The following is a 72089-nucleotide window of genomic DNA, read 5'->3' as shown; positions in this document are numbered from 1 at the left end:
CAACCAGCTTCATTGTAAAGTTATAGCAATATCCCCGTAAAATAATTCCCAAAAGCAAATGCCAGCCAGCGTCATATTGAAATACCCTGTGATTAAATTATATACAGCTTCATGATACAGTATGAACTACTGCTGTAATTGTTGTAGGCGGTGTAGTTGTAGTAGTCGGACCTGCTGTAGTTGTTGTAGGTGCTTCAGTTGTAGTAGTTGGACCTGCTGTAGTTGTTGTAGGCGCTTCAGTGGTAGTGGTCGGACCTTCTGTAGTTGTTGTAGGCGCTTCAGTGGTAGTAGTTGGTGCTTCTGTAGTTGTTGTAGGAGCTTCAGTTGTAGTAGTTGGTGCTTCTGTAGTTGTTGTAGGCGCTTCAGTTGTAGTAGTTGGACCTGCTGTAGTTGTTGTAGGCGCTTCAGTTGTAGTAGTTGGTGCTTCTGTAGTTGTTGTAGGAGCTTCAGTTGTAGTAGTTGGTGCTTCTGTAGTTGCTGTGGGCGCTGCAGTTGTAGTAGTTGGTGCTTCTGTAGTTGTTGTAGGCACTGTAATTGTAGTAGTTGGTGCTTCTGTAGTTGTTGTAGGCGCTGCAGTTGTAGTAGGCACAGCTTCTGTAGTTGTAGCAACTGTGGTAGTAGTTGGACCATTGTAGTTAAAGCAGCACAATATAGCAATCAGTAAACAATAACCTGTCAGTTATCACTAAAATTCCAACAAATTAAACAACAAAGAAAAGCAACCCTCCCAGGAAAGATCAATTTAACAAGTCAGGCATGATTATCTATGAGATGGCAAAGGTTACAGGAGTAAAAGATATTAATTTATCAGTTGGAAAAAAGCGTGTATAAAGCATATGCCAGCCAGTGTCATGATGAAATATGCAACCAGCCAACCACACGACGTGTGGTCATGACAGTGGATAAGAATGCCTTGCCGTGCTGGATAATTAACAATATTTTGCTTCTGAAATCAGAGAAGGGCTCTGACATTACTGCACAATACTTGTTTAATAGCAGTGAAACTGCTGTCAGCGTTGAAATACTCATGTCAAACCTAAGGAAGCATCTGGTTAATGTAACTGCAATCAGTTACGTCAGAAAAGTAAAATCAATCAAAAAGTAATGTAATACTACTTTGATAGAGTTATTTAAATAGTTACTTTACTTATTACACATTTAACAGGGTAAAGACTAATCTATCACCCATTACATTTCAAAAGTAACATTCCCAAGACTAATTGGTTTCATTGTTATTAAAGTAAATGTCATAATCACTAGATCATTTGTTTAATGGAATCAATAGGTACTGGTGACACCATCCAGCGTTGCATATACTGAAGCTGAGACAGTGAATTGGTGGCATTGACATATCGGTCTAAAAAAATATCATACTGTGGTATGAACAGGGATTTAGAAGAAATTAAGGCTCTCAGATAGGACAGTCTCAGTTCAGTAACGGCAGTTTTATTAGTACAAAAAAAGTCTACTCTAAATTACACCCAAACAAAGGATGAAGTATTTTTGAGCAATATAACATATTTATACTGAGAATGTAAGGAAATGCCTTAATGAAAATATATCAAAGACATAAGTTGAAATACAACTCGGTAAATATTTCCTTCATGTATGCAAATTGAATACAAAACAAGGGCCAAATAAAGTCTTTCACACTAAATAGGTCGATTAAAAATAACAGGTCCTTCATCTGCACCATAAAGCTCATTTAAAGCTAATTTACGTTTCAAATGTAAAGCATTAACCAGACTGGAGAGTCTAAGTGGTACAAAGATACTTCCTTGACTGGAATAGACTTCTAAAGGAAGGTTAACAACAGGATCATAAGATAAAGTCAAACTGTCTGCATCGACAGAGTAGTTAAATATTTACATTTTATTGTGTCTGCACCAAACCAACCCTGAGGTAAAAAAAAAAAAAAAAGGTTGTTACTCCAAGCTAGAAGCACCTGTGTAAAACTGAGGCAAACACATAAAGTGTGACAACAGGCTGTTGAGAGAATGGATGCACTGGTAAATACATGCACAAAGCAAATCATCATCAATTGTAGCTTTCCATTTCACACAGGTATCACTGGATTGAGATATAATAAGCCATGCAATGTGATAAATAAAGCATCTTTATATCTACTATTTAATTAAAAAATATTTATAGTCAGCTGTGTGGTGAAAATATCTTTGCTTTGGGTATGAAGTGGCTTATTCAAATCTAAAATCCAGTGACACTGTAAGAATAATCAATATAAATTGACCGAAAGACAGAAAATTTCCTTTTAACTCTAGAGTTTACCTGATAATTTAACCTGTGATCATCTGTGCTATTTCATTTACAGACAAACTTTAAACTTTAAAAAATGTTTTAGGATTAAAGTTAATGACAAAAAAAAACTTACCAACACAGGTTGCAACTAGCCCAAGGACACAGAGGAGTTTGAATTCTCGAGCCATTGTAAAATAAATTAGAGGCAAAACTTCACCACGAGAAAGAAAGCTAGAGAGGGCTACGAGTGGACGAGACTTTAGGGGCTCAGGTGTACTCCGCTGGCAGTTTTAATCATTAGCCACTCCTCCGGGGGCGGCACTAAGTGCTAAAGTACATTTCACGCCCAGAAGAGACTCGGAGGGCCCACTTTCCCTGTCTATCTAATCATTTATCTCCCATGACATAGATCTATCTCTGTCAGTTTCTTTGTTTTTATGTCCAGAAAGAGTTTCAGATTTAAGAGCTGCATAAAGGCTGAGACAGGGGTGATTACAGTCATCGTAAACACTACCTCAGACAAATTTCATCAAAGCAAAATCCAAAGAAAAGAAGAGCTAACCATGCTGTTTGTTTGACAAGTGATCTGTATAGTGTAAGATTATCTCAGCAACTGCTTACTAAATCATAGAAACCCTCTTAAAATTACACTAGAGAAGATGTTAAAATAACATCCTCATTGCTTTTAGAAAACCCGACAGGGTGCCCCACTAATTTTATCCGTGGGCCAACCTTAAAGTCACAATGGATGTAGTTCATTGACTGGGGTGGCCACTCAAGGGAGGTTATGAATTGATGCTACCGTACATGACATAATCAAATCGATAATATTACCTTAAAGGTAACGTTTGAAATGTATTAACAGTAATGCTATGTAACTAGTGAAAAAAATGAACTAAAGCAGAGGTCAGGTCACATTCCTCCAACATCACCACCACTCAAACCTTCGCATGAGGTACATTAGATAATATGAAGCCATCAAAAACCTGAAATTGATAATTAGTTAATCATTACATTTGTGTACCACATAGATTAACACATGCTGTACATTTCTATTTTTTTCTTGCATCTATTTGCTCATAGGTGTATAAATACTGTACCAACAAAATGTCTAGTTTGAAATTCCACATTCAAACATATTGGACCTTGTAGGGCCCCGACACACTACGCCAACGGTCAGTTGACAGTGAGTGTCTGTTGCCCTAGTTTTTGGGATGCCTCCTGCATCAGTGGCACTAGCCTGCCCTTGTCGGCTGTGATTTGGCAGACAATCATGTTGTTGTCAGTGTCGAGCCAGCGGAGCCTGTCGGTGAGTGAAATCACTATGATTGGCAATTCAGCTGAGTGCACGAGAAGAGAAACGGAAGTGAGGAAACCAACAGTTAAGGGGGCATAAGATCGGGGCGACCTTGAGCTAACCTGGTGGAGTGTGTGCCCTAAATAGACTGAGTCCTTTGCAGCAGCCGGGGTTCAATTCCGACTCGGGGCTCTTTGATGAATGTCATCTCCCCCTTTTCTCCTACCTTTATTGTCAATATACAGCTGTCTCGTCAATAAAAGACAAAAATGCTAAAAAAAAAAAAAAAAGTAGCTAACTGGCTAACTAGCATCTTGAATCCATCCTGTTGGTCTTCCAGGTTCTATAATTATGGATGCAGACTGTCTCCACCTACTACTATGGAGAGTTATTTCCTCTCACACAGGTGCAGAACCTACATGCTTGTTGGCCGTTGGCTGTATTCTTTGCAGTGTGCTCAAGAGTAACTTTTTAGCTGAGAAACAGGCGATGTAAGGTGATGTAACAGTTGGCCTTTGTCACCACTAGCTCTTTGATGCCAGTTTGGTGTGTCAGGGCATTTAGGACAGCTCACATTATATTATTTTTTTGCACTAAAATTGTTTTTAATGTTCAGGGTTCTGGTTTATTCTACATCATATGACTCCTATCATAGCTAAGGTTGGACTAAATGTATTGACACAATATTCATAGAAATATACTGATCCTGTTCAGATCCCTCCCACCTTGTTATTTACCAAATATTTTACTCTAAATTTTGCAACACCAAACTGCTACGGACATGGAATCCTAAAGTGCTTTATTGTTGATTTCTTAATATATACAGTTACTGCTCTTTACACCACCTCATTGCTTCCTTTCGTTTCTCCTCAACTGCGAAACGAACTGTGGTTTCAGACCACAGTTGAGGAGAAACAAAAGGAAGCAATGACCTCTGCCAGTAAGGAGTCAGTGATAAGAATAAATGAATAGGTTACTCATGTTAAATGAATTTGCAATGTGTCTTAAGAGTCTGGGTCAACCCACATAAAGAGAAAACATCCATCAAGCTAACACAAACTTGGAAATATATCACTTCCTTAAAAAAGGAGGAAGCTTTAAAGCAGAGGAGAGTTTACTGACAGAGGTTATGATCATTGAGCAATATCAAGTGTGCCACAGTGGCACCAAATGATGTCACAAACATGTTTCCAGGCTGAGCTCATCTCCATGGCTGAAAGTGCGCTGATCTTTTTTCTTTAATAACTTAATGCCTGCTGCCCTTTGTTTTTGATCCTGACAGTCACACTTTTCTGATGCTCTTGTCATGACGGGGCTGCAAACTATGGTGGCCAACGTGAAACGCGTATGTCCCTGTCTAGAGCCATTGTTTGGTTTGTCCGTTCTGGGCTACTGTAGAAACATGACAGTGCAACATGGCGATCTCAATAAACGAGGACCCGCTCCCAATAGACAGCTCATTCTTAGGAAACAAAGACACAACAAATATTTTTTTTATATACACTGAAGAAAACATACTTATTACAATATATTCCATTCTGACAATATATCCCTCTAAATCCTACACTGGACTTTTAATATTCATGCAACACTGTTGGTTGTCATTAATCACAATGTTCAGCTCCTTTATACTAGAGTAAATAGGACTTTTTTTGTACATGTCAGGCTCTGACTTCATAAGTTACTTATAGGAGCCGTAATAAACAGGAGAGGCAAAGATTAAATTCCTTTCCAGTCATTTTATGAATTTATGGCAGTTCCACATGTCAACATTCAACCCTGTGACAACTTCTACAAACATAATTTCTTCACAGGCCCAATTACAACACGACACTGTTCACACAGTACCACAGGAAAAAGCTGCATCCAAGAAGCCAAATGCAGTCACTGACAAAAGTCTAAAAATATTGCTTCAGAAAGTGATTCAACCCACTTAGAGCTCTTATCGGAAACTGGGTGGCCAATAAAACGGGGTGGGACAAAGGACAACGTGACCTTTGATTCAAGGACGTCATAAGATGGGAGATAATATGATATTGATGTTAAAACAGCTAAATAAGGTTGACAAGAACCTTGACATAAAAGTTGAAACATATGGAAAATCAAAGTGCGTTTTAAAACATCACGTCTCAAGCAGTGTCTAAAAATTCTTTTCAAAGTTCAATAGAAACTGAGCTATCATCCGATCAGCACCAATAAAATGATATTACCTCCTAGTTGACTTTGATCCCAGTTGTATATCTAAATTAACACATGACCGAACTCTTACGCCACTTCAGCGTCATCATGGGCGTTAGTGGAAAATGGCTAAAATAGCCTAAAGATAAGGTGAGTTTTAACAAAAGGTGAAGTAGTTCAATAACTGGCTTCTATAAGTGTTGGTTAATGAGGCCAAAACAAGAAATCGGTTTAAACACCTGTTAAATATATTTGGGGCTTTTGGACAACTTAAGGTTTTTGGTGCTGTTAAAGGTTAGTGTAACACCAGTTAAATCACTAATAAAGGGCCTTAAGCTTTCAGTTACAATACATTGAGAAACAAACACTCTTAGATTACATATGTGAACTGACATCATTTATGTCTGCATCTTCAACAGAGGGTCCACAACCCCTAGCGGGTCCGCAGTTACTGCAGGGGGGCTGCAAAATTGATTTTTTGAATCCAACATATTTTGCCCCATTTTTGTACAAATGGAGCTGCAATCTGAATAAATGATAGCCAATCTGCATAACTGAAGAGAATCATATTTGCTTGTCTGAAATCAGTGTTTTTCTTTTATAAAAGGACTTAACATGTCATAGGAGCTAGACACTGTGCTGAACTTTTTGGATGCATATTCCATGCTTAACTGTTATAATTTCTTTATTTGGTGAACTACAGTTATAACACAGATGGAGGGAGAGGACTTTTGCTCCTTTTACTTTGCCTTTGTCATAGGGACCTTTTGTTTGTTTGTTTCCAGGCTTGATTTGTAGAATAGGTCACCTGATGACTCCTACAAGGACTGGTGCTGTGCTGATGGACTTTTGAATCATTCATGTTATGAACACCGCAGAGATGATCCTGTGTTTTTGTTTATCTGTGCTGTTTGTGTTTATGTATTTGTTTGTTGATGTTCTTAAAATAGAAAAACTTGAATAACAAAAGAAAATGGAGTTGCAGCCTTAGGCCCTGATCACCCAAGGTTGCTCTGGTTGAGGGTGAGAGGTGGTCAGTAACTAGTTTGTTTGGCACAGGGAAGCAGAGATCTGTGTGGGTACATGAGACCCTAAAAAAAGAGGGTGGATCATGGGGAGTACCACCAGTTGGTCCAGGAGCTTCGCCTCCATGGTGGCTGTTTTCAGGCACAGACATTTAATGATGACTCAGGCGCAGTTTGACAACCTGCTGTCTATCTTCTGACCGTTTAACTCTGAGTATCCAGCAACCGCTACCACCAGTTTCTCCTCCATTGTTTACCAACTGTAAACTTCAAATCATCCGATTGGACAATGGGAAAAATGAGATAACGTGGGGCGTTTTTCCACTCTGAGTTTTTTCAACTTGAGGAGCTCAGAGTGCTCCAGCAAAAACGCCAGGCATCTAGGGCGCAGAAATGCAAGGTGCATCGGAATGCAAAAACTGTAAGCAAAAAGCTTCATTCTCATTAAAACCTGTTACAAAAAGCCAACTTGAGCTGGTAAATACTTTCTGTGTGATCAGGGCCTAAAAGGCTGATATATTGGCAGCCCGTCTGCGGCCCGTCTGCCAACCGCCATCCGCCAAGTATAATTTGCAACTAAATTTTATACAATATACGTACGTGTAGTAGTGTAGTTCCTGCTCAGTCTCTTTTTCAGCTAAGGGTACCTTAGCATGAAAACCGTTGAAACCCCTGACTTATGTTACTCAAATGGAAAATTAGAGTCTATCATTCTCAATGATAGTCCTTAATTTTGATCCAGACATTAACATAATCCCACCAATGGTCCAACACTATGTTAGGACCACATTGCTTTGCTGAACAAAAAGGACCTCACTGTTCATTTTTCCCTCACAATCCTTTAAAAAATTTAATTCTCTTAAAATAAATTTAAAAGTTTTTGAACTGGGTTTCAGCTTACTATCACATGTTTTACATGGTGTGATCACCTCAGCAGTTTGTTTCTAAGCAGGTAAACGCCTCATTCCTGCAAAGTCATCCACAGTGTAATTCTCCTGCTGCATTTTTCACCAGCAAGGTTTTATGAACATGTTGCCGTGACGAGTGTCAACAGACGTACGATCACAGAGCAATAACTGCCTCTGGGGCCTCCTTCCAGCTGTAAGTCCAAAGTCACTTACAGTTATGGCCATCCTTAACCCCACCCAACCCGCTGTTCCTGGCAATGATGACCATGATTAGAAATAGAACATGATGTTCATGAGGGTGAGGTAGGGAGACTGATACCAGCTTAGCAAAAAGTGGCAATGCCAGTCATTTCCCCTGAAGACTCTTGACTATGAAATTAGTTTTTCAAACCAATTACGCTGCAAGATGATGATCAAGCATCCAAAACACATAAAATGAAACCAACATAAAGTGCAGATAAAATATTACTGAAGTAAACATACAAAAGTATTTGCATCAAAATACCAAAAGTAACATTACACAGAATGGCCCACTTCAGAATAATGTGTATTAAAATTAGGATTAAAATTATTGAAGCATTAATGGGTACATAATTATAAAGCTAGTAAAGGTGGGGCTTATTTTATAAGTATTATAAATACTCTTTATCTGCTGGGTAGCTTGTCAATTTCCCCCAAAGTAACTTTGTAAGTTATCAAATAAATGAAGTGACGTTAAAAATACAATCCTTGCTTCTAAGGTATAGTGAAGTAGACATAAAAATACTCAAAGTAAAAGCATCTCAAAATTGTATTTAGTATAGTGCTTGAGTAAATGTAGTTAGCTGCTTTCCACCACTGATGATGCGTCTTTTTTTACAATTCAATATTTACAATAACTAATAATTACTAGCAATTCTAAGAGCTATTTACACCAAGGCAGGAAGCCACTGCTGTGCAAAAATGGTTTTTACTGACTGAACCATTGTTGGATATGTGAATTATTGGTGCTCTTTAACTAACACTATCACCAGACAAGAACATTAATGCAAATATAATTTAAATACAAGATCAGGAAACTAAAACACTTGGTTACATAAGGGCTGTGATGTTTGGGCTGAGCGAGTGCTGCATTCACATGTTACTTACACTGAGACAAACAACAAAACTAATTTGCCTAAAGAGAGCACTGTTTGCTTGTTCTAATTAGAGGCTGCTGAAAAGTGATTCAAACAGTACAAAAGGGTTGAAGCTGCTGATCTGTTCCAAACAAAAGATAAAGAACCAGTGGCCGTGAGAACAGCACAACGCTCTTCCTTCAGTGTCTAGGAAACAGGTTTTTCTCAGCCATCAAGGTCAACAATGTGAAGTCAGTGTGAAAACAAAAGAATCTTGTTGACATTACATCCAGCATGTAATAAGGTGGTCACGTATGACATGCTTAACATTTCAAGCAACTAGTGTTATAAAATCAATGTAACTGTCAATATTTGACTTTGTCTGTCTATAGCTCCATCTTCTGGCAGCAGGGCCTCATGTCTATACGATAACATGATGCCTTCACATTAACAACATCCCTGGACGGATCACATGACATACTGTAAACTTGATTCACTCACAAAAAGAGCAACGTGCATCCACTATAAGATTGCAAGTTAGATACTGTTAATGTCACTTATTATGCTTCTGTGCATTGATAGCTCTTTTTTATTGTTTCTGCATCATGTTGAGGAAGGCCATGCCTGTATAAATATATATATGTATGCAAAAAAAAAAAAAAGTGGATTGGTTGCTCACTGCTAAAAATGTGGCCCATCGACATGATCTGGTTTTGAAATGCGGCCCAGTTGAAATAGTAATTGAATAGCCCTGCTGTAGTTTGTTTCTTTGTTAGCTATCTAACAACACATCAAAAATAATTGTAAGCCAGTCTTGTTCAGTGAGTCAGTTTATCATGTACACTCAAAAAATATTTAGGCCTAATATTTAAGACTGTTTGCTTATAAATACATGAACCTGGTTGTTCTATATTTAAAACACATTGGGTTTATTAGTACTGTTAAATAAATCACATTATTACTTATTATACTCATTACTTGAGCTTGTTTTATTTGTTCATTTCACAGATGGTTACATCCTTAGTCCTTAAATTAAATTCATTATGGACGTGGACTTAAAATCATTCTTTTATTTTATGGCCTTGCTGCCCTGGCTTTTGGCCTTTGTGCCCTCAAAAAATTGACAACACGAAAGGCCAAGAGGCATTGCCCCTAAAATGACGAATTTGCAGGCCTGGTGCAGATAAATACAAAGCTTCCCCACTACGTGTACTTTTAATACTGACGTACATGTTACTGCTCATGCTTATTCATTTCTTACATACATTTTTGAGAACAGGATCTTTATCTTTAAGCGAGTGTTTTTAAATTGTATTAGTATTCCTTACTTAAGCTGAACACACAAACACAGCACTTACCTGTGGGCTTTGTAAAGATGCTAATAGGATGGGAACCCACAGCTACCCTCACAGCAGCACAGACCTATAGCAGTTTAGGCTCAGTGGTGACAGGTCTGGCTACAATGCCGCTGGTGAAATTACCAGTGTCCTCTCAGGAAATAGGAGAAGAGACACCAGTTTGAACCAATCACTTTAAAACACAAACCAGTCTGGTTAATAACGGTCTAAAAAGTTAAGCTAACGTTAGCTTCGACAATAACAGTCAGGCAAATTAAGCTAACATTAGCTTGGGTAACATGTCAGACAAATTAAGCTAATGTTAGCTTGTATAATAATGGTCAGAGAAATTACGCTAAAGTTAGCTTGGATAATAAAGGTCAGACAAATTAACATTAAGCTAACATTAGCTTGGATAATAACAGTCAGACAAATTATGCTAATGTTAGCTTGGATATTAACGGTCAGACAAATTAGCTAACGTTAGCTTGGATAATAACGCTCAGACAAATTAAGCTAACATTAGCTTGGATAGTAACAGTCAGAAAAATTAAGCTAACATTAGCTTGGATAACGACGGTCAAACAAATTAAGCTAACCTTAGCTTGGATAATAACAGTCAGACACATTAAGCTAACGTTAGCTTGGATAATAACGGTCAGACAAATCAAGCTAACATTAGCTTAACCTTGAGTAACAGTTAGCTAGTTAGTAGCCGAAGTTTGTACGTTAGCCTGGAAAGTATGTGAGCGCGAGACGACGGACAGGCTAAAGTGGGAACTGCCCATTGGTCCGACAGCCCATTGTTCCAACCATATTAAACCCATTGTTCCAAAGTCCGTTCCGAAATCATCATGATGCCCTGTGGTTAAGGTCTGGTTAGGTTTAGGCACATAAACCACTTGGTTAGGGTTAGGAAAAGATCATGGTGTGGGTTAAAATGAAAAAGAAAGCCACAAGCACATAAGCCGTGAGCCTGCTCTGCCTCAAGCCTTTCCCAGCTGACCCAGAGCCGATCGCGGCGCACCATACACCCGCCACGAGCCGTTCAGCACCGTGGACAGTCGGACTAATGGGATGTCTAACCAATGGGCTGTCGGACCAATGACATGGACCCGGCTAAAGTAACGAAACAAATACATTTTTAGTTAAATGTTTTTATACAGTTGTTATTTAACACACAAATATTACAGAAGTAAGGAAACACACCTGTATTACCTTGGAGACCGAGGTCTGGATGCATTTCTGGCAAGTTAGCTTTTCATGGCGGTTTGCACGTGACCTTGAGACCTAAGTTGTCTCGTGCAGCTAAAATCGTTAATTTTTATTTTTATTTTTGGACAACATTGTGGCTAAAAAACTAATTAAAGGCAAGTTTTTATTTTTACAAATTTTAATCTACTTTTTTTTTTTAATTTATTTTTTATTACCATGTTGGTATTATTGCCACTTGCTTTTAAGTTTGTATATTGCTATTCCCTTTTCTCCTCATATATTTATAGTCTGCTGCCTTGTTCGTGTGCTGCCATTTTGCCAGAGCAATCATGAAAAAGAGATTTTAATTATGGTATCCGTTTACAGTTAACTGAAGTTATGTTAAAGTAGTTCACCCAGCAATGCAAACTTATTTTTCTGGGTAATATAGCAGACCTAATGTGATCAGAGATGGAAGAAGTACTCTGATATTTTACAGATGCTTTCAAAAACTTATGTAAATGACAGTACTTAAGTGTTAGCAAAAGAATATTGTTACTAATTCATTAATATTGCAGAAGGTAATTTTTTTTTTTTTTTAAATATATATATATATACTGCTGGGGAGATTACCTTATAATAACACGTCATAATTTCTAAATTTAATTTTGATTAATAATCTTAATTCTTGTATTAAAATAAATGTAGTGGAGTAAAAAGTACAATATCTGCCTCTGAAATGTAGTGGAGTAAAAGGATAAAGTAGCAGAAAATGGAAATACTGAGAAAGTACAAAACTCTGGTAAAGTACTCAAGTAAATGCACATATCTGGTGCTATCTTATTTTAGTGTTGGAGAATCAGTTCTTCTAAGAGAAGTTCCCACACCGTGTACTTTTTTGTAACAAAAAGTTTTTATTGGCTTCTCTAATCCGTTCATCATCTCAATAACAGGTACAGCCTGGGAAATCATATCACAAGGGGTCTAGAACAAATAAGACAAAGGAATGGGGAGGCTTCTGCTACAAAATTTGGTATTGAGGTGACAGTCAGAAAAAAAAAGCCATACAAAAATGTCTTTATCATGCATACTGGAGAAAAAACTCAAAAAAAAAAAAAAAAAAAAGAACAAAAAAAAAAGTTGAGAACACACATTTTTAGTGTTTTTGTACATTTTTGTAAACAATATCCTTCTAGAGATCATATCAAAACACATTATGGCAATTAACAAAAATAAGGGATATAACATGAAAAAAATGAATGTTCTATGAGGCATCTAGAATGCAACACTGCTTGGCGTGGATGTTTTTACAGAAAAAAAAAGAAGAAAGAAATACATTTGCATTTTGACGAGTCATTTGCTCTGTAATCGTAAACACAGGCAGTGTTAAATGATTATACAATATGTCGAACCTATACTACAAATATTTCCACTACATACATGAAACGCGTGTCCCTGCTTTCTTGCGCTTTAGTGATATGAGGTATATTTAGGTCAATCTTATTGTCTTTTTTTTTTCCTTTCTCCATCTCTCACCCAACTCATTTTCTCTCCGTTAAAAGCATAGTGTGTGTTTGGAGTGAGGTGGCTGGTCAGTCAGTCTTTGTTCCCTGTGATCTGAGCAGCTTCAAAGTCTCTTGGCTGTGGAGCTCACAGACATAGGAAAAGGAAAAGGGGGGTCGGCTCACAGGAAATCAACTAAATTAAATATCAACCCTGGCTGCCGGGATAGAATGGCTTTAACCACGGAAGACAAAGAAGGCCATTGTTTATTCTTGTGAGTGCAGGGCTGCATTTTGGGGAGGGGAGGTGGGTATAAGTTAACTTTTCTGTTTCTTAACTGTATTATTGGAGCAGTTTCTTGCAATAACTACAACAGTGGAGTTTTAAAAACATCATAAAAAGTAGAGGGAATGGGGGTGGGGGGGTAGAGGCTGCAGGTCCGGTGATTACTTGCCAAAAATATCTGCTACTGAGTTCTTGTGTGGCTAGTGGAGAATAAATAAAAGGGTTTGGGTATGCATCCATCATACCCATGGGTTCAAAGATATAAGGATTCCAGCATGTCAGCCCATCTCTCAAAACACTTAAATACAAAGAGGTACTCTCAAAATATCGTATAACAAAATTATGGCAAATCATATTTTACAACATCACCTGACAAACCGTAAGAAAAACACCCCCCCTTCCCCTCTCTTCTAACCCAGAGAAAAAGCAACAAAATACATTTAGATGCCCATGGTCATGCCTAGTCAACCCCTATCAAACCCCACTGAACAATAACCCAGCCCTCCCTTTCATCCCTCCCACCCTTCCCACCCACAATCCCTCCCTCCCAACCCCCGTTCACAGTTTTCTCCTCTTAAAATAATATTAATAATCATTAGCATAATAATCACGTATCACATATGCAAATTGAATGGGTTGTTGTTGCTTCCAATGATGATTTGTTTAAAAAGTGCTTGTTTGATTCCATTGACACAAAAAATGAACAGCAAGGAGTGGAGTAGAAAAGTGGTGACTTGTTTTTTTTTTTAAAAAAAGAAATCACTTCAGCAACAGCATGATGAAAAGATCATGGATCGTTTTCTGAGAAAACCGGAACAGCAGTGGATTGAATTCTGTCTGAGCTGTGTCTTGTCTACTGGCCACTTGTGGGCACAACCAGAGGAGTGCATGTTTAGACAGGCTTCATCGACTGACGCTTAATGTTGACAGAACGACGGTCAGTTACGTTTCAACGTCCTCTTTACTTAAAAACATGCTGTGCGCTTAACTCCACTACGATTTATCCTACCTCGTGCACACATGTGGCTCTTAAAAGAAATGTGGATGTCTTCACATTGACACAACAGTACCATAATCTCAACAAAGCTACACGCAGAAACCAAACGTGATCATGTATTGTAATTTGTTGTTCTGACGAGTTAAAAAAAAACACAAAAACAAAATCAAAGCTTTGTAGTCTCAAAGTACACCTGTAAAAACTGTGCTAATTGCATCTCATAATACAAAGTCTTATTACACAATTTTGCCTATTTTCCTGAGTTAATACGTTTCTTGTAACAGACAATATATACTTTTTTGCCATTTGAATTCTGGGCCTTTCCCTGCCACAACTGTTATTATTGAAATTATCAACATTATTCATTATTACTTTACAATGGTATGATGATTGGTAAAACACATGGGTTCAGAAAAAGAAAAAAAAAGAAAAACAAGCAAGTTTATAGCTACCCTCTAAATGTTTTAAATTACATTTAAATCTACGGTACGTTCATATCAAAATCACTACTCTTAAACAAAAAGCGACTAAATACATAATAAAAATGAGAATATTTAAAAAAAATTGCATTTGAGGCCATGAAAGACCCTCCCTGGTCATTTTTGTATTAACATTTAATGGCAGTGTTTAAAAAACAAAACTTTGCTACAAGAACAAAATTAGGATGGGTATAGGGACTGTATGGACAGTAACAGAACAGCCCCCTACTGGATTCACCTCGTTTGACCCTTATCTGAAACTTTGGCTTGTCTGGGTTTTTGATCCTGTACTCACTGGCTCACTGACGTCAGCTAACAAACTGGTATACCCTGAGAATTCTGACACTGGAGTCCGTATTCGGTGATCGACCTCTGCCCCAGGATCACTGCCATAGCTCAGAGGGGTCCGCCGCCCTGACTTGAACTGGGAGCCAAAGGCCTGGGCGAAGTTCTCGATCTGGTATGTGGTTTCTTTAGGGGGGTTCAGTGGGGACAGGTCTGGGTAGCTGGAGCCGTTGGTGGGTGCAGCGCCCCCTCCAGCCTTGGGCTGCTGCCCCTTGGAGCCCTCTGCCGAGGCAGTCAGGTCCTGGGGAGGTAGGTTGAAGGCGCCAGGGGAGTGCTGCTTCTCCAACTGCTCAGTCAGCTCCTGAGATGGAGTCAGCTGCTGGTGGCTAGTAGGTTCCAAGCTGAGGTGGTAGCCTGCCTGGGAGGGGGAGCCGACGAGCATGCCATAGTGGGACTTGGAGGACGAGGAGGAGGAGTTTGATGAGGGGGCGACGATGGGCAGCGGGGAGGAGACAGCAGGCGGATATCCACAATCCAGGGGGGATGTGGTGTACACGTGTTTGTCTGAGAACAGGGGCCCCGTGGGACTGGAGCTGCTGGACAGGAGCGGGAAAGGCCCCGTTGGACCAAGGCTGGGGAAGGGTCCACTATGGCTGGTGCGCTCCAGGGCCTGCAGGAGGAACTTTGAGTACTCGCTCATCACTGCTGTCTTGTCACCACCGTTGGGAGAGTCATCCTCCAGCTCTGGGGTAACAGGGGCTGCCGGCTGGAGGTCTACGTGGTGTGGGTGGTCTGACAGGTCGAATGTCACGTCATGGTGGTGTGTCCCCTCTGGCTTATGGCTATAATGGTCTAGCAGGCTTTGCAGTACCTCATCTGGAATGCCCGACTTGTCATGTTTGAGTTCCAAAGGCGAAGAGTCCAGCATGGCCAGCGTGGGCTCTGGCCCCAGGGAGCCCTGGATGACACTGCTGCCCTGGGGTGCCATGTGAAGTGAGCCAGCTCCATAGTCATTGTTAACCGCATGGAGGTAGCGCCGCTTTTTCACAAACTGCATTGCATCATCGTAGTTGCTGCTGGTGGTAGGCCCCTGCTTGTTGCCCCCGGCTCCATGGAGCAGACCCATGTTATCGAGGCCGGCGCCCTCCACATGATCCATGTGGCCGGGCTTCTGGCCCAAACGTTTTTGTCCATCAGCACTGTCATCCAGAGAGAGGAGGCCCTTGTCCATGCCCTTGCGGCCAGATTTTTTAAAGACCAATTTGGGAGTACGTCCCTGCATGGAGGGGCCAGCGCCTGAGGGGTGCTCCATGCTGAAGTCCTGCAGGCCCAGGTCACGGGCCATCCCCCCAGAGGACGAGGCTGATGCTGAGGCATTCTTCTTCCTCTTGCGCTCACCGCCCTCGCCGTTTTTGGACTTGGCCCTCTTGCGTCCGGAGGTGGTAGAGTTTCCCTGAGTGAGTGAATAGCTGCCCTGGCCTAGCTCCGCTTCGCTGAGCTCCAGCATGTTTGGGTCCAGGCCCTTCTTTATGGCTTCTCCACAAGTCCGTTTGTGCTTCAGTAACCGGTCTGTTCTTGAGAAAAACTAAAAGTGGAGAAAAGGCGAGAAGAGAGAAATATAAGCCTAGTTTCTACTGGATGGTCTAAAGCAGTTCTGAAATCCTATATATTCTTATTTTTAACTGCAGAAATACCACTGAATTTCACGAGAGCATTACATTCCCTGACCTCTTCTGACACAACTAATCCCATTAAGATAGGGATTTAAGTGTGGGAAGTACAGAAAGAAAAAGATTTAGAATGGCCCACATGCTATTGAAAATGATGCACGTTACTCATCACAGCACAGAAAATTAAAAACCAAACAGCAGTAAGCTACTTAGCAAACACACTACATATAACCTACTTGTTGGCAGGTATCGCAGCGATATGGCTTCTCGCCACTGTGTGTCCTTTTGTGTCGCTCCATATGGTACTTCTGGATAAAGCGCATGTTACACTGGTCACAGCTAAAAGGCTTCTCTCCTGCAAAAGACAGATGACAGTGTCAGGCCAACAGCGAAGTGTATATAAACTAACTTTACCTCCAAGTGCAGAAACTCACCACTGTGGATCTTCTCGTGCCGCTGGAGCAGATACTTCTGGATGAAGCTCATGTTACACTGACTGCACCGGAAAGGCCTCTCACCTGTGCGATCAAGAGTACAACCATCCGCTCACCACATTAATTAACTCGCAGTCTGTCACATAACACTAGAGTCACAGTAACAAATGAGGCTTTGGCCTTTTTTTTTTTTTTTAAAAAAAGGGGCATAAATACACAATCAAAATGAGATGTATGAGACTTGTGTGCGAAACCGTGTAAATTATTTCAAGTAGACTAAAGTTGCATAAAAGGTTGTGTTTTCCTTTGAGTCATTTATGAGTTCAGATTCAAAGAGCCAAGTGAGGAATTCCCAGCAAAGAGAATGACTAAGACGTCCAGAAATACATGACTAACCACTGAGTCATCCCTGCTTTCAAGTGAGGCCCCAAACTCTCATGGTGAAGGGGAGATTAGTAACAGTGGAGGGTAGTGAAGAGTATAATTTGAAATCTGAAATTGATTTTGTTCGGAGAGCGCTGTGTTTATTAGCACTGGGAAATGGTGTTTTTGTGTAACCTTGGCAATGCAACATTATACCTGACTCCACGCAAATTGATCCGAGGCTGTGTGTAGCAGCATAGTTTCATTAGTTTTGATTTGTCAGCTACATTACAGCCTGACACAAACTTCTCCTATGCTCTTCTGTAGCAGAGGGAACAAACACAGCTTCCTTTAAACCTAACGTCCTGACCTAACATCCTGTGTGCATCATCTTGTCAGCAACGGTGCATTTCATGAAGGGAGAAGTAGACGTTGCTGTAGAAAAACTAAAAGTCTCAGGAAAAACTGACGCACTGACAAGCAGCGAAAATCTCTCACCTGTGTGTATAAGCACATGTCTGCGCAAGTGGTAGGAGCTGCGGAAGGCAGCATTACAGTGCTCACAGATATGTGGTTTTGAGTTGGGGGACAGGCAGGCTCCGTCTGCATCCAACATCATGGCCTACAAGGAGAAAACCATGACCAGCCAGGTAAGATATTGACTTCTCCACATCATGTCAGTGCAGCACAAACCTCTAACAGGCTAAAGCATTCCTTCACGTACAGATACTTTCAGCCAAAGAACACATATTTTTCTGTTCTATGAAGAAGATGAGGAAAACAGATGAGTGACTAACCTTTGCAGCATCGTTGCGTTTCCTTCGTGCCTTGCCTCCCTGCCCGTCCCCATTGCTCCTCCGCCCTCTTCTACCTGAGGACTCTTTTGGCTCTTTACCTGGTCTTCCAGGCATCTAAGGACAAGCAACAAGGTAAGTTCTATAAATAGCAAACAGGCACACAAAGCATTACTGTAAGAGGAAAGAAAGGACTATGAATTAAAGTTCAACTAAACATTAACAATGTACCACTTGAAACAATATTTAGAACAACAACTCCTTCTCACCGGTTCTCCAAGGGAACGAACGTTGCTGAGGCTGAGGTCATGCAGGAGCATGTTCTGGTGATTCTGGTGGTGGTTGCCGAAAGACATGTCCGGCATGTCAGTACCACTCTTCCCCGCGCCCCCTCCAACACAGTTCACCCCTACTCCTCCACCCCCGCCATAGAGGGGCATACGGTAATCCAGCTCGCTTAGCCGCTCCTGCTTAATGCCCATGCTCTGGAGGAAGCCCCCTGTGTTCACAGCATTGGCGCCCTGGTGTTCTGGGGGCGAGTCACGCTCTTTCTTGAGGATCATCTCCTGAGGAAGCTCGCCCATGACGGACTGGGAGGCCAGCCGTGTAAAGCTGGTGACGGGCGGCAGGTGGCTGAACATAAGCATACCTGGTGCAAAATTGGGATCCATGCCACCGTTGCGCAAAAACTCATTGCCTAATTTGTCTTGGATAATACTCATGGTGGTGGTTTTGCTTTGTGCAGGGAAGAAGGAGGGCAGTAAATCTAAAGAGGAATGCAGGAGGAGAATATCCTAAAAGAGAATATACAAAAAAAAGTCATGTTAAATGTTGATGATTTCAGACATGAGTGAGTATACAACACAATATAATTTCTACATTTTGTTTTAGGTTTTTATCATAACACCTCATCTCTTATAAGTCTTGACAGTTAGAAATTAAGTCACTGCTAGAGAACTTTCACAGTGTGTACTGTGTGCACGACAATGTTCTCTGAATTTCCTCTGCTGCCCTCGCCCATTAATTACTTAATTGGATTTATTAGGTGTTACGTAATGGAAGCCCTGCGAACAGTAACTGGAAACCTTAATGCACACTCAGAAGATTGAATTCACATTGAGAAAAAATTCAATTAAAATAAACATCTCACTTTGAGCAACTATATAAAACACAACAGAGCATATTTATAGATGTATCGGTGAAATTAAAAATCATGTTAACAATATTTTGAAATGTAAGCAATATGTATTATAATAATACAGAATCACACAATTTACCATGATGTGTACATTACTTAAAAATATCGAGGCCATTTTTTTAAAATCTCAATCTGATCATTAGACTTTTGGCACAGCTTACTTAACATGCCAAAGTATAACTGCTGCTACAATCAGTATGTCATACATACTTGAAGAAGACCTAACTATTACAATGTACCAAATTCCATATCAAACCCCAAATGGAAAAAAATTAGGTCAGCCATCATGAAAGAACCCAGATTTGTCTACAGCAGCTCCACAGAGACACACACTGTGGATAAATTATATCATTGATCTAGGCTGTGTGAGGGTTTGATGAAGTGACTTCAAGGTAAAAACTGTGAAGCTCTACACTCCATCAAAATACAAATTCTGCTTAGTATAAGGGGGAAATAATCAAAAGTTGCCTCTGATATATTCAGTCCACATCCCGTATTGTTCTGCTTGCGGCATTTAACACCACATGTGTCTTGGACTGTCGCCAAAATAAAATCTGTGCAGTAGCTTGATAGCTTTTAGACAGACATCCCTATTGTTTTCACACTTTGATGCATGCTGGACTACGCCGCTTGCCATCTTTGGCTAATAAGCAAACATGAATGAAAAGGCTGGGGGTATTGGTTGCAATATTGGCGAATTAATCGGCTCACTACACTTGCCTAAAACAAACGATATTTAGGTCAAATACAGCCAGACATTTCAGTCAAATTAGGCAGGCGCAGCCGGGTGACTAAGCGGTACGTGTATCGAAACTAGCACATGAGACTGGAGTGGGAATTTATTGTTTAGTCTGGACCAGCCGACCATTTGGCTGCGCGACACTGAATTCAGCAGAAAGCGGATGAGCTTTTGTGATGCATAACAGTTAGCTAGCTAGTTAGCACGGCGAGCTAGCCGGTTAGCCACAATGAGACACAATCAACGCACCTTTACGTCCTCAATCAAAACAATAGGCTAAGACGCCCTAAAAGCAAAGATGGCTCATTCAAATAAAGTCACACCAACACCACCATTGATGTAGTCCCAAATAAGTCGCTTAGGCAGCCAATAAATGTCTAATTTGATCCATTATGATCATGTAACGTAACGTTTAGCCTCTTACATAGTGTTGCTATCAAGCTAGCTAACGCTAAAACACGATTCGTGATTTGAGGCTGTAACGCACATCTTGGTTATTTACACGGATGTTATATTAAGGGGACCATCGTTAAACCTAGCAGCGTGAATTATTTATAAAAATAAAATAACAGTGGATAAGGTGAAATTAAACAGCAGGTTTTCGTTAAAGTCAGGTCAGCGGCATAAATTGCTCATTATCCAATTCCCAAGCTTTGATGACGCTCGTGAAATCAAATCTGTCTGGCTGCGAGCAACGCTGGCGCTCTATTTATTGTTAGCTAACTTTAGCCTGAATTACACCCGCATAACGCTTACCAGCACATTTAGCTAGCAAAACATCCCCTCGGCGGCTGCGGTACATGCGGTCTTCAGTTCCCGTGAGCGACCTAAATAAAACTGTGCGCTTTCAGGCAGCTGTGTTTATAACAATCAGGCTGCCATGAGCTAGCTAGTTAGCTGCTAGCTGCCCCGACTGAAAACCCGCATTACGGCCCATGCAACAGAAACAATGATGCTGGCTCCCACTGCATCTCCCCGTTTGCGCCGAGCCAGACAATTCCGTCGCGTATATCTCGACAAAGCCAACGCATTCACCACCGATAAAAGTAAATTTAGTTGCCCACTTACCTACACATGACCGCAGTTGGTTTCAAACGTGCCTATATTCTCTCCGTATTCGCCGCTTTGGGGTTTTATTGCCAAAACATTGTTCTCCGGCGGTCGCTGCTTTCGTCCATCTTGTCCTGGCGCGGGGAATTATGGGTGTAGCGGACGGGTCGTGAGAGGAGAGGCGAAGGTTTGAGAGAGGCTCACCGGACAGCACAAGTACTCCTGAGCTCTGAAGTCATGTAAACACACAACACACATTTACATGAACAGGCACTGAAATGCAGAGAGACATGGCGTCGCGAAACTCTTTGTCTTTGTGTGTGATTCAAGACACATTAACATTTCTTATTGGTAAACAGCATCTAAAACTCCTTCATTTTACATTTTTATATAGATTTCATAATGCTTAATTGTTATTAACACTTGTATTACATTATTCCTAGTTAAGTGTTGAGCTTTTTAAATAATTGTTACATTAGGTGTAGGCCTATGTATCAAGGCAGCAATTATATTATATAGTGGGGGGACACAAGCCCTCAGTATTCAAATATGCTCAAAGTGTCCCACCGAACCTATCTATCTATCTATCTATCTATCTACTCATAATCATACATATACCATATACCATTACTATACCTTTATATCTATACTGAGATGCATGCTGTGCAGTAATTTTACAGGCTATATTTCTATATCTTTACAGTTAATACCCGTAAAATGTCATTTAATAGCCAAGGCTATTATTTGCTTAAATCACTAAAATCAGCAGGCTGATATCAGGGACATGTTTCTATTTGGCACAGGCTTTTAATTCCTTTCACACAAAAAACTTTTGCTCAGCAAAGACTGGAAATATGAACGAATAAATTATTTAATATAATTTTAATTTCCTGGGCAATTATTTGCTTAAATCACTGAAATCAACAGGCCTATATTTAGGACAGGCCTTTAATTCCTTTGACATAGCACGCAATTATGAATTATTCATTTGATCTAGCTCTGACAGACAGCACATCAGAGAGAGAAAGAGTTATGGCACCCAGCATACCGACACAACACCACTTTATACCGTTAAAACAAGATTCACAACTTGGATGAATGTTTATGAAAAAACCTTCTGATTCTTTTGATCTGAGGACCCTTATGGACTAAAGGAATCTGAATAACTTACAGGGTAATAGAGGAATGGACACATAATTTTCAGGTAGCCAACAACCTTTTATACATCAGAAGATTTTGTGCATAAAAAATTAATTGCTTGGCAAACAGACCAGGCATCTAATCGAGACAGGCGTGACTTCCCCCGTTGTGGGATTAATAAAGCCTTATCTTATCTCTTACCTTAAATAAACTTAACAAATTGGCATTGTGCTAGTATTACAGTGTACTGCAGTTCTATGTGTGGCTTTTCCTGATTTGCCGGTTCGTGGGTGCAAATCAGTCAACCATCACTAATGTCAGCTATCATATCCTGCAGCTTACCTGCAGTTAGTCACACATTCACCCAGTGACCAACAATGCACACAAGAATTCAAATGGCCTTGTACACTTGTACCTGGGCAAATGGCGAATAGATATATTGAATCTTGAACAATGGTGCTCACAGGCGTATATAACTAATGTTAATGTATTTATTGTGTTTAATTTGTGAGACAGACCTCGGGAAGTCTGAGTAAAGTATCTATCTAAAGTATTTATGTTTATGTTGGTGGGTGGCACCCCCAGACACAAATGAACAATGAAATGCAGTGTTGCACAATACCATTGCCCTGCTACAAGTTTTTATCCTTGCTCTATAATTTTAAAACTGTTTTACAGAGACTAAGTAAATTGTAGTGGTAATTTAGGCTGTATTTTATAATAACTTGCTATTTTTCCTGATTTTTTTTGTCCTTGTATTTCGTCCAAGCGGCAGCACAGTATGCTCAGCACAGATCCTACTGACACTCGCACAGATGGGTTTCATATGCACAAAATTAAGGATACGCAGATCCAACTTTTCACTCCAGATATCTCAGATTACTGATCTGATACCAGTGCTCTCACTCATTAAGACCATTTTTATCAGCTCAGGTAACGTGAAGCCAGGGATTGGTGCTGAGGAAAACTGAAACTGAGGAAACTGAATGAAATGTGGATGGGTCAAATTGGCAGCTGCCTGATTAACTTAATAAAGGAATTAAATTAGTGCAGCCTTATACAAATATACAGCACTGTAAACTAACCAGGCAAATCAGACAACTACCCCTGAGCCCCCAAACTGCTGGGGGCCCCAAAACCCCAGGCTTCAATTTTAATTGATTTCATGTAATTTGATTAATTACAAATTTCACTATGAAGTTCACTGTTATCCATCATTTCTGTTTATACTGTCCTCACATTGTGCACATTTCTACATAAAAGGTGAGTCAATAGGGGCCAGATTTTCCCCTCTAATTGTTTTATCCCTCACATTGAACAGAATATTTTCTCTTGGTGAGAGGTGGATTCACAATAATGAGAGTGTCCTTTCCTTTTAAATCTTGAAGCACTACTTTAGTTTTTTGGAAGACCTGGTTATTTTGATTGCTTATATAATAATTCTTGAGAGCTTTCCTTTTTCCACTGATGCATTTTCATTTCATATCTAATATCAGCAAATATTAGACAATATAGGACACCAGTTTTTTCTGCAGTTCACATGGCACTCCTCACATGTTTTTCTGCCAAGAGTCGAGCAAAAACAGTCTTAAAGCAAATCATCTTTAATCATTAACTGAATAAACTTATGTGGCTTTCTTTATCTTCTTGTAATGGCCAGTTATCAGATTAATGACATCGAGTCAGTACGTGGTACGTGCTTCAGAGGAGCCTAAAGCAGTAAATGAAATAATAAAATAACAGTTCAATGTGACTGCGGTGCATTACGTATGAGTTAAGTCATCAGATCCCGCCCCTGTTCGAATTAGGCGACAGATACAAGTATACAGACCTGTTATGTGAGGTACATTCGTTCAGTTAAACAACATATACCTGATTTGAAAAAAAAAAAAAAAAAAAAAAAGCACCCTTAGTGAATAATCACTTATTTCCCCCTTCTCTTAACAATAGCTAGCACATATTAATGTAGCCTGGACTTAATTTTGAATTTGTTAAAAAAAAAAAAAAAAATTCTCTCAACTTGACTTTTATTATTCTATTTAGCTACTTTTCCTTTTTTCCTTCTTTAACCTAACTTACTTTGATCATTTATTTACAACCAAACTTTGTACTTACTCCATTCTGTTGTTATGTTTGGAAAAATACTTAACAATATTTCATAATTTATAGCTATTATCTTTAATGCAGAAACAATGTTCATTGTTCCTGTTGTTTACAAAAAAGGGGAATAGCACGTGTAATTATGTGTTGTTATCATCTGTCTATCCCTAATAAAAAAGATTAAAAATAAAGAGAAAAAGACAAGAAAAACACAACACCTTAATCGATGCACCCATTATTGTATGAAGGTTATAAACAGCAGATAGCTGAGCAGCTATTTTGTTCTCTTAAGGCCACAGTTTAATTTCCACATCCCATCTTCTGTTCAGACAAAAATCACTGTTATCATTATGTCTCAGTCCCAAAACATCAGCCAGTAAAAGTGTTTTTCCATTTTGTTTTCATTGCCATTTATTTGGTACACACTCCTAATACTGAACGACTCATTTCCTGCCGGCCTGGGACTAAATCCAACTGGATGTGTCTCTCTTTCTGCTCTCCCTGTCAGCCTCATGTTCCTTTATTTCCAATTAATTAAAACAGAGAGGTAAGTGGGCTGTTGTTAGAGTGTGAGATGATAAACTGACAATGATGACGCAAATACAGAGGAAATCACAATGTTGCTAAATTGTCAGTGCAGTCAAATTTGAGACTAAACTCAGGACTACTGCCATTACCTGCTTTCCCTGAGGTAAGATCTTGGTGTTGATAAAATCATTGCCCACATTAAAACTACTCAGCCATCAACAGAACGGCAATGATTCCATGTTCAGACTGTATAAATAGGTTTTACAACAAATAGTCATGCTCATTTCATCTTCATCTATGTCGGCACACTTCACTGACCCGATTTTACACACCGATCAACCCCAACATGAAAACCACTGACAAATGAAGTGAAAATCATTGATAGTCTCGTTACAATGCAGTGTTCTCAAGGCATGATCTGGCATCTAAATTCCCTAGATCCTACTCTGATCAAGCATCTGTAGGATGTGCCGGTACCCCAGAGCAGGGGCGTCAAAGAGGGGGAAAAGAGGGACTAATTACTCTGAGACCCAATGGGAGGGGGTCCTCCAAAAGCCTGGAATAAAAGCTTGGTTTTGTTTGCATTTTTTTACCAGTGCCATAACCACATTGCAATTTGCTGAATCAGTCTGTTAACCCTTTGAAACCTGAGCAAACTGGCTTGATTTCCTTTAAAAACATGGAAAGAAGGCAATGTGCAATGAAAGAAGAAATCACCCCAAAAATAGCAAAAAAAAGTAAAGAGAGAAAATTAAAAACAAGAAAATTAGTATTAAAAAAAGAAAGAAAGAAAGAAAGAAAGAAAGAAAAAAGAAAGGTAAAAACAAACAAACAAGGAAATTACCTGGAAAGAGTGATTAAAAATTAAAATAATTCAGTAACGATTTAAATGTAATAGTAATTATAATTTTTTCCCCTAGCGTTTGCTCTAATTTTTAAAAATAATTTTCAAAATCTATTTTTTTGGGACAGTTCTTACCAAGTTGCTCATTACCTTTTTTCCCATGTTTTTAAAATAAGTCTCACCGATTTGCTCAAGGTTCAAAGCTTTAAATCCTTGTGAAAGGTGTCTGAAAGCAGCACAAGAAAAGTGATGTTGCTCTAGGTTTTAAAAAGTTAAAAGACCGTACTGTGTATGAAAAAGCAGTGGAGGCTCTCAAGGCCCCTCTCACTAGGTCCCTGCACAAGGATTCATCTCTAAATGCAGCTAAAGCTGAGTGACTGCTTATGTTGCCGGAGCACAAACATACACTGCCATGTCTTTCCCCAGGGAAGGGAAATCAGGGTTACAGAAAAAGGGAAAAGAAAGAAAAAATTCAAAAGTTGCTTAAGCGAAACATGGATCAAGAGAGGAAGGACGGGGGGTCAGAGAGAATGCTTGAGCATTGGGCCCTGAATTTGCCCCAGATGTCTTGTGTCCATGCCTTGACAGGGCAGAACCAAGTCCGATCCACAGTAGGGCCTCTGACCTGTCGAGACATAGACATATGACCTCTGAGGGTGTCCTGGGGCGTCTGGACACAGGGCCTTGGTGGGGGATACTTCAAGTCCTGTGGTTTGCGAGTTGGGGTACCAGTACATCCCAGGTATACACAATCAGATTGAGATCTGGGGAATCTGGAGCCACGGTCGATGCCTTAAGCTGTGTCATGTTCCTCGGGCCATTCCTGACAGGTTTTTGCAGTGTGGCATGGTGCACTGTCCTGCAGGGGGCACAGCTAGGGAGTGCCGTCACCATGAGGGGGTGTACTTGGTCTGCTATGGTATTTTAGAGAATGAAGCATGTCACATGAATGTCAGGATCCAGTGTTTCCCAGCAGAACATTGCACTGTGATGAGATGATCAGTGTTATTCACTTCACTTTAATGTTGTGGCTGATCGGTGTATATGTAGTTCAACTGAATACAGTACGACAAGATATTCAATGCTCAAATTGATGGACTTTAATGTTTTTTTATGAATATACACTCAATTTGAATTTAATGCCTGTAACGCGTTAAAAGAAGTTGAGACAAGGGCTTGTTTACCACAAGATTTAAAGACTGTTGGTGTGGAAGAATGGGCCCAAAATCCCATCTGAACCCTGTGAGAGGTTAGTGTCTTCATACAAGCATTGCAGACAAAGACTTCTCCAAGTCTTAATTAAATTTAGTTAGCATGGTCAACAATTTTTTCTTGTGCTATTCCATGTTATTGCACTTATTTTTTATGGGTTGAAATGTTACATCACCTCCTACAAGAACTTAAAGACAGCATCAAACAAATAAATAGGCTACAGACAAATAGCAAGGTTACAGGAACAAAAGAGATATAATTAACCGGGAACACACTGCATTGTAAGATTGTGCCAAGACTGTTCTTTGTCAGAGCAGCGTCCTTGGTCCAAAAGAGCAGAATATTTTTCCTGGCAGCAAAAGTCAAAAGATTGAAGAATCTCTTGTGTTTGATATTTGTAATGGGACCATCTGGGAGACTGAATGAGAGGCACATTGGGTCTAATTCTATTTGAGCACCAAATATAACACACAGTTCATTCACAATATTAGACCAATAGCTCTGTAGCTGCCAGACTTAGAGTTACACTTGCAGCAGAGAGGAGACGTATTAGCATCCATTTTGTTTTTGAGAGCAGGTGTGCAATGTACAGTTCTGAACTGAGTAGATTTGGTTGGATTACAGATAGATATTTCCAGAGCATGGATCCACACTTCCTGCCACTCCAGCTCGTCAGTAGAGATGTGTCTTTCCCAGGCTTGCTTAGTAGCTTGGTAAGTAATAGTATCTATCTATGTAAGAACACTAATGTGTAGACGAAAGGTAAGTTCTAAAAAAACAACTGTACATTTACTCTTACACTGACATCACTCTCAAGTACATTGAGAGTAACAAAAACTGGAGTCTACGTGTGCACACTTACTTGGCCAGTAAAGCTGATTCTGATTGATCTGCTAATAAACCTACAGGGACTTAGTGTGAATCAAGCTTATGGTAGTTTTCTGGAGGCACGTCTCCACCATCTGCCTGACACAGTGACATCAAATGGACTATTTTACAGTGTATAATGCGGTTCATGGTACAGATTTTGGCATCGCTTCAGGTTTACTTCCACTGCAGTACCACTAGGGGGCACCAGATAGCCACCAAACACCACAAGCACTTAGAATAACCAATTTTATGGTACACTGTTCTCTTCAAGGTAGATATAATTAAAGAGCAGGAAACAAATTTAAAAGTTGTGTGGCAAAATAAAATGACAGACTAAAAGGCTGCCCATGGTTGGTTTCACTGCTACATTGTTTGCTCGCTCTGGTGCCTTCACCTGATTGGTGACAGGCCAAAACAGCAACACAAAAACATTCCCCCCTGTGTAGCCTCACATCAGCTCCCCCTCCTCCGTGAAAGAGGACTTATCCACCCGTGCTGCAATTCGTCTACAATCTTTAATTTGAAGTCACTCCTACCGGAGCGTGTTCCCTCAGGCAGAATTACGCACTGTAGCCTGCTATTCACATTCACAGTCTATTGAAGCAGCACATCAGTGGATGTCTGTACCGAGGACACAGCCTGTGAATCACTGTCTGAATGCAGCTTTTCTTTTAAATACATTTGTTGAAGGTGTTTTTTTTTCTCCTGCGTGGATGAGACCTGGACAAAAAGTTGGCACTCGCAGCAGACTCCTTTGCGTAAAGGACCGCGTGTGAATCATGTATTGCGCAGAATCTCTGCTCACTTGCGATTAATTTACAGGAGAGAGGCGCATCTCCACCTCACAGGATGCGAGTGGCGCGCTGAGTGTGATTGCATGCTTTTGGGCAGGGGGTACCAAACTTGCGTAAAGAGCCCGTTTCTGCACAAGTATTGATCGCTGGTCACAGTTAAGTGATTGATACAATGTCAGCCTTGCGAAGGAAATTTGGCGAGGACTACCAGGTGGTGAACACCAACCGGAGCATGACTTTTTCCGCACCGGCGAAGAGAAAGCGGCAGCGCTTTGTGGAGAAGAACGGCCGCTGCAATGTCCAGCACGGTAACCTTGGCGGGGAGACCAGCCGGTACATCTCGGATCTCTTCACCACACTGGTGGATCTCAAGTGGCGCTGGAACCTCCTCATCTTCATCCTCACTTACACAGTTGCGTGGCTGGTGATGGCTTCAATGTGGTGGGTGATCGCCTACATCCGCGGCGACCTGAGCCACGGCGGCCACGACTCGTCCTACACCCCGTGCGTCGCCAACGTCTACAACTTTCCCTCCGCGTTCCTGTTTTTCATCGAGACGGAGGCGACCATCGGCTACGGCTACCGCTACATCACGGAGAAGTGCCCGGAGGGGATCATCCTCTTCTTGTTCCAGTCGCTGCTGGGCTCAATCGTGGACGCCTTCCTCATCGGCTGCATGTTCATCAAGATGTCGCAGCCGAAGAAGCGCGCGGAGACGCTGATGTTCAGCCAGGACGCGGTCATTTCGCAGCGGGACGGGAAGTTGTGCCTCATGTTCCGAGTGGGGAACCTGCGGAACAGTCACATGGTGTCCGCGCAGATCAGGTGCAAACTCATCAAGGTGGGTTACAGGTTACACAGAACGCAATGTGTCCAATAACATCACCACACAAGTAGGCGCACTTTGGCGCAGTGAGGACATGCCTCTTCAAATGTCACCATCAAAGCTCAGGCTAATTGACAGTCACTTCATTTGTTTGGAAATCGCTCATTGTGTTTAAGTGCTTTGCAAGTCATGCGTTGAATTTCTATTCATCTCCAGAATTGATTGCATTCCCTGAGGGTCTCTATGATTTGCAGCGGCTATATGCTCTTAACATGAGGGCTCCAACATAAGATGTATTTTAATGAGTTACCATTTATCCCCTGCAGCAACTACTTCATAGCTGGATTGGCCCTGGACACATTATAGTGTTTCTGCTGAGTGTGATGCCTGCTACACAGCCTGTAGTAAGTTCAGCCTCTGCTCCCTCTGTCCACAGAGGAGATGAATGGGCCCCAGGGGGACAGTAGGTGGGAAACTAGGCGTATTGACTAAAAGATCAATTGGACCAATTCCTTCACTGAGCACGCCACAATGTGGTAAAGACTTTTTCTTGAGGTCAGTCTCGCCTGAAGACGAAAAAGCCACTAATCTGAGGCATTGAGAGCTATCGATACCTTTGTGTGAAGTGTATTTCAGTGCCGAAGGAATCCTGAGGATGAAAGGAGCCGAGGCAGCTGCTGGCTATGATGAAAGAGACGTTTTAGTGTCAACTTCACAACTGAGGGAGCCTGAAACTGCAGTGCCAATCAATGCAGTTTCTAAATCACACCTGATTTTTTATTTATTTTTTTATTACCAAATGTGTTTCTGAAGTCTCAACAATCATTTTTGTTCTCTGCAGAATTGATGACTAAAAGGTGGACAGCATTTGTTTTCTGCCATGCACCTATCACATCACATATAGTCTGATCAGAAGCAGATTTTTTTGTGCTTTATGTGCAAGCATAGGTGTAGATTTAGGGGGGACGCAGGGGACACGCCCCCTAAATATTAAGAACATGTGCATTTGTGCCCTCCAATAAAAACATGAAAATAGCAGAGGACTTTTAACAAAATTAAAGACATTTACACCATATATTGCTCCAGAAAAGGTGCAAAAAAATTCACCAAAATGAGGGAAATTAAGTGTTTGCGTCCCCCCAGTGATAAAACAAAACGCCGATGTGTGAAAGCCCCACATTTTCTCACTCTGCACGAACATCCTATACATGAATTCCACTCCAAACATCAGCAGATATCTAAAGGACAGCGGTGCTTTGTTGTGACAGGGAGAGTTAGTCGTGCTTTAGTCGTCTCCGCTGAGTAGCGTGATGATCCCAAGTGACAGTTTACTTTCTGAACCTCGAGGGAGACTCACCAGAAAGCTCCCGGCATGTTAATATGGTCAGAACGCTTTGTGTTGCCACTTAGATTGTATCCAGGCATATGATATCATTAAAAGTAATGTTTTCTGCTCGGCCGTTTTTCATTTGATTAGGGTGAAAGTATCCATTAGAGAAATAAAAGTCACCCAGTTTCACACATTAAAAGCCGCAACTCAATAACTTATTATCGCTAATGTTCCAGCCTTCTCTGGAATGCGCTTTATTTCATTTCATTATCATTTGCCCTTTAATTAACGGCCTAGAGAGGCAAAGAAAAATATGCTGTGTTAATTGCAATTAATCAACACAGCATCATAACGGCACAAATGCTATATCATCAAGTTTTCTCCCTCCACAGAGGCCGATAGTCACATTGAGAGAGTTTAATATTCTGTAACAGTCTCCTTTAATGCTTTCAATGGGTTATTTCAAATAGAATGAAAGCAGAAGCATATTCACCCATGGGGCATGCTGTCATGTTTGACCTTGCTCAGATTTGTCCGTGTTCCAATGGTACAGACATTGCTTTAGTAGAGTTAACCCTTTTTATAATACATGGAGCCACTAGTGATTTATTATTAAATAAAACTTGTCGGGATAATTTAGATTAGGGCTGGGCAGTACATTTATATTAAATCGATATCATGGTATGAGGCTTCAAACATGATCTCATCCCTACCGCTTGGGCAGAAGCCACGGGCGTTAGTGAAATGACGCCGGGGACAACCTTTTGAGCTGTATGAAGGGTGAGCAGTAAGAAGGGGTTGGCAGTTAGGTTAAGGCGAGAAAACTACTTGGTTACGGTTAGAAAAAGACTGTGGATGTTGCCACAAAAAAAAAAGAAAAAAAGAAACAGGCTTCGAGTGCTACAAACGCAGCTCTAAGAAGGGGTCGACGGTTAGGTTTGGGCAACAAAACTACTTGGCTATGGTTAGGAAAAGATCACGGATGTCGCCAAAAAACACCTGGCTTTGAGTGCCACGACACAGTGGTAAGACAGGGTCGGAGGTCAGGTTTAGGCAATAAAAGTACTTGGTTATGGTTCAAAAAGATTGTGGATGTTTCCAAAAAATCTCCAGCCTTGAGTGGCCCAATGCCAACTCCTGGGTTAAAGCCCCAACCTGGACTCACTCCGAGGTCGTCGAAATCCGGCACTTGGGCAGCGACAGTTACTGACAAAAAAAAAAGCCGTCCTTTAGCGTTGGCATGATACGCAGCTGGTCTCTGTTATAGTTTAACAGCGCTCTGCAGTGTCAGGGGCAAACATGGCAGGACAAGAACCAAAGTTAAGGCGGGGAAAGTTGCGATGTTGTTGGTGTAAGATTCTAAAGCCAAACCCTTCTCATTTTTCCTAAACCTAACCATGTGTGTTAGTTGTTGGAGGAAAACATTGCGTTGTTGTACTGATGTAGTGCTTTTATTTTGAAAGAGACTTATGTAAACGGTAAATTTCCCGTGAAAACAGAAGTGTATTTTAAAAGAGGATAATGCATGTAACAGGCGTAAGTGGATATAGCCTTCCAGAACGTTAACAACAGTTGCACCCAGGATACCTTTCATGTCGTACCTGGACGTGGAAGGTCATAACTAAACGTCCATATGTGACAAGGTCGGAGTGAGAATTGAAAAAGTTGAAAGTCCAATACTCTGTCATGACACAGATGCATTTACACTGGTGTTGCCATACAGCCCGGTGCATCTCACACAGACGCTAAATGGCGCCCCTAATGTCATTATACTGTAGTATCACCAGGGACACTGCCCATGTGGTGTATTTTGATACTCTGGGAGTGAGACCAGGCTTACTGTCTCAGATAATGAATTCTGGTAATATTGGAGTTTGTCTTTTCCTGGTTTGAAGGCTGCATTACAGTTTAGTTTTATTTACTTTTATATTACAGTAAAATGATGTAACTTTATGAACTTATCAGACTGTTTGGTATTTATCTTTACCCATGTAGTCCTTATATCCACATTACTGATGATTATTCATTGAAAATCTTATGGTGTAAATTTGTGAAACCCTACCATATCATCCCAACATTGATACCAAGGCAATAAATAGCATGATTTTTGCTTTGCTCCATATCATCCAGCCCTAATTTAGATTATAACCTTTATTTGACGTTTTAAGGCCCAGAGGAAAAGTGAAAAACTTGTGGTGTGAGCAGGTCAGATTCACAACATGAGAAGCAGAACAAGCTGCTGCAGTGCTGTTGCAGAGTAGATACATCACCAGCACTTTGGCTTCACTGCACCTTACTCAATCTTGCCTTTACCTCTGAGGTGTTTTTTTTTTCCAGAGTAAATGAACCTGCCTGAGCCTAATATAATTACTGCAAAAAGGGAACGCTTGTTGTTTGAAGTGTTCTCAACCATCTGTTTTGCTGAATTTTTTAGTTCAGTAGACCTTGGCTTTCTTTCAAAGATCAGTTGATTAGATTTATGTGACGATCCTGATCTGGGATTTCGGCCAGTAAATGATGATCTTTCATTAAACCATCTTTTAAGTCACAGTTATTTGTGTGTTGGTGGAAGGTCAGACATCCAGGACTTCGCTAATTATCTGCTAAAAGGCATCACGTTGATGTGCCATTAATCCTACCCTGAGGACAAACGGCTAAGAATCAAAACGTGCTCTCTAAGGCCACTTTAATAAAGGAATGTTTCGTATGTTTTCATGGGTTTACTTGAACAGTTTTTTTTTTATTCTAGATCAAATATGTTGCAGGACACCACTGTAGCCTTGCTGCTGAACACATGCAGTATTCTTACGTGTCTTTAAAGCACACAGTGATGTTTTAGAGACAATAATGTGATGTCATTGTGGCATCAGACTACACAGTGAGACATTGTAGAGTAAATTGACTACATCACCCCGTAGTACTATACCTCACTGTAGAAACAATGCCGCGGCATGTGTCCAGGTAATGCACAGCTCAAGGTCACTGTCAGATGGGTTGCCCACAAAGCTGACAGGAGAAATGAGACATGCAGTAAATCCTAATGACGGAGCTGTGTAAACGCACGGTGGCATGGCAACTGCAATCAATTCCCAGGGCGAGGCGCAGGTTGTAAATTCTTATGGGACTTGGATACCTGAATAAAGTTGGTGACATTCTGCGCTTGTGTTATTTACAGTGCCACGTACTTGGTATGCAGCAGTGCATCTGTAACTTTTTAATGTTTGTTAAAACAGCAAACCTGTCGGGAGACCTCGTTTGCTTAAAATAAATGGTGTGTTTGTAACAGTTACTCACAGAAGCACATTATGGTGAAGCATATTTTGGTGCAGTATTTGAACTCCCTTCAACTTTTTCGTTCACACTTTTTCATAATGATTCAGGAAGTGGTGATAGAAGACTTTTATCTCACATTAGCAGTTTGTTTCCATCAGCTATCTACGTAAGTGTCAGCCTTGATATCGCCAAGTTTTAATGAAATACTTTGGAAGAACTAAAAAATCCTGCAGAATGTTGAGCACTTAATTCATCACCTTCCAGCAGCCATATAGGTAGTGCTGCTGCTGGTGCCGTCTGATTGGTGGTTGGCTGTTTGCCTCCATGAATTTTACCAGTTGAACATCTGAGAAATGAATAGAGTTGTGAGGTGGTTCTGGAAGTATTTTTCTGTATTACCATTTCAAATCTTAATTTAAAGAAACAGTACGCAGGAGATAGTGGTATCTTGGGGTGTGGACTGCAGATTGTAACCAGCTGAAACTAGTCTCGTGTGCAAAGCCTTAACTCCTGGTTAGAACTCCTTCAATGTTCATTTTTAGGTTGGGGTTTTTTTCTTTACAGAGTCGAATTATCCGCAGAAGTGTCTTTCTCCCCAAAACAAACAGACCTGGTGACTTAAACTGGTAACAACACTAAAAAGAAGCAGCAGTTTCACGTTACAAATTAGTGCTCACATTTTTTCTGATCCAGACTTTCACGAGGTTATTACCAGGAGCTGAACTATCCACAGAAGTCTCCTCCTCTCTTAAACAATAAAGCAAGAATGAAGCAGTTTCATGTTAAAAATCACTGCTTTTTTCAGACGATGTTCAGCTTGTCGCAGACGAGCTGCTAGACCAGCACCTGCTAACGTCTGCTCACCTTTATTTGTCTGATAACTTAAGATCTAGCATTGAGGAGGATTTCACCAGGAGCCGAATTATCTGCAAAGGTCTCTTCCTCTCAAAAACAAACAGAACTGGTGATTCAAAGTGGTAAAAACACCAAAAGTCGTTTCACATTAAAAAATACGTTTTTCGAATGCTGCTGCGAAATACAGTGACCGTCACAAGGAAGCATAAATGTGAATGGCCCTATCTAGAGCCAGTGTTTGGTGTGTCCATTCTGGGCTAATGTAGAAACACAGCAACATGGTGATCTCCGTGAATAAGGATCCGCTCCGTATGTAGACATAAAGAGCTCATTCGAAGGTAACAAAAACACGCTCCTTATTTTCAGGTAATTACACACTAAAGAAAACATACTTATTATGTTACGTTCCACATATATTCACCTAAATCCTACACATTGGACCTTTAAGTGATTCGGTCAATGTTACGTAATGACAAATTAGTCTTTTGCGTGAGAGGCATATTCCATTAGATGCCATTTTTATTGCAGTTAGATACAAATTTTGTGTTAGCAGTGACTATGTTGGCAGAGCCTGCACTTCATTTTGTGACTTAGCTATATTCAGACTGCAGGTGAAAGTGGCACATATCGAAATGTTTTGCTCACATGGAACTCAAATCTTTCTTTCTTAACAGTGTGAACAGCTCTCCTTACATGACAGCTGGATTCTCACAATATCAAGAGATCACATGACAATTGAGTGATCAAATGAAAACTGATCTTGTCAGGCTTCAAGTAGCTGCGTTTGCACCACCAGTGGTTCAGACCGATCAGCGCCTTCTGTGTAGCTACTGGCAGCTAAGGTCACGGTTTTAGGTGCGTGTGACGACACAGAGACAACTGTTCCCTCAAAAAAACCTGGCGGCTCCTAAAGAGGTTAGGGTAAATGCTGCAATAGCATCAGAACTGGAATTTAACAAGAATAGCAAAGAACGGCACTGAAGGCTTTTCTAGATGGAAAATACATGTTTGCTCTTCGCCTGACTGGCGTGTGACAGACAGATGGTTCTTCGTATCACCTGCCAAGTATTGTTTTGAGAGTGCCTGCCCTTTTCCAATCAGTTTCCAATGATGGCTTCTCAGATGGTTCTGTGGAACGAACCACATCTGTTGCATCAGGGGAGTGAACAGCACAAATCACATGGAAACTGATCTTAGGATCCCAAATTAATTTTGATTTGGGCAACTTTCATATGTAGTTCTAAATACAACTCTTAATTTTTATGACGCAACCTCAAATTCATGCAACGTTTACATCACTCTAGATCAACATCTGTCACAATTCTGTGCTAGTGGGAGTCACTTGGTGAAAAACAAAACATATCTTGTGGAGAGGCACTGACAGATGCAGTTAAGTAACCTTTGACATCCTGAAAGTTTGAATGAAATCTGTTTAAGTGAAGTCATTCACGTCACGATCCCACCACTCCTGGCTCCGACTCCCCATCCACACACACCTCCATACAGAAGTAGCAGCCATTGCTACACAAAAGGCCATTGTTAGAAATTTGGCTCTCCTTCTCCTCATCCTCATTATCAACAACTCATAAATTCAGTGGCTTCCACTGCATATCATCTCATCAATGAAAGAATCAACGCTGACTTCAGTGGCCTCCGTGTTTACTTCAGTACAACAGCGTGCTGCATGTGATGTATTCTTTTGTGTAAGCAGGTCACGTCAGGACTGGAATCTAAAAACTAACGTGGACAGCCAAACACAAAAATCAGATTTGAGCAATGAATCCAAATTGAGCAGCACGAAGGCTTGCATTGTGAACGTTATTTCTTGGCAGGACTGTGTGTTTCTCTACATCCATTATGCATATCAACTTAAAACGATAACTGTCCTTGAATTTCAATTAATATTAATGCAGCTTGCATTAATAAATCAATAGAATGCAGTGGTGCACTGACCCTGCAGCACTGGCACAATATGATTTCAATGTAAAGACACATGCACATGGTTTGCCAACAGAGCACGGAGGAAACACACTCATCCTTTCAGGGAGAAAAAACAACAAAAAGACAGAGAGACGGAGCCAGAGAGTGACAGCTGGGTGGTGCTCATCAACATCAACAGAAGCTCGTCTCAGTAGGTTGGTACGCAGCAGGAGATAAGTGATAAGGGCTAGTTGTGGCAGATAGACAGGCATGTATGCAGGCGTTTAGCTAGACAGGCAGGCAGACACGTCAGCATGACCCACCACATCTGCCACCATCTAAGTCTGAAGGATGGGCAGAAAGAGAGACAAAAAGAAAGACAGTTGAATTAGCTTTAATAGTGCTGTCGACAGATTGGGAACGGCAGCTCAAGTGTGACGTCTGTGTGAACATTACGTTTGATGTCCAGCTCAAAGGTTCCTGCTGGACACACAAATACACAGCCGCATTAAAGATGCACACTGTGCACACACTTTCTACTTTTCGCTGTTTGTGCATCTTTGCATCGCTTTCACATATACACCTCGCACGCACACACACACACACACACACACACACACGCACACACACTGTCACCGAGGAGGAAGTGAGTCACCAGGATTCTAGAACCTGCTTTCACTCAACCTGAATCTCAGGTGGCTCAGTAAATTAAGCACTCCCTCTATATCAGGTCCTCTTCCAAAGGCCATTAATTCCCCCCTTGTGGCACAGACTGTTTAGCGGCAGTAAGAGAACACACAAAGCTTTCACCTTGTTAAAACCACTCAGCGAAAGGCAGGTTCCTCTCTCTTTGGCAAAGGTATAATTTTGTTGCAATGAAGCTGTGAACAGTATCTAAAAAATAGCAGCGTCACTTTCGCGACTAGAATTTGCTTTAAATATGACTTCCTGGGAAATTGGTTTCCAATCTCATTGACTTGTATGAGCATTGCTGACAAATGGGACACCTGCCTGCACTCTCTCAGTGACAAGTTACATTTTTAAATGATTGGGTGAATGTAATACAATTAATATATAATCACGACAGGCTTTTTTAAGGATTTCATTTGCTCCTCCCTCGAGACGGAGGAAGCTTTTCCAGAAGATCAACAGTAAAATGGAAAAATCAATTGCAAAGGCATTACACTTGCATTTAAATGTTTGCCTGTGTTTTTTACACCTTATTACATCTAAGAGACGCTACAGGAGGATGGGGCAGGAAGCTGCTTAATTAACTGCACACAAAGTACAATTAAATGAAAATATCAAAGGGAAACTTAACTACCTAAAGGCGCATCAATTAACAACGCTATTCATAATTCAGACATGTCACACATGAACATAATACCAATGAACAATACTCTGCTGAAAAATGGATTTAAATGTGTATTTAAAGGAACAGTTTGACATTTTGGGAAATATGCTTCTTTAAGTGAGATGATAAGATTGATACCTGTCATATCTGCTTGTTAAATTTAAGGCCATAGCCAGCTGCTGGTTAAATTAGCTTAGCATAAAGGCTCGAAACAGCTAGCCTTGCTCTGTCTGAATATTGCAAAATAGTTTCTGTATATATTTAACAAGATATAACATGTTAATTAGCGAGCTTTAAAAGTGCAGATAGGTGGATTTTGTTGTCTTTGGACAGAGCCAGGCTCACTGTTTCCCCGTTTAGTCATTATGCTAAGACAAGCGCAGAGACTATTTCTGACTAGTAAAACATGTCGATCTATAGATAAATTCTGCTTTTCTTCAGTTGACTGCACTGTGCACCAACTGGTTCAGGTGGGAGCTAGCTAGCTACCATTGCGTCACGATCCAACAGTATTGTTGTGGAAATACTGTGCCCACCCTTCGGACTTGCCCGGGTCATCCCAGTGGGTAAGTGGCTCAGTTTTGATCGCAAATCCCCTTTATCATCGTTAACCTTGTTATTACTGCTTGAACTGTTAGCTGCGAACTGTTGGTGGTGCTAACATAGTTAACAACGCTAGCAGGGTTTTGCAACTCAAAATGAAGCCACTTACTCAGCGGGGCTATATGTCTGGAGACTGGAGGGTGGCTACCATGTTTCCACAGCAATGCCATTTCGCCGGCAGGATGGTGTTACCGGTGGTAATCGCCGAATGAGCAGCTCCTCTGGCTAGCTCCCATTCAACCCAGTGGTGGCCTTGAAATGCAGGATTGTTACCCTTGGTATCACTGTTCGCACAGTTAGCAGGATGGTATTACCAGTGGTAATCGCCGAATGAGCAGCGCCGCGAGCTAGCCTCCTTTCACACCATTGGTGGCTTTGAAATGCCTCGCGAAGGCTCCCTGAGTCAATTGAACATTGAACTAAATGGGAAAGGCCTCTTGTATTTCATTTAATTTTGCATTTTACTTTTTACTAAAAAATAACCAGTTAGTTACCAGCTAATAGGTGGGGACCAACAAAAACAACATTAATTGAGACTGACAAACATTAGAGTGGTATCAATTTTCCCATCTTTGCAGAAAGAAAGCAAATAATTACTTTCCCAAAATGTCAAAACTATTTTTAACTCCATGAGTGGATTCAGACCCAAACCCCCGTGTTGGCATTAATGCTGAATATACCATGCAGACTGGTAGATTAAAGGACAGGCAGATGGTGTGGGTTTTTACAGCTTCTTGTATCTTTGTACTCTTTTCTTATTTACCCAGGCATGCAGACTTTTTAACATTGTTCTGTTTTACAAAAACATCCCGTCTGTCTTTGCTTTCAGAGTTCGTTCTGATTTAACTTCAGTAGACATGTGACATAGGTTCCCTGTCTGCATATTCTGGGAGCGCCCATCACTGGTACAGGATGATGGGTGACACTTTCCCCCAGCAAGCCAGGGATCTGTGGGCGCAGACGTCTTCCTGTGAAATGTCGCACCCTTCTGTCCTCAACATCACTGTGAATACAAATGACAGTTTGTTTGCCATCTGTGGACCAAGTGGCTCTTCACTCAAAGGGCCAGGGAGGCTATACTCTGCATACAAGTCAACATTAGGGGACAGAGAGAGCTATTTCAACTGAGCCAGAACAGAATATTACATAGTTTAGGTTAAAATTTAGATTTTTTCCCACTCTTTATTCACTTGTGTTGATAGAGTGGTAACAAATAGACTGAAGCAGGGTTTTTATTTTTGACCCTTTGGGGGAAATAAACACCTTTTCCTTTGTAAATCATTCACTCTTGACGTTAAGAGGCTTGCAATTGCAATCTCCCTAATTCCATGTTTTCATTTAACAGCTAAAAGAGTACTTTATTTGATTGAGCTTAGTTTCCTGAGAGCGAGCACTAGTGTCTTCTCCATAATCTAATGATACTTGTCTTTGAGGCCGGGCTACCGCAGAGAGTTTTAAAGTGCTCTAATGTGCTGGCAATGAGAGTAAAGGCTTAGTGTCTCAAACTACAAATGTTACCAGTGCTCATGGTGCCTAACAGATGATATTTTTTACATCCTTGTTCTCATCTTTACCCAGCATGTCTGCCAGTAGGTGCACAGAAAACGACATCAAGGTCCTGAGAACACTTTTTTAGTGCCGTTGCCTCTCCTGGGCCTTCTGTTCTGTTATCTATCATATCGCCAAACATGTCAAAATGTTCATTTCTTTGTACTTTTTACATCAAAATCCTGTGTCTGCCAAATGTGTCAAGAGTTCTTTGTTGACTCATCCAAGTCTCAGAGGCAAATAAACAGAGATTCAGCCACCCCTTCTCATTTTACAAAACATGCAAGTCTGTCGAGCAAACTAGCACTAAAGCAGCAGGTCAGAGGCATTTAGGCCACATATCCTCATACAATCATTCTTGTGATATCCTACACATTCATGCACCTACCGGTTAGGTATAGGTTTAGGAAAAGAATCATGGTTGGACGCTGCCACGTTCCACATGTGCGTAGGCTAACTTAAAATAACTCAACACTGACTTCTGGTTTCACACAGGACACGAACAGCAGTCTCTTGGGTCAAAGTCCTGCGTTTTTGTGACTTGTCCACAAACCTGATCTCCTTCTTTATTTGTTCTTTAAACTAGGGCTCAGTGATAAAACGATAACTGTAATAATCAAAATATAGTTTTCAGATGTAAATAGAACAAATGTTCGATAAAAGTTTGATATAATTAAACAAGGCAAACACTGGAAGATTGGGGTTGCTAATACTCTTTAAATGCTTGTTGCCACCTGCGATTCAATGGAAGATGAGAGCAGCCACTGACACCGACATCAACTCATCTAATGCTAACAGTATGATAGCAAGTTAATGTTAGTCAGTTGCGGCTATTTCAGTAGAATGAAATGACGTAAGTAAATGTGTATATATGTAACATTAATAAAACTTTAATACATTAACTCATCCGTGATCATGATTTCTGTCTGAGTCACGTCAGACAGATTTTCATTGGCAATGAATTAATGATCCCACGCTGCTTCATGACATCATCGAAGTCTGTCTTTTGTTATTGATTTGATTGAGGAACGGCAGACTGTGCATTTAAAACTATGGAAATTACTAGCAACAGTTGAGATTTCTTTCTTTTGTTTACTCTGTTTGCTAAAAATCTTACAAAATGTTTTAAACCATCTGCACAAGTTTGACATGCTGCTTACCAGAATTAAGATTTCTTTGTCTATTTATGGTTTTATTTTAGACATTATTTGATTATAACTGTTTGACATTTACATCAGATGTATGATAATTATTGACATCGACTGATGTGCCCATTTTCTAACATTTCAGGCCATATCACCCATCCCTACTTTAAACTACAGCACCTGACTTTTTCCTTTGCTCCCATCACATGAATCAGCACAGTCTGCACCACATGGGTCATGTGATTGCAGCTTCCTGGCTCACAGTTATGTGGGTTATACACAAATTATAGTGCATCACTTCTTTTCGTAGGTGTAAGTTCAAATAGTGACTGAGAACAGTCTGATTTAGGGGCAGTCATTTTGCAGCAACATCAATATAAAGCCTGAGGCTCAGGACAAAAGTCTGCCTCTCTTCCTTCCTCCCCCCATTATTGGGATGATGGAAGCAATCCTGAACAACTATGACCACTTCTAGTTTGGAGGCTTTGTCCCACCTGCCTTTGTGCTCTAAAATTAACTCCTTCTTCACTTTAACTTCCACCCTAACATCCTATTTCATGTAGAGCTATGTCTAATCGCAGAGGGAAAAGACCTTTTCAAAGCTTTAACACAGCTTCAGTTGCACTCCCATCAGGGTTACATGCACATATACGTATACAGTAGTTTTACGGGGATTGTGGATGAAAAATGTCCTCTAAAGTGGCACATAATACCCAACAAAACTTTCCTGGCTGGCAAAGTGGCCTCGTAGACTGCACACCAGTTACCCTCAGGCAGGGTCATAAAACCCCTGAAGCCTCATGACAAAAACCTTTTAATTCTTTTGTAAACAAAGACAGGCCTTGAATATTGGATGGAGTCCACTCGTTCTCTTAGGAATGGAATACATATTTTAATCTGAGCCTTCACATAGGAACATAACCCTAGCAGAGTGCTAAATATATTTCGTATGTATGAATGATTCTCTGTCAAAATCTGCAGAGGGAGACATGTAGAAACAGCTGTTTGCAGCTCATTGTCTGTGGATTGCCTGATATCGGACAGAATTGTCAACTTGTTTCACTCCATTTCCATCTTCAGTCTGCCATTGTGTCTACTCTAATTTCTGTGGGGGGAAGGAGATCCGACTTTCCATAACCAATTACAAGAGACCAATGTATCTGCCTGAATGGGTCAGGACCATTAGCACTCTCAAATGGTGCGCAGACTCCTCTTTTTTGGCGCGGTGGAGTCGACCCCTTGTGGCAGCTGTTAGTGAGCCTTAGATGTGCTGGTAGTGGGGTTTGGTACCTGTGGACAGAGCCAGGCTAGCTGTTTGCCTTTGTTTAGCAAAGTTAAGTGGCTGCTGGCTGTAGCCTCTTATCTAGTGTACAAATATGAGACTGGTATTGATCTTCATCTAATTTTCTTCAAGAAAGTGGATACGTGTATTTGTCAAGATGTCAAACTATCACATAAATACCACTATATTTACAGCATTGACATATTTAACAGCATATCTGAATATATGTTGTTTCCCTCTCAGTACGTACTTTTTAAAAGGTACATTTTTTAATGTTCACAATCCAACGAGAAAATTAAACTGCCAAATATCCATTATATTATTACAGTCACCAAGGCGCATTTAAATTCTAATGGAAAAATTTAAGCAAAGTAATCAAGTTGCTGTAACTGCACTGATTAAAGTCAAACACCAGCGCTCAAGATAATAACTTTTGATTAACTTTTTTGATTAAAAATACCTACTCGACATTTCGAAGAGAATAATTCAAACCACAAACGTTGTTGCGTTAAATATTTCAGCGCTATAAATTCGGTGGTATTTAAAATCAACATTAAACATTCAGTGGTGGTTAAATTTCACATCTAGGTATTAACTTGCTTCTCCTGCTCTGAAGTTGAAGGATTACCCTGAATAACCACTCATAAATAAAAATGTAAATGTTATATGTCCTGTTCGTTTGTGTTTCCAGTCTCGGCAGACCCCAGAGGGCGAGTTCCTGCCACTGGACCAGTGTGAGCTGGACGTAGGTTTCGGGACGGGGGCGGACCAGCTCTTCTTGGTGTCACCTCTTACCATCTGCCACGAGATCAACACCAAGAGCCCGTTCTTTGATCTGTCGCAGCGCTCACTCATGAACGAGCAGTTTGAGATTGTTGTCATCCTAGAAGGAATCGTGGAGACGACTGGTTAGAACAAATTGTTTTTTATATACAGTATATATACTGTATATATATATATTTTATTCCTAATAACTTTGAATAAACTTTCCATTCCCTAATCATTTCATCGTCATTTAGCCTGTGGCATGGAGCATTTCTCAGTAATATAAAATAAAATATTTAAAGGAATGTTTAATTTCATGGTCTTTAATTATTCAAAAGCACAAGCTCCTCTCCGTCTCTGTCGTATTTCTTTTTTTCATATCTCTGTCTGCCTTTTCCCTGAAGCTATTCTCCAATTTTCAATTCTGCTACCTGCTTGTGGCTGTGTGTCCATTTTTATTTAATAGCTCACTTTCTACACATTTCTTCATGCTTTTAGTTATCTCCTTTTTGTCTTTTTCTTGTCTGTACTTTAAATATTTCTCTATATTTATCTCTCCTCTCTCCATTGCAGGAATGACATGCCAGGCGAGGACGTCTTACACTGAAGATGAAGTCTTGTGGGGCCATCGTTTCCTCCCTGTCATGTCACTGGAGGAGGGCTTCTTCAGAGTCGATTACTCCCAATTCCACAACACCTTTGAGGTCAATACGCCTCCCTACAGTGTAAAAGAGCAGGAGGAGAAGTCCTCGTTGACGTCGCCCAACTCTCTCCCTGTCGCACCCACCCCCTCCTCTCCTCTGCTGGGTAACGGTGGCCGCGGAGGCCGCAGGGAAAGGCTTCTGTCAGCTGACTATGCAGACCATGTAGAGGACCAAGCCTCCAGGCTGCCCAGCAAGCTCCAGCGCATGAGCTCTACCAAGGAGGAGCTCCTCTGGAGGGGACTGAAGACGGGGCCAGCTTTGCCTGGGGGGAAGGCATCCAGCACAGGAGACCTTCCGCTTAGCATTCAGAGGCTGAGGTCCAGCTCCATCCCGGTTGCGAGGCAAGGACAGCTGGAGGAGCAGGTCCAGCTGCTGTCCTTGGATGGAGAAGCTGAGGAGGGTGAGCTGGAGAGACACAGACTGCCAGCAGCCATTAGCACCATCTCTGCCCCAACCCCAACCCCAGTCCAGATCCCCTTGGTAGGGAGTAGGCCAGAGGACAACCTGCCCGCCAAACTGCGCAGAATGAACGCTGACCGCTGACTTCTTTTCTGCAGACTACTTTTAACTTTTAAGACTTTTGAAAATTGAATCAGGCTTGATGGGCATTGCATTAAAATAAAGACTACTGTGATATAAGTTTTATTTTTTTTCTGCAGATTTCGGTCAGTATTTTACATTTACTTATGGGCTCTCTACTTAGTTGTCTAATGCCACAAATAGAATGACAACACCAATAAGCCATCCATCCGCTCATACTGTGAGTCATTTTTGATAGATCACCATCTGTGCCCCCCCACTGACCTCGAACACTTCTGCCCTTGTGCTTGTTTCTTTCACTTAATGTTTATAGAGTTGCATCAAAGACTTTATTGTCTCAAACTACACTTCTCTCAACTAATGAAGCACCAAAGTGATTGTCACAAATAAGACTGATCTGAATTGACCATTCGCTAACCCCCTCCCCCAGAACAGTGATTGTCTAATCATAGCTTAGCAACTGTAACTAGGCACGGCAGATCTGTCAAGCTTTGGATTTCTCCACATGCCTCAAACAGTGTACATGAGGCTTTAGTGAGACAAAAGACCCACTGAAAGCAGCATGATGCAAAGTTTTCCCTCATTTATTTTCTACGGGGTGTCAGCAAAATAATTCGAAAGGTACTGTGAGCTTCCTTGTGATGCAGGAGTGACCACTGATATGAAAATAAGGAGGGGTCAAAAGTTAAACATTTTTAACTGGATGCAAATGAAGGCGAAATTAGCTTTGTTTGCCTCCGGTGGGTCTTCACCACAAGAGTGGTACCTCTGCATTTAAAGAGTTTGGATCAGCGTTGCCAGATATGCGATAATTATTGTTTTTGTATGATAATTTTGCCCTCTATGATGTACGATCCATAATGCCAAAAAGTGCCATAATGTACTACCTTTTCTGATGATAACAATTAGCAGTTGGTTTCAGTATCATTTTACTTCCTGATGTGTTCAGGCGTGCAAAATATGGATCCTAGGGACTCTTAGGGACTCATCCCCTCTTCCAGACATACTAGCTACATAAGCTTGCATTAAAACATTTTTAAAAAGCAGGTATATTTGTAGGCACGTCAAAAAGTTGTTTCCGTATGTATTTTGTTAAATTACACATTATTTATACCTATTTGTTCTTGTGCTTATGACTCACAGATGATCTTTTTTTTCAAAATACAACATTTTGAAGCCTATTTTCCACATGGCAACGCTGGTTTGTATGGTGGTATATTTCTTTTAACCTTTCAAAACCAAAAACACAAGCAAAAGTGTGAGAAATGGATTAAACTGTGTGTTTATATGCTTTAAAGTAAGCATGTCTGGCTAACAAGCTTAGTACCTGTAGTTTGTGGGGTTACAGCAAGCGGCAACCTCCAGCACTGAAAAACAAAGCCAACACGAAGTGCAAAAAACTGCAGTCTTTTAAATGGCCATTTGAGGCTGGCTCCAGAGGCGAGTCTGTCCCAATATACCCCCATGTTAAAATGCTCAACTTTAGCTTAAATAAACATGTCTACAGCCTGGTACAAAAATCAGTTTTGATCTGTATAGCTAATTTCCCTCATCATGACAACTGCACAGACGGTACATTTTTATGTAACTCACCGGTTACATTTTATTATGGCTTAAAATTATGCATATTTAAGGGGAGGGCCACATGAGTGACAGGCTGTGTGATCCATCCACCACCTCAGAATGCCTCCTTGGGCCGCTCGGGACCACTTCTTTTTTCACTCCCGTCAGCGCATTGGTCACATGATCACAGCCTTTCAAAATACTTGGGTTATGCACAAATTACTGGCTCAACATTACTTGGAGTATGTATAAATTTTGGCACATTACTTTTCATAGAAATACATACGAACAGTGTATGAGAACAGCCAGAGTATTTCCACACTGTGTGGAAGCTGATCCTGGAAGCTATCAGAGTGTAGCTAATGTTAGCAGCTCTGTCCCGCTGGTGAGGATGCTGGCTTTTTACATGGACCTATTAGCTTTAGCTTGAGTGTTTTAGCACAATATTGTGTATGTAGCCATCAAGTGCATATTTAAGACCATATTTCATCATTTTTAGGAGAGGCAGGTGAAAATATTAACAAAAGTATCTAATTTTTAGCCAACTCATGAAGCTAATGTTAGCTTAACTAGCTAGCTAAGGTACAGCTGGTTGCTGGCTGGAAATGGTAAACCTGCTTTTGTCTACCTCTGTGTAAAATGAAGTATTGTTCGATTGCTAAGAATTCTGTGTGGTAGTCTGCCACCGTAATCACTGTAAACTGCATATGTGCCGTGTGAGAACGAAAGCTTGACAGGCATAGTGACAGTAACTTGGGCGGATGGGGCTTAGCTAACGGTCAATCAATGTAAACTGCATAAAAAAGTCATAAAACCCTGAAACACAAGTCAGGTTGATACACTATATTTATTTATCACTTGTACTGAATATTTGTTTGTTTGAATGCTCATTTGATTTGTATGTTTACTACTGTACAATTTTAACTATTTTTTACCTCTGGGTGCAGTGTTTGCATTGGCCCGTTATACGCATGGGTGACAAAATGTAATCACAGTTTTGGACTCTTTTATCATGAACTGATTTACAAAAATGTAAAACAAATATTTGGGATTGCAGGGTTGCTGACATCAGGGGACACGTGTATTATTGCTAATATAAAAGGTAAGATAAAACTTCATATTGCAACTGCTAAATAATAAATTATTTGAAATCACAAGTGTTTCTGTGAGTATGTTATTCTTTTTCCATAGAAATGCTCACCTTTTCTGTGGGACTGAGTTCAGCATTTAAAAGTGTACTTCACTAACTTTCAACAGCCCCCCGGCAACACTTCGCTGGCTCTTGGGCTGTTGCCATAGATTTCAATAGCTAGATACCAGATGCCAAGATGGTGCCTATTCATTTTAATGGAGTTGGTCGCCAGGCACATACAGCAAAAATGTTTTCTCCCTGGTTCACTCCTGTGGTATGCAGCCCACTGAATACGCACAGTAGTGTTCTCCAGCTGTCCCTGCCCGCAAGTTCCCGCCAAACATAAAACCACCATGGCTCAAAAAATTCAAGACTAGAAAGATTCATAATTGACCTTGTGTGCAGTTGGAGGTGTCTTGTCAACAGTTTTACGAATGTAGCGGGACACTACTGTGCATATTCAGTGGTCCACATACCATGGAAGTAAACCCAGAAGCTAGAAAACGTTTTTGGTGTATGTGTCAGCTGAGTAACTCCATCAGAATGAATAGGCGCCATCTTGGCATCTAGTATCTAGTATGACCTTACCTCTTTCTCTTTCAAACTCTGACCAAAGTCTAATCTAACAATAAGGTAGTGCTGATCGAATATATATTAAGATTATGTTCCTGCGTTGCCTATTTCTCACCAACAATGTTTTTAGAAAAATATTTTAGTGCCGTGTTTAGCTGTAATAGCGAGAGTTTGTGAACAGGAAGTGGGTGCCTTCTGTTTCCTGCACATTCAAACCTGAAGCAGAAAAAACTGAGATAAAATGGTAAAACTAGGCTGCGCTAATCAAATATAAACCAAGATTCAGTTAATGAATTGCCTCTTTCTCATCTCAGATGTTTTCAGAAACATGTTTTAGCTTACTGTTAAACTGTATGAGATTGAGATTGTTTCTTGCCAGCCAGACGCTATTTGTTTTAAATGGGTGTGTTTGCATTATGTCACTTACCTGCGGGAGCGTTTATTGGTCTCGTGCAGTGCAGTATATTCTGGTAGTTTTTCTCCCTCTTGAGCAAAAGCGTCCTTTTACTCTGTTTCTCAGTTCTGTAGCACCGATTTGAAAAGTATTTGTGTCTTTCTACTGCAGAGACATCCTAGTTTTATTAAAAGGCCATCTTTCCAGCAGTGAAATACTTCTTTAAACACCCTGAGGTATTTCAGACTGCAAAATGCACCAGCAGCTCATGTGTCACCTGCTGTGATGGTTAAATCAACATTCATCAAATATTAAAGCCTTAAATGGAATTGTGAGTTGTTTCTGTTCTGAGGCAAGTTTTAAGAGGGCAAGAGTTTAGAGTTAAAACTTCAGACAAAATCCTCTGCTGGCATTCAACCCCAGCTGGTAGGTTAACGTACTCTACTCTGTCCTCTGCTCTCTTGAAATGAAAGCCCTTGGCCTTACTCTGGCTGTAGCTTCAACTAATTATTTAAGTTTTCCTGTAGCTGACAGTCATGCTGTTCACCAGCCTAGTCAATGGCACTTTTGTGGCTATTAAGATAGAAGTGCTCCAGAGGAGGGCAATTTTCCAGACATTACACATCTGAGGATGTCCAGAGCTAATTAGTCATACTGCAAAGAATAGCATAAAACAGAAATTTGATTATGTAACTCGTTGACAGTGCAAAATGACCTCTGCCCAGCTTAAGATAAAATTATATCTGATAAATGATAGGGAGAGAATGAATCCCGGACCATTCTCCACACAGACATAATACTGTATAATGATGGATTCAACTGTAAAGGAAAATCTGTTTTGCTCATTCCTCTGCCATTAAATTGTGCTTGGGAAATGGATGAGTCTAATTTTCACTTCAGTTGCACTTCCTTGGTGGAATGAAGGTTATTACATCTATAGAAAAGAATAAAAGTACGTTTGTAAGCTTGGACTAATTTCACATCTGAATCAGGCTATTATATCTTCCTGAAATGGATGAGATCTAACAAAACCATAAAGTCCTTGAAACGGACGGAAATGCAAATATTCACATAACAGATGGAAGATGAGTTTAACATCAGAGTGTCCTTCTGTGTTTATGTCTTGACCACCATAAGGACGTTGTATTTAAAAAAATACATTTCAGATGATTAAGAGCAGGAGGTTGACAAAGCTCACACAACATTGTGCTAAAAACCCATTAAAGTGATGAAAGTTGCATAAGCTTTGTTGAACTACAACTTCCTGTATTGATTAAAAGTAACTAAGGACATGTACTCATGTACTCTACTTACTTCTGATTTTACATACATCTACCCTACAACATTTCAGTGATAGATATGGCACTTTTTACTCCACTACATCTATTTCATAGCAACAGTTCTACGTACTTTTCAGATTGACGTTTTACAAATGTTTATGAAATATGATGTATTGTAGAACTACCCAATAGTATATAAAGCTGTTAAAAAGCTCTATCCTTAGTACTTTTTGCTGATAACACTTAACACACAAAGAAATTTCAAATGTATTACTTTTATTGGTGTAGAAGTATTTTCAGTGTTGTTGCTTTTACTAGAGTAAACCATCTAACCATCTTCTTCCATTACTGATAGCCCACAAAATGTCCATTCATTCATTCATTCATTCATTTTCCATAACGGCTTATCCTGTTAGGGGTTGCATGGGGGCTGGAGCCTATTCCAGCTGACATTGGGTGAGAGGCAGGGTACACCCTGGACAGGTTGCCAGACTATCACAGGGCTGACACATAGAGACAGACAACCATTGATGCTCACATTTAACCTATGGGCAATTTAGAGTCACCAATTAACCTGCATGTCTTTGGACTGTGGGAGGAAGCCGGAGTACCTGGAGAAAATGAGCTCCCTCGCAAGGAACCCTCTTGCTGTGAAGCGACAATGCTAACCACTGCACCACCGTGCCGCCCTGTATTAATGGTCATACGTAAAAGTACTCATTATGGAGCAGAATTGCCACTGTCAATGTCACATTTTTATTATATCATTGGATTACATAATTTCACGTAAATCTCAGAGTGTATGTATTTGCAGCCAAGTGTACATGTCTGCATGCTTACAGGTATGGGATATGGCATATGTGGTATATGTGTTTAAGTGTATATGCTGGTATAGGTGTATGTGTATGCTTATGTTTCATTAGTATCACTTTTGTTTTGCATTTTCTTCATCTTTCATCTCAAAAAATGCTCTACAAATACATTTATTATTACTATTATTACTAATAATGATTCCATCAAGGTGTAAGCAGTATTTTAATGTGCAAGGTTGAGGTTTTCTTTATATAATGCATAACATTTTATGTTTTGTATATGAAATCATAATCTGCAAGGTAGCTATAGCTGTTAAATACATGTAGTGAGGTTAAAAAGAGGAATATTTTCTCCTGAACTGTAGTGAAGCAGAAATATAAAAACCTTGGTACAAGTACCTCACCATTGTACTTGTATTGTACTATACAGGGCTAGATTTTTCCATTTAACAGACTCACTGTAGATCCAAATAATATTTATGTCATATTGAAGCAGCTGTTTCCTGTATTGAATTACCTGTCTTTTTCACAGCAGTAATTGTATGAAGTCAGCCAGCATCAAAAGTGGTCTGATGCTGATATTGTTGAATTATTGGTAATTTGTTCTACCCTTAAAAGAGACTTATTCAAGAATCATAACAGCCCAAAACCATTAGTAATCAGTGTGATCCGTGTTTACAATTACAGTCGTTATGTTCCTTTATGATTACAAGAGTTGCAGTCATTGTCAGGTATAGTCCAAAGCTGCATTTTATGCCACCATAGAGGCAGACAGCCCTGCAGAGCGTGACTCTGTGGGCTCTGTATGTCTGCATGTTTATCTGTGTGCACCGGGAAACACAGCGAGACGCTCTCAGAGGGAGCACAGTGATCAGATCACACATCCACATTGACCAGATGCTCATCCATAGTCAATGAGCACAGAAACTGTCGCTTCTCTAAAGCACGGCACCATTAGCTTGGTGAGCCGGGCCGATCATGTGAATTGAGAGATCATCTGGGATGTGAGGATTCAGCTCTGTTGTATTTTGACCTCTTGACATGGATATGGTCATTTACAGGTATCAGCAGCTGTGAATAAATCTGTATGTATGAGCCGGAAATACTTAAAGAGTGTAAGATGAGTTTGCTCTCACTGATGAAGCAATCATCAAACTACTGAAGAGGGAGGAGTGGGAGTTTCTCTTACTGTAAATGCACATCACGTCCTTTGTTCACACATCAGAAAATTTAAAAATCAAAACAGACACAGAATATCACAGGGTATAAAAACTTAAACACAAATCTTTTATCTGGATAAATTAAAAATGTCTACATGATATTTTACTCAACAGAAAATCTCCAAATGGTCATGAGCGAACCTGCCAGATTTTTAAAGTTTCCTTTTGATCACCATGACAGATCGGAGCAGGCATAATTTACTTGTGGTGTCAGCTGTGTTGTGCCCACAGGCTCGCTCTGGGCAGCCTAGGTAAATAGTGCTCAGCTCTCCCCTGCAGAATCTCAATTGCTTTTCTTTATTTGCTTTCTCTGTGAGTCACCATACATCAATTCAAGTGCTCTTTATTTCTGTGCTGTCCCTTCAGCAGAAAGTCCAGGTTGAGGAGTGTAAAATAAAACAAAGCATTCTCCACTTGAAAATTACAATTTTGTGATCCATTATTCTCAGCATTTTCACCTTAAGTGCATACACTAAAAGAAATGCAATGTCAGGGGTCTTTTTTCACCACTCACATTGTCAGCAGTGTCATGACCTGATGTTATTTACAAATAAAATATTTTCAAAACAATATTTGAGAGAAACATGACCATAAAAAATGCAGTTTGTTTCCTTGAGAGAAGGATTAAGTAAATTCAGCTAGCCCATTCTCATTGCCAGCATGTCAAATACATCATCTCAGTCGATGGCATCTGCAACTGATTCAAACGCACAAGGATCTCTTAAGCATCTGCACACCTGTTTTTCAGCTAAGTCTGACATAATGATGTAGTATAAAGACAGAAAGTATGAACATGGCATTTTTTTTAAATGTTACACAGTCCCCTGACATAAGTGCCACGAGATATACAAGATAAGGATGGGCATTTTAATAACCTCTATATTCAAGTACTCACATTAAATTATTACAGAGTACTCGAAAAAGAAAAATCTAATGTAAGAGTAGGAAAATCAGTTGGCAAACAAGTGCAATATGACATTAATTTATTGAACAACTGGGCTTCAATTAGCCTGTAAAACCATAAATTCAAAGTTACCTTAAGAAAACTCAGCAAACTTTCTGTTGCTGCTGTTACATAGGTTAGCTGCAGCACTAAAGGACCGCCTCCAGAGTTGCTCTCCTCTGGGTCAGTTCAATGTCTGCCCAGTTAGCATGAGCTTGCACAGCAGCAGTGGCTAACATCCGACACTGAGACATGCCTGGTTCCAACAAACTCACATTGACACACAAACGGCTCTAATCTGTTGTTTAACCCATAAATAACCGTTAGGTATGGTTAGCTGTATGATGCTAACAGTTGGAAGTGGCAGGTACGGCAGCAATTACTCTATACATTAAATGAATAATGGCGTCCAAGTCGAGTACTCGAGTGCTCATGCCTATCCCTAATACATGACATACGTAATGTGACGCGGTGATTAACTTACTTACTGTAAGTTACTTAACAAACATACTTCTTTTCACCCAAACCATGATCGTTTTTCCAAACCTAACCAAGTAGTGTGTTGTTGCCTAAACTTTAAGCAGTTTTGGTGACAAAAGTTACATTTTCTGTTAATACAGAAGTCTATTTTGAAAAGACACTGTGCATCTAACAAGTGGAAACTGACACACAGTCCCTGAGCATCCAAGATTGACGTTACAGGGGTACCTAGAGCGTCATAGTTTGAAGCGTAGGGCCACTGACCTAGCTGCCAGACTTGACCAGTTGGGAGTGAGCTTCAGTTTCTGTTTACACCTATATCTTGTTCATAATGTTGACACTTTTACAATACCATAAAAGCAGCTGCAATCCTTTTTAAATATTAACAATGGATCGTATGACTATGTGTAATGTAGAGGGGGTCTCACAGTTACAAACCCACGGACAATTATCACCTGACTCAGCAGTTCCCCTCAGCTCTGCAGAGCATTTCAGTATCATTTAGTTTATTGTTTCAGTTTCTGGGGTGGCTACTTTAATGTTTTGGCTCACCCTAACATTTTCACAGGGTCATTTTCAGGCACATTTTGCAGTTGTTTTCGGTGACAAATCTCTAAAAACCTGTTGTACACTAACTGCTCAGCACTGCATGGCAGACAAATAAAATTAGCGACTAGTTTGTGAACACAGTAGAGAAATGAACAGCTAATGAGCAAGATAATTCCCTTTGAAGGTGGTGAAGACCAAAAGCAGAGCTAAAAGGAGAGTAAATATTGGCAGAAATGCAACTCTAATTGAAAGTAAATATTGCTCCATATATGCTTGATGTGTAAATAGGTAACTTTTTGGTAAAAAGTTTGCCATATCAATAATGTTTTATTTACTAAGAGTTTAAAGATCAAAACCTTTAATCATTAAAGAGCAGTCAAGAGAAATTAATCATTTATGTCTTTTTATTTATTGAATAACTGATTTACGAACGAATCATGGCAGCATTAGATTAGCTAATTCTTATTTCATCATTGATATTTTATTATTTAAATATTTAAGCCTTCTCAGCTGATTACAATACCTTTATTGTGTACTGTACAAACTGTACAATATATCATATGTCTAAAAAAAATTACATTGAGTTCTTTCCTAATCATCTAACCAGCAGGGGATGATGATGCTGTGTCCTCTTTTGGAGGCAGGTCATGCTTCCCAAGACGACCCTGATTGAAATCTTCTCAGAGTGAGAGCTCAACATGAGCTTAGCTTATTACCAGCCCTGTCACTCCATTACAGAGTGACAGAATCTTATTACATGCCCCTTTTTGGCATCCTAATTGGGTTTTCCCACCAAGACTTTTTCAAACCCTTTGAATTACAATCCTACCACTGTGAATACAAAATCACTCAGCGCACATTAGCCGACATGCACCTTAGGAGCGGCGGCTGCTGCTTTGAATGCGTAATTGTCTTCATAGGGTTTTTTTCTTTGCTTTAAATGCAAAGAATCCTTTCTTTAGTGATCCTAGAGAAGAGTTAGCGAGGCAGACAGAATCCTTCATGGTTTGAGTCAAAGTGAAACACGGCTGAAAATTTATGAGCATGTTCATGTCTCTTGTGAAAAGCGTGGTTGTCTAATAAATATTTGATTGATCTTTTAATAAGTGAAAGGCACTGCTTGGGGAAGACATTCCTGCATAAATGTGTGACTTCATCTTTCTACCACTTGACAAAAAAGATGACCTGAATATTTCATGTTAAATGCTATGCCTGACAGCCATATCATTACAGGGTTGAGCGGAGCAAAGATTTAAGAATGATTGATAATTTTTGAGTGCTTTTCCGGCGACAAATTTAAGAATATAGCCACAGAAAAGAGGTGCCTTCTGTCTCCTTTTGATTCTTTGCAAAGCTGTAATCTCATGTTATTCATCATTCATTAAAAAAAAAGATGGCACTCTTGTTTGTCACTCTCCCACTCACCAGCTCTGTTTCAAGCCTTGATTCAGGTGAGACCTTCAGTGAGTGACAAAGCCATCATTTCCCTGTCTTTGATACGGAGAGAAAAAAAATGCAGCACTAGCACTCGACAACCTCGGCCAAGTAAAACTAAAACCTTTGATCTCCCAAAAGGCCTTTCATTGCTCACAGTTTGCAGTCTTCATCATATTAATTCATCTTCCCTCTCTGGATTACCTAAGTAACACATTCAGTAAATACCATGTGGGATAATTTAGTAATCTTCAAAGAGAGGCTCGAGAATGAAGACTTGTTCATGTCCCAGAAAATTTACATATTTTCAGAAAATTTACATATTTTCTGGGACACGAAGATGTCTCAGCTCCTCTTCTTGATTTCCATCACCCTCACAACTTTTAGATGGGATGTTTTTTTGTCTGTGACACATGAGATGTCAGCTAAACATTGTTTCAATTGGAGGACTAAAAATGTAATGATCTGCAGCAACTGTACGACATGCACAAAAACATCCAAATACTGAATACACCACAGCAAGCACTGCTGTTTTTTTTTTTTCAAACTTCTGACTCCACTTCCAGTCTCCCTCAGATTTATCAACCCACAGCATGTTGGTAAATTCAATTGGCTTTAATATTCTCTACGCGATCAGTATTTCCGAGCTTTGTTCAGGTGTATCCTATCAAATTAAATTGCTTCCAATACAAATAAATCTGATTAGCTGAGCACACACACTTACTCAGCGCACTGCTGTGACAGCTGATTGAGAGGTGGATGTTTCATGCACACTAAATTTGATAAATAATTCAAAGTTTTATTATACGCAGATGCTAGGAAGCAATTCCCTGAAGAGCTGAGATGAGAAGGAGCCTGTGTGACTGCTGCAACTGAGTGCTTCTTTAAGGAAGTGAAATACTAACATATAACTTACATGTATGTTTTCACCTGCAGTGAACATGTTTGGTTTGAAGGCAGAAATAACATGGTTATACATGTCAGTGGTATACAGGTCAGTGGTTCCCAACCTTGTACATATACATATCTATATATATATATATATATATATATATATATACATATATTATGCTAGTCTACTTTTAGCTAACTAGTTAAACCATTTATCCATTACTTTTAGCTAAGGTATTGGTTGTTCTTTATTTATCAGAGGAGGGGGCTGGCTGGGGCGTGACTGGGGAAAAATGTATGATCCTCAATAAATTAGTTTTTAGATTTTAAAAACTTACCCTGTCATGACTGAAAGTTAAAAGTTAAAAGTTGAAAATAAAATCCTGGACTTTAAAAGAGCCTTTGGTTTTTTTGCGCTCTTGTCATGCGTGTTGGTTAGTTAGTGCAAATGGTTTATTATTTTGGTGAAAGTTGAAATGAGATGTAGAATCAAGTGATTACGATAGAAAAAAATACTATTTTAAATGTATATTTGTTTTTTTTCTGGAAGCATTCATCTGCACATGCATTCAAGGACTGTTGGAAATTTGAAAATTTAATGATAATTTCAGTTTTTACATCTTCTGACTGTGATAAAGGGGTTAATTTTGGGTTCAGAAAATATTCAAAATAAATACAAAATGCAGCTCTTTAAAGTTGTATGTCCCTCCCCTAAGCCAGTCCCTAATGTTAACTATTTCAACCATTTATCCATTAGGCTAGTGTACTTTTAGCTAACAATTTCAACTATTTATTCATTAGGCTACTTTTAGCCAACTATATCAACCATTTATCTACTACGCTAGCCTACTTTTAGGTAAGTATTTGAATCATTTATTACTTTTAGTTAATCATTTCAAACATTTATCTATTACTTTTAAATAGCTATTTAAATATATTTAAATGTAAAATTTATCCATTACATTTAGCTAACTATTGTATCTGTTTATCTGTTTACCTGTTTCTTTAACCTATTTCCACCATTTGTCCTTTATAGCTAACCATTTCAACCATTTAGCTATTAGGCTACTTTGAGCTAACCATTTCAGCTATTAGGCTATTTTTAGCTAACCATTTCAACAATCTAATCATTAGGCTACTTCTAACTATTCAAACCATGTATCCATTCATTTTAGCTGACTATTTTAACTATTTATCCATTAAGCTACTTTTAGCCAACTATTTCAACCTTTTATCCACAAGGCTAGCCTACTTTTAGGTAACTATTTTAACCATTTATTACTTTTAGCCAATCATTTCAAACGTTTATCGATTACTTTTACTATTTAAATGCAGTGGCGGCTCCTGCCAAATTTCTCAGGGGGGACAAATACCTTTGAATGTGAACAGAGACCTGTTTTACCATTAATCAAATAAAATTAAGTAAGGTATTCACTGAGTCATTGTCAGTCTTAATCAGAAAAGTTGAAATTCATTTTGTGTTCTGATTAAAGAAATAAATGCAGGCATACTCTACAACTTAAAACAATGCACATTACATAGTATCACTGCTCTTTGACCTGACCTGAACGTTTTTTGTTGTTGTTTTTCAGTTTCAGTTATATATTGGGGGGAGGGGGCATTGGGGGGAACGTGTCCCCCTCAATGTATATGGTGACTACTGCCCTGTCAGCATGCATAATTAGGCTACAGTTGTCTGGATGCGCAAAGGTGAAGTGTGCTGGTCTTGTCATACAAAGTTTGACGAGTGTCAACTGGACAATATGGAGATATTTGTATCTTGAAAGCCGGACTACAAATGTGGATAGACTGGGAGAAACACAGGCAAGCCTAAGACGTGGTAAGATAAGATATTCCTCACTATATGAAGTGACTGATAACAAGATCTGTATAATGGATTGTAAAGAAATTCGTCAGGTTTTTACTTTGTAGACAACTGATCTGTATTTATAGCGTGATGGGATGACAGCACAATGATGTGTGTGGTATCACACGCATTCGCGAGTAATCCATCCAACAGTATGTGTGTGCAAAGCTGTATGAAAGCTTTGTTATACATAATTTTAGTGTAATTTTGTCTATTTTTTTTCGCTGTGAAAACATTGGACTACCATCAAGTGTTTGGTCTTGTTGGAAAGCTGCAGTTCCGCTGTTTCGCGTGATATGCGTGGCTTCTCGCCATGACGAACGGTCGTGGAGAAAATCCATAGAGAAGAACGGGTGTGAATTTGGACGCACTATGCGTCGTTCCTTTTTAACCTATATGTTTAAAAAGCCTCTTGGATCAGCTGGAAATGTTAGCCATGTTGATCGTTAATGTGACCGCTGCGCAGTGGCACTGCCTCATGTGATGTTGGAATAATCGGAAAAATGAGTTTCCGACCGTAAAGCAATATTTCAGTGGAAACGGTTGACGACGTGTTTTTTTAAACATTTTGAGTGATAAAATACAACATGTCTTCTTTGTAATGTCCATGTTGTCTCCATATTAGGACTTAAACGCTCATGAACACACAATGAAGTAAGAACGACTTCCCTACATGGGAAATCGGACCATCCGAGGAGCACATGAATGATACTTGGTGGTTTACGTATGACGAAAACACGTTGGGGCAAGCTCTCCTGGAACCCATAGAGATTGCATTGGAGTGCCTGCATTTAGAAAAAAAAGCATTTTACACGGAAGTCTATGAGAGTGAATCGGGAAGATTTCCAGCCAGGCTGATATCGCCCCAAAGGGTCGGAACGTGACTTCACACCTGATTGGATATTCAGAGGCAGGACGAGCTGTTTCAAGTGAAAATTATCAGAATAATTAATATATTCTGTGTATATATGACAATAATGATGATGATAATCATACATTTATTATCATCTTTATTTTCTTTTGTGGCTCAAGGAGGGGCGGCGCCCTATCGCCCTCTATTGGCCAGCCGCCCCTGTTTAAATGTATTTATTACTTTTAACTTAGTATTCAAACATGTATCCCCTACTTTTAGCTAACTATTGCATCTGTTTATCCATTTCTTTTAACTATTTCCACCATTAATCCTTTACTTTGAGCTAACCATTTCAACCACGTAGCTATTAGGCTACTTTTAGCTGACCATATTAACCATTTAGCTATTAGACTACTTTTAGCTAACCATTTCAACTACTACTACTTTAAGCTAACCATTTCAACCATTTAGCTATTAGGCTACTTTGAGCTAACCATTTCAACCATTTAGCTATTTAGCTATTAGGCTACTTTGAGCTAACCATTTCAACCATTTAGCTATTAGGCTACTTTTAGCTAACTACTTTAACCATGTATCCATTACTTTAAGCTGACTATTTCAAACATTTATCCATTGACTTCTCGTCATAACTGACTTAATATGGGAGTCTAAATTCTTAATCATTTTTTTCTCTGTTATGTGATTAGTTGGGCTACTTAATTGTTCCATATACCCCGCTAGCAAATCTGCATATGTACCAGCAGCCTACCCCCTGCAGATTGGAAGTGCTCCCGTTTGAGAATCACTGAAGCCAGGTTTTAGCCTACTTTATATCTGGAGGCACATGAAAGGAAAAAAGCAACCAACAAAGTGGTATTTAGGTCAAACTGTTTTTCTGAAGGGTTTTTGGAAACAATATTTGTCATGACTACAAACGTTTGACTGCCAAACTGGAAACTCTGAACAGATTTGCTATCAGTGCAGCAGAATAGTGACCAATAATATGCTGTCTCGCACATCGCCAGTTTCAAGAAAAAAAACAGCAGCTGAGCAAACAAGCTCTCCAATCTGGCAAACACACAAATGTTGAGTGCACATGTCCCAAACTGGCCACAATGCCAGTCTGTCTTCTGGGAAAATGACGCAGCGGTAGCCAGGACGTAAGTTGTGCAGAAGCTGTATCTGTGCCCTGAACCTTCTCTCTTATCCAATTCCTGGCAGGCAGATTTACAGCCTCTGGGTGAGGTTAATCACTGCATGGTTTGGGGACAAATTGGTAAGGTAGGAAAGTGAATCATTTGCACCGCGGGTACTGACCTTTCCATCCTGGTCTTACTTGACAAAGCGGATTATTCGTTTATCAGGAAAATAGTTGGTAGTACAGCGGTGACACTGCAGAGCCAGCCACTTTTGTACTGCAGACATTTATGAATTAAAAAACTATATTATTTTCCTTATGTATTTGGCCAGTATGTTAGTATGTAGGTAAGCTGTGAGGTTATGGGCCATCAGGCAGGTGTAAAAATGACAAACTTTATGTTTGATATGCTAGGCTATACAATAAAAAGACATTGAAAAAACAACATGCGTGCACTCCTTTTCAATCTTTACCTCATGCCATTCTCACAGGGCAATGGCAATGACTTCTCTAGTTTATTACACAGGCTCCAGTATCCCAATCAATTGGGAGCAGCTCCAATCAATTAGCTCTGCATTATTTACCCAGCAAGTCCCTATGGGATTCACTCAGACAACAGCAATCACTGTATCTGTCGTCCCCTCCCTGGTGCTCTGGCAGGAAAACTGATTGCTAATACTATGACATGACTCCCTCATGGCACATACAATTTATTATTCGTTACTCACTCAGCCCAGTTGAGGAGTTTCAGACTGAAAATCGAGTAAAAGCCTTCTTTTCATTAAGGTATAGGCTTAAATAAATCTAAAAAGTGTCACGCACGCAGGGTATTTTAATCAAAATGACATGTATCCTCGGGGCATATTTTGTACAAGCTGCTGTAACTCTTTTTGAGTTTGAAATGGAATTTAATTTTTAATTCTTTGCCTGTTCTCTGTGTTGTGTTGTAATCCTCCTGTACACTTGCACTGACCATCTGTGACTAGACTAGCCAGCACTGAGGGGACATGCTAAAGCAGCAAATGCAGCAAAGGCTTGTCCTTAAGGGAATACCATTAGTCCCCAGTTGGTGAGGGAGATGGCCATCTGTGGTCGGAAAGCAATAATGTGTCCAGTCCCCTGGCGTTAAGAAACATTTATGACAAAATTACCTGTGGCATAATATCCAACATTATTTTACTTTTCACAGATTATTTTGATCTCATTTTATTTTATAAGAGTTATTGGTAAATATATGTAGGCACATTAATCACAAAGCCCCGCAGAAAAAAAAAAAAAGTGCTATAAAACACACACGGGTTGGGCAGCTTTAATGTGTGTCCTTCTTTTCACCCCATATCTGTGGCTGAGGTCAAACCAAGTCTATTATTACAGGGGACTTAATAAAACTTAGAGGAGCATTTAAAGCATGCCCCGAGGGAGCTCAGGAGGCCTTCTGTCACAATGTCTAATATCATGTCCAATATCTTGTGGTGGTAAATTGGGTCGAGTGACCTGCTCATACCGGGATGTGATGAAAATCTTCCATTCCTGAATCCTGTGTCTATGTTACTGCAGCACAGTATGTCATGGTAATTGTCAGCAGAAGAGGTGAGTGATTTACATGTTAAAATGCCCTTGAGAAAAAAAAGCTGCATACACTGTATGCTCATGTGAGTTTATAACAAGGCAATATGGCAGATGCAATGTTGTTAGGGTAAAAATTATTTTTTCTTTCCATGCTAAATGCTTTGTCAGAGAGTGGTGCTTTGCCATCTGGCTCTATTGAACTGTGAGGTAATTGTTTTGAAGGGACAGGTTTGTGTAATTAGAGTAAGCAGAATATGGTTTGCAAGAGTTGTGCAACCATGACCCGCAGCACATAAGGTACAACTTATAAACTGCAGTGCAATGCTGTGAATTGAATCGGCTTTCTTTCACAGTCTCTTTCATCATTCTAAAGCTGTGAAGGTAAACTTTTAATGTTCTGCTGCTTGTTTTTTTATCTGAAAGGAAAGGTTAATGCACTGATTTACATCAGGGTGACATTCCACTCTCCAGTCGTACATTTTTATGTATTACTTTGTGTAATATTGTTGTGTATTGGCTGCTAATGGATCATAATGAGCTCTTGCTCATTGCTTGCAGACTGATTTACAGATGTTTGCAGCTCATAGATTTACACTTTTACAGCCGAGCTTGCATGGTGTGCAAATGTGCATCTCAGGCTATTTTGATGAACATATTTACAGATGTAAATAGCACCAATAAATTAAAAAAATGCACTGTTATATAATTACATGATTAAATTTGGTTGAGAAAACACATGCACAGAAACAGACCCAGGAATATTGTAATAACTGACTGGAAACTATGATACATACAGCTGTATTTTGGGCATCAGCACAGACCAGACAGAGCAAGCACCGACTATTTGGTTAGGGATGATTTCCTAGTGGATTTACCCTTTAACTGACTCAGCTCCAGTTTTAGGGCGGAGACGTTGCACCTCCCTCTCTCTCATCAGTATTCACAATGAGTCTCATGTCCTGAAATGCACTTGATAAGACTTGCCACGCTCTAATTTACCACAGAGGGGAAAGAGGCAGATGAAATTGCTCCTCGGAATATCATTCCCATGACAAATCAATATTCCACTAAAAAGTTGGGTGATTTTTTTCTTCCAGGGGGTAACCTTTTGAACTATTGTTAACAAAAAGCTGTGGTTTTAAAACCAATTTGGTAAAAGCTACTGTAAAGCTGTGAGAGCAGAGGTGGGTTCAATTGGAGCTCATATGCAGATACCCTGTTCAAGAGATGAAGGTGGATTCAGACTGCATATAATAAGAAAAACAAGCACTTCTGTAACTGTTGACATGATCTTTAAGTGTTGAAATCAGAAAATGCTGCGGTACGTAACACTATGCAGAGAAGATTGGATATTATTTGTTTTATTTGTTCCATTACTATCTGCAGCCTGTGACCTTTACGTAAAGTGTGAAACATGAACTAAGTTATTCAAGTTGTCACAATTGTGATTGTTTTGTTCTCCCATAAACACAATTTTCCAGTCATAGCTTAGCATCCTAAATTGGCACAGCAGAAGCTATGGGTTTCTCAATATGTTGAAGTGTTGCATGTGGTCCATTTTAATGAGTTTGGGGTGTTGTGTCTTTTTTAATTTTTTTTTTTTTTTTTTTAACTCAAAAACCAAACACTGACATGTGCTTTGACGTAAGGTGCAAATGTTGGCATACCATGCTAGCTAGCTTACCATTTACAGTAGCAAGTAAACAGGCGTTACCTCCAAAACCAAAAGAGCACCTTCTTAAGTAATTATGCAACATTAATTTGTGGGTTTACAGGTTACAGCCCAGTTCGAGACTTCTCACTGCGAAGATGGATGCTATCTGAATATTTAGGCTAACATTAGCAGTTTACAACACCAGTAACTGCAGCCAAACAAATTAACTATACATTAAATACGAATACTTCTTTTTAATGTCCATGTCATCCACATGGATAATTAATCGAGAGAAAGGATGCAGGTTAAAAGGACATTTAGCATTAGCCTCAGCACAAATCATGTTGTAACAAAGTACATATTTAGAACCCTTTGTAATGTTCACACCAAACACGATGCAAATGTTCATGTTGAGTTACCCGTGCGAGTGTGAATGCTAGAATATTTTGTGTTGACTGGCTTCATACATGCTAATAGCCTGCATCATGTGTGTGTAAAATCGCTGAATCAATGAATGAACTTCCGCTGGAATGTCCTCAGCATCATACACCCCCGGAGGATCTCAATGCTGATTGGCTATCTCGGCGCGAAGTAGTCGCTGAAGTTTAGATTTTTCAGCACTCAAGAATAAGCGCGTGATGCAAAATCACGCTACTCACTTCTTACTTGCTGTTTAATTTGCGTTCATGTCCTTACATGTAATTCGTTTGCACTAATTATATTATTTGTGCCCAATGTGAACACAACATAAAAGTTTTGCATTAAAATGATAAAAGGACACATTAAAATGTCAGCAGGAGACCGTGTTTTAGGCAACCTAATAAAGGTAGCGTTAGCTTCATTAGCGAGGAAGGCTACAGTAGGGCTTTTCCATTGCTACTTTTGGCCATGCCGACTTCCATTACCATTTTAAATGTGTTGAGCTGTACCAAGTCTCTCCCAAGATGGATGATCTCCAGAATCAGGTCAAAGTGCCCAACAGCCTCCAAGTGGTTGCACTGACATCAGATGGGCTTCGTGATTAGTCGGGGACGATTCATCAATACATTTACTCATTTAACTGGTTATCCCATCTCCATTTTTCCAGCAATACGTGGTAGAGGCCAACCAAATTGTAACAACAACCTAAAAATCCATGATGATAAGTAGCTGTCTACCAACAACCGCTGTAGTGCGTTCGTAAACAGTGCTACAGAGGGCACTGCTTTTACATTTCATCGACTCAAGACAAGTGCATCATCAGTTAAAGACACATGTCCAAGTGGGTCGCCCTGCCTTGCTGTGCTGGGCTAACACGCCCAGTCAAGTCAAGCCAGCATATGTATAGAAAAGATCTACAGGTAACAAAATCTGTCGATGAGAGCTGTCATTTCAACTGCCAAAGTTTCCTTCTTTTGAATTACGAATTTCAAGGTATGAATCTGCAAATGTTGTTTATACAACATGGCACACTAGTGACTGCTCCAATAAAAATGTATATTGGACTCACTGTACTTTTGATGCCAATGATTTATCTGTGGTAAAGCCCACTACAGAACTGTGTCCTGTATACACGAATGAAAAAATAAGCCTGCAGCTCAGCACCTTTTGCACACTGATAACTAAATGTAAATGCTGTTTCACAGTGAGTGAGCGTTGTATAAAGAGCTGTACAATGAGAGCAGAGGGAAAAAAGATGTTCTCTTTTGACTGTGAATATAAAGTGGAAAATATTGGCCCGTGTTCTCACCTCGTGTTTCAAAGCATCACTCACAACCCAGCGAGGTACTTCTTCACGTCAAGGGGTCCTTGAGAGATCAGCAGCGTCAGTAAAGTCTGCAACAGTCAAGACCCAGGATGTTCGCTGACTGACTTCTTCCTGTGGTGTCATTACCTGTGATTGGCAAGTGTGTCATCAACGTTATGACAAGTACGTCAGATACAAGTCAGTGACTCACACACACATACACACACACACACACACACACACACAAAAAAAACCAAACGTCTTTTGTTGGCTGACTTCAGCAAATATGTGACAACATTTCACCTTTTAGGATGAATCTCATTACAGCTATTGACACACTGATGTCCTCTGTGACAGACATCTAACTGTCTGGTTCAGCAGTCAGAGCCATGACAATGTTTTTTAAGGTAATCCTACAATTTAAATCTAACATATATCCCTACAACAACATGCTTCTCATTTTTTCAGGATCAGTGGTCACATAATCCCGAGCAAGACCCCCTCCGTGTCTGTCTTGTAAACTGCTCTAGAGAGCATCAAGTCTAAAATAGCTAAACGGAAAGAAGGTGATATTGACTCTTAAGCGCTGCACTGACAGCAGGAATAAGTGTTTACATTGAGGTAAACGTGATTGGACTAACTATGCTGCTCTGCATCTTTACCATCATGCTGTCGAAAACAGTGTGGAGGCAGGTTACATTCATTTTCATTAACGGCGGACAAATTGTGTTTGGGAAGGACTTAATAAGATTGTGTGTCCTGTGGAGGTCTGTGATTCCTTATACAACCTCATGCTACATCAGTTGGGGGAATTTTTAGATTTGATTACTTGATTGATTTGATTACTCGATGATTAAATCAACAAAGTAACTACAAAGAAAATGGCACACTGTCGAGACTGTCCTTGATTTGGGAGGCTAATAAATACAAATGTACACAGATCTGTATTGACGTGATTAAAAACTCACTAAACCTACAGGATTACATACTTCAATCATACATTTATGACTGTTGCCTTTTTATAATTAACATTGATTGCTGAATGCACATGCAAGCCTTGAACTTCAGTTTAATGTTTTCAACTTAGAATCATCAAATATATATCAGTGTATCGTTAATAAAAAGACAAGAAAATGTCCATGAACACTGAAAAGCAGCAGCAAACCTTTGAGGATGTTTTTATGAGCAGCATAATTGGATTGATTTTTTTCGTCCCTGGGGGATTTTACCTTGAGTCTCTTTTTATTGTGAAAGTGTTTATCATCAGAACACTCACACATTCCTATATTTATGAGGACCTGCAATTATTTTTGGCCTGATCTAAACCTAAAACCACACTTCAAATCATAACGGAAACATTGTCAACCTCCAGTATATTTGTATGTGTTTCCCTTATTTTATGTATGGAGGGTCAGCGAGAGTGAGCATCACATATGCAGCTTCCGTCCTCATGTATCATTACAGCTGGTGCACAATGTGCTTTACGTCAGAAGACAGATAACAAAGCATGTACTATATATAACTTATATTTAATCAAGTAGTCTTTTTAAGATTATGATCTCTTTTGAGAGACCAGCGTACAGCAGGGGAACCATGTCGAGTGAAGACACACAGTACAGCAAACAAAATTTAGTCCCACTTTGATGAAAACAAAAACGGCATCAGTAACAAATCACAAATATCTAAAAGTAACTTAAAAGTTTAAAATCACCAAATGGAATGTTTAATTTATTGTAATAATGATAACTTTATTTATATAGCACTGTTAAAAAAAGAGTTTACGATGTGCTTTGACGAACAAAGCACAGCAGAAGCAAGATCCAGCTCTCATGGACTCCCATGTCATAATCATAGCCTGAAAAAATAATGAACGTAGCTACTGTGATGTCACCCATTGGTTTGAGGAGTCCTGTTTTGAAGCCTTGAGGTCAGCAGTTTGCCCATTGCTTTCCTGTTTTTTTGGAGTCAGAAGTGACCATATTTGGACGAGAGGCTGGCATTGTGGAGGTGTAGCTCGAGGGGTGGATGTGACTGAGAAGCTGAGGACACTAACGACAGACAGCCTGTCACTCAAACACCCTTAATTATGTGTAACTTTAAGTCTTAATAAATTATAAACCAGAGAGTTATATAAAAAATTCCCCCCTTGACAGTTGTCATGAATGGGTAAATTAGCTAAAGAGACCAAAACTGTTTATAAAGTAAAGCATTTTAACATGGGGGTCTATGAGGACTGACAAGCTTAAGTGGCCATTCAACACTTTTGATTGGCTTCATTCACGGAGGTTGCCACTTGGTTATAGCATCCAACTTTACAGCTAAAATAAACATGTTTACAGCCTTGTACCAAAATCGGTTTTCTCTCTGAAGCTAATTCCCCTGTTAATAACAACTCTATGGGGGGTGAATTTTCATATAGCTCACCATTTACATTTTTATTAAAGCCCAAAGTTATGCATAATTAAGTGCATGGTTGCTCTGAGTGACAGGCTGTTGGCGAGGCGTGACCACAGTCTATCAGTCAGATCCATCCCTTGCTCATCCACAGCTCCGCCCTCTCAAAACAGCAACGGCCGAAATGCTGAGCCCAAGGCTTCATAACTGGAGTCCATACATTAGTGGGTAATGTTACGGTGGCTATATCCATTATTTTATACAGTCTATGGCATATACCCAAGGGGTATCTGCATTCAATGAGCATTTTGCATGCAAAACTTAAGATAAATGATGAACTGATGTAGAAGTCTTTAAAAGCCAAACTGAAAGCACGACTGTGATTTCGGCCATGATATCCACTGATCACTTCCTGTTAACAATCTACTAAACTAAACTACTTACTAAAAGACAGTTAAAGTCATGATGTAGTAACTCCAGTTGCCTCCTGAGCTATTAACCTTATAAACGATGCTTGTGTCAGCCATTTTGTACCATCAACAGACTTAACCTGTTACTGCACTGAAGACAGTCAGAGGCAGGGCTAAATGTCACAGTGTGATGGGATTACTTCATGATATACGAGGGGGTAATTTCCACTCTTTGTGTAAAAAAAAAAATGCTTATCAGTTAAACCATGTGTGATTTCAAGTGGGTAAAATGCATTAATATAAAGCCATTTCATTTGGAATTCTAATGCTTTTAGAGAGCCATCTTTATTGAAAGGACAATAACCAATATCACCATAACGTGTAGAGCTCGACTGATATAAATGTACATAAATGCAGGAAATAGCACTGATGTGGTTTCAGGATTTTATTTTCTGTGCCTTAGAATGATGACGCAAATAACATTTTGAAAAAAATAATGAAACAACTCAGCTAAGTGATGAGTCATTTCCACTTTTCTCTTTAATATTTCTTCAACATGATGGTACAACAGAACCATGTAAAGAAGAATAGGTCAGACTCAGTCTCAAAGCAGGAAATTGGAAATGAAATGAGTTGAACTACAATTGCCACCACTAAATAAGTACGATGAGGTCAGACTCTGAGGTCCGTCTAAAACAACTTTTCACAAGAAAGGAAATTAATTTCCCCAAAAACTCGAGCCACACTGCTTCACACTGCCTCATTTAAGTATTTATCTTAAAGGTTAAAAGGGTCAAACAGCAATCTTTGATCATGTAGCCAAAACACTAAAGGCTCTTGTACTTTTAATATGGACAGCATTTAGTCTGGCTGTGCATCAGGAGCACACGCTTTTTTGTTGTTGGGTGCTTTCTCAGTTTTTTTTTCTTCTCTTGTTTCTAAGTTATGCTGCCTCATATATTAGGTAACATTCATTAACTTGAATAATGTCCTTTTGTATTTCTATCATGTACAGACACTGACTCACCTTATCAGTGTCTTCATTTTGTGTTTTTCCCCAGGTGTCCTTGCTGTCCCATTTCAAAAACAGCTTTTTCTAAGTAAAACCACAGTGCTTTTAGTCTGAGGACATTTTTAAAAATTTTGCCTGCAGTGATTTGGTGCCTCAGCTGACCTTCGAGAGGTGCTCACATAGCATATCTCTGTTGTTTCAAGGCAAAAATCTCCTGGTTCAGCTAAACCAGTGAAAGGTCATGATTCTTTCCCTAAAGCCCGAAGACAGGCGATTTCTGTCCACTATTCATTTCCCCTGCCTTATCCCAATATGCTGCCGCATGCTAATATCTTAATCGCTACACCGGTGAATGCATGGACCTTGTGACATCCTTGAGAAAAGCTGCTTGGAAAGTCAGGGTTTGGACGGGGCCAGATAAGATATGGAAAGGCAAAAAAGTCAAAGAGAGAAAGAGAGAGTCATTTTAAAAACCTATATTCCATTTTCAGGAGCCAGTGGTAATTGAATGATTTTGAAAAGTGATTTTATAGTAATTCGTCCACCCATTCACACATATCAAGGAGGCAGAAGATTAGAAATAGCACTAACAATGGTTTCAAAAATGGTATTTCACTGCTGTATGAGTGAGTCGCAGGTCAGAAAACCCCCCCCCCAAAAAACAAAGATTCTACAGCCAAGCTAGCAGTCCTGTGAGGCTGGACTGAATTTGAGCTCAATGCTAGTGCTGGTGCTTTAGTGTGTTTGAATGCTTTAAAGTGCTAATTCAGCTGGTTCGGTTGTTATCAGGCCATTAAATGGTCGTTATCAGTGGTTATAAGCATCATTGATATGGGTTAGAAGGGGGGTGCCACACCTACTAGATTCAAGGTTCAAGGTTACCTTCTGTCCCCCTATGAGAAATTTGTTTTGTAGCCAGGGTTCACATTTAAACATTATTCTCTCTGCTCCTCTCTGGTTTCTACTCTCAGTTAACTATGGGCGTCACCCCATAGTTAAGCCAACCAGATTTTGTCCTCCACCCAGTTCACCTACAGTCTTCAGCTCATCCACTGCCTAGTCCTGCTTCTCATCCCATCATCCCCATCCTTCAGCTTTCCTCTCTCCACCACCACCACCACCACCACCAATGTCTAGACTTAATCAGGGAGATATTCCCGTCACGATGGTGTAGAATCGCCAAAGAACTTATCACCATTCATCATACTATGCATTTTGTGATAAATTATATTTTGTATTAAATTAAGTCTCTCCTGACTGAACTATATTACTATAGCATTAGGTACAGAAGGCCATTACCAGGCCATGAAACAGCTGTTCATATTGTTCATGTGGCAGTTCTATGACAGGAGAAAAGGAGGAATTCAGGCGATGTAGTATAAACAACGAGAAAGTCGGCGTGAGGTGGATGGGATCAAACAAACACAGTACTTTCACCAAGGAAAGCAGGGTTCATATCCCAGTTCAGCAGATGATCACAGTGCTCTTTGAGGCATATAATAAACAAGGGAGTAAGCAATGTAGCTCGGTCCCAGCCCATTCAGGGCTTTGTATACAAGGAGGACGACCTTGAAATCAATTCTGAATGTAACAGGAAGCCAGTGCAGAGCAGCTCAAACTGGCCTGACGTGCTCTTTCCTCTTGGTTCTCTCAGTGGTGTTTTTTTTTATATTTGCTTTTTTTTGTTAAAAAATTATCTGCATTCATATATAGTTACCTGTTTATAGAGATTAGCCAAAATGACGGCACATAGAAAAGGAAGTCTTGACCCCAAAATATTGGCCATTGCCCCACAAGGCTTTATTATCATCAGACCAATGGTCGATGGGTTTCAAGATTGGGCCCTTTCTAACCCATGACTATGAGGCTAAAAACCAGAGAAAACTGCCATCTAATGGGCTGATAACATTTGAATTGGGTAGCTAATTAGCACTAAACACATAGTACAGCTGAGGATAATGGGAATATCATTAGTTTTTGGTCACAAACCAAAGTACTGGACAAAAGAAAACTGATGATGCTGGAAAGTCAAGGTTGCCAAAACTATTACCATTCATCCTAAGATGGACAAGAATGTCTGTACAAAACTTCATGGCGATCCATCTGATAGTTTTCAATGTATTTCACTCAAAACCGCAAATGTGAACTTCTTGGTGGTGCCTGGGAAAAACTAAGGGAATCACCAAAGTCAGAGGGATTAATTGTCCTGGGACCATGAAAGTGAGGTTTTGAGATATTTCAATGTGGACCAAAGTGGAGGACTGACATGCAGACCCACATTGCCATCACTAGAGCCAAAAAATGGGGTCAGATTTTTTGGTTTGTACTGGCTTTGTTAACATTAAGATATTGGATGAATCGACTGTGCTAATTGATTGGTTGAGTAATTGAGTAGTACCATGCAGTGATTTACTGATGATCCTGAAGGAAGGGACACTAAGAGGAAGAAGAAGACAGACTGAAAGATTAAAGAGGACAACATAAGCACAGCACATGCAAATGCAGCTTCTGAATATATAAAACACAAACTCCTAACACAACGCTTGGCGCATGGTGTAAGCAGGACAGTGGGTTTCTCCGCTCTCCTCCCCCTCCCCGCATTGTGAAATCGCTGAACTGGACTGCAGGACACAGATGAGACTCAAGATATGAAAAAAATAAATACATGCAGAGACTCTTGCACTTAGCACAATAGATGGTGTTTAAAAATACATGAGCCATTAAAGTAAAACATGTTCTTTTGTACTTCCTGCCTTGAGGAGGCAAACGTGTTTTGCTGCGACTTTACAGCCAGCAGCGCTGCTCTGGCCCTGTAGGAGATAACAGACGATTGCTCAAGCGAATCATCGGCTACAGCAGAATTTCAGCTGACACCGGTTTTGTCTCATTCTATCAAGAAAATCTATTTGTAAGCCGACAGATGGGTTTCTGCAAGGTGGTAAAGTGAATCCTGGGGCAGATGTGTCAGTGTAGGGGCCATCGAGATGAGACAAAGATCCTTCACAGAAATGGCTTCCACAAATGGAACTAGTCAGAATTATGTATTTGAGGTTTTGTGTGATTTCTGAAAGATGTACCTACACTTAGAGCTCAGTTGAACAGGATAAAGATTATTTCATATCTTCTTCAGGTGAAGGTGACTACACAGAGCGGGAGTAACACACAACAACCACTCTGTCTGTTGTGTTATGTCACCATCAGGCTGAAAAATATTGAGTGGAAGACACACATATTGAAGTGTCGGTTCAACCAGAACACAAAAAAGACTTATTTTGCTTCTCTTTTACCTCTTGTGGTTTCTATCTAAGCTCATCATTTTGGCTTTATTTGCTCAGGTTTTAAGATATTTATGTCTGGAGATTTCTATCAACCCAGTACAATGGATTTGACGGAAAGTTTCACAGCTTTGAAAATGACACTCTTGTGAAATTCAGCAGCATAATCCTTCTCCCGAAACAATGTCCCTGTTACTC

General features: G+C 40.0%; 3 protein-coding genes across 25 annotated transcripts in view; 1 reads left to right on the top strand and 2 right to left on the bottom strand.

Annotated features, from left to right (window-relative positions):
* muc13b (mucin 13b, cell surface associated) overlaps positions 1-2503 on the bottom strand; it is a 10493-nt gene extending 7990 nt beyond the window's left edge. For 13 of the 21 annotated variants that reach the window (XM_050060907.1, XM_050060912.1, XM_050060911.1 and 10 more), the window contains exons 1-2: positions 2390-2502; positions 172-609 (exon numbers count right to left, since the gene is read on the bottom strand). In XM_050060907.1, coding sequence (XP_049916864.1) covers positions 172-609; positions 2390-2444 — 493 coding nt within the window. In that variant the 5' untranslated portion in view covers positions 2445-2502. Of the gene's footprint in view, positions 1-171; positions 610-2389 lie in introns of all 21 variants that reach the window. The other 8 variants (XM_050060926.1, XM_050060927.1, XM_050060928.1 and 5 more) reach the window with 5 other exon arrangements.
* Positions 2504-12186: 9683 nt separating this feature from the next.
* On the bottom strand, positions 12187-21257 carry znf281b (zinc finger protein 281b). Of its 3 annotated transcripts, none has more exons than XM_050059918.1 (7): positions 21108-21257; positions 18372-18896; positions 18106-18219; positions 17807-17930; positions 16946-17029; positions 16748-16866; positions 12187-16426 (listed from the first exon to the last, which is right to left on the bottom strand). In XM_050059918.1, the coding sequence occupies exons 2-7, from the start codon at positions 18822-18824 to the stop codon at positions 14807-14809; spliced, it is 2514 nt and encodes an 837-aa protein (XP_049915875.1). In that variant the 5' UTR covers positions 18825-18896; positions 21108-21257; the 3' UTR covers positions 12187-14806. The 3 variants fall into 3 exon arrangements, with proteins under 3 accessions (XP_049915875.1, XP_049915872.1, XP_049915873.1); XM_050059915.1 differs by having other exon boundaries at positions 16946-17039; positions 17808-17930; XM_050059916.1 differs by having other exon boundaries at positions 16946-17039; positions 17808-17930; positions 21112-21241.
* A 7139-nt stretch (positions 21258-28396) lies between these two features.
* LOC126399725 (G protein-activated inward rectifier potassium channel 1-like) lies at positions 28397-47393 on the top strand. The gene is made up of 3 exons (XM_050059919.1): positions 28397-29418; positions 43405-43621; positions 44052-47393. The coding sequence occupies exons 1-3, from the start codon at positions 28750-28752 to the stop codon at positions 44723-44725; spliced, it is 1560 nt and encodes a 519-aa protein (XP_049915876.1). The 5' UTR covers positions 28397-28749; the 3' UTR covers positions 44726-47393.
* Positions 47394-72089: the final 24696 nt, after the last annotated feature.

This window comes from Epinephelus moara, chromosome 13 (genome assembly GCF_006386435.1).
Source record: "Epinephelus moara isolate mb chromosome 13, YSFRI_EMoa_1.0, whole genome shotgun sequence".
NCBI lineage: Eukaryota > Metazoa > Chordata > Actinopteri > Perciformes > Serranidae > Epinephelus > Epinephelus moara.
The sequence above is the reverse complement of the archived record's forward strand: the minus strand, read 5'-3'. Positions and strand labels throughout refer to the sequence as shown.

Bases quoted from the DNA above. Each gene is read 5' to 3' on its own strand.
- znf281b (XM_050059915.1), bottom strand. From the start codon at position 18,824: ATGAGTATTATCCAAGACAAATTAGGCAATGAGTTTTTGCGCAACGGT. The intron at 16,867-16,945 runs GTGAGTTTCTGC...TGTCTTTTGCAG, and splicing joins GCACGAGAAGATCCACAGTG to GAGAGAAGCCTTTTAGCTGT. The intron at 16,427-16,747 runs GTAGGTTATATG...CTCCACTTTTAG, and splicing joins GCTGCGATACCTGCCAACAA to TTTTTCTCAAGAACAGACCG.
- LOC126399725 (XM_050059919.1), top strand. From the start codon at position 28,750: ATGTCAGCCTTGCGAAGGAAATTTGGCGAGGACTACCAGGTGGTGAAC. The intron at 29,419-43,404 runs GTGGGTTACAGG...TTGTGTTTCCAG, and splicing joins TCAGGTGCAAACTCATCAAG to TCTCGGCAGACCCCAGAGGG. The intron at 43,622-44,051 runs GTTAGAACAAAT...TCTCCATTGCAG, and splicing joins AGGAATCGTGGAGACGACTG to GAATGACATGCCAGGCGAGG.